At 42.7% G+C, this 72089-nt stretch overlaps 1 protein-coding gene across 1 annotated transcript; it reads left to right on the plus strand.

Moving 5' to 3' along the window:
• Positions 1-1414: 1414 nt before the first annotated feature.
• Chst10 (carbohydrate sulfotransferase 10) lies at positions 1415-38740 on the plus strand. The gene is made up of 8 exons (XM_045147885.1): positions 1415-1486; positions 3245-3318; positions 19998-20124; positions 20635-20766; positions 29117-29205; positions 33205-33439; positions 35285-35390; positions 36540-38740. Exons 3-8 carry the CDS (start codon positions 20088-20090, stop codon positions 37075-37077), a joined length of 1137 nt encoding a protein of 378 aa, XP_045003820.1. The 5' UTR covers positions 1415-1486; positions 3245-3318; positions 19998-20087; the 3' UTR covers positions 37078-38740.
• The last annotated feature ends 33349 nt before the right edge of the window (positions 38741-72089 follow it).

The following is a 72089-nucleotide window of genomic DNA, read 5'->3' on the forward strand; positions in this document are numbered from 1 at the left end:
GTCTGTCGCTCTCAAATAAATAAATAAATAAATTTTTTAAAAAATTAAAATATATAACTTTTCAGTGATTCCCTTTGTTTGTGAAAGCTTCTTGGTTATATTTGAGGATAGGCCATGTTTTGAAACTTAGGATATAAGTTTAAACTCAGCCACATGTTCTTTGGAGTTTTAACCTAATTGAAAATACATCATAAGCCAGGTGTGGTGGTGCACACCTTTAGTTCCAGCATTCAGGAGGGTGAGGTTGGAGGATCTCTCTGAGTTCAAGGCCAGCCTGGGCTAAAGTGAGACCCTACCTCTAAAAGAGAAGAAAGGAAGGAAGGGAGGGAGGGAGGGAGGGAGGGAGGGAGGGAGGAGGGAGGGAGGGAGGGAAAATACATCGTACTATTTCATCCTAAAATTTTTAGAATTTTTTTCATTAAATCATATTTGATGTGTGACTGATCAGTCAGGAAGTTAAATCTCTGAGACATGTATATTTTTATTACAATGTTGAAGAATCTCATTTTTGTAGAGGAACAAAAATGTCAAGCCATCGTCAGATTAAATTTCTTTTTTTTTTTTTTAGTATTTATTTATTTATTTGAGAGCAACAGACACAGAGAGAAAGACAGATAGAGGGAGAGAGAGAGAGAATGGGTGCGCCAGGGCTTCCAGCTCTGCAAACGAACTCCAGACGCGTGCGCCCCCTTGTGCATCTGGCTAACGTGGGACCTGGGGAACCGAGTCTCGAACCGGGGTCCTTAGGCTTCACAGGCGAGCGCTTAACCGCTAAACCATCTCTCCAGCCCAGATTAAATTTCTTTAAAGGAAAAGATTTATGAATCATATATAGATTGCCTTAAATTTTGGAAATTTGAACATTTTAAAGTATCCAGGACATGTGTACAAAGACACACTATATTGTGGAGATTGTACCGTTTGCTTTTTGAGTATGTACACATTTGGAAAGAATTTAATGTTTTCTGTTTAAAAATTTTAAATCTTGTTCAACAAAATTTTCACCTATGAAGATATTTTCCCTTTCACCGTAGAATTGTTTCTAAAACTTCATTCCTTAAAAAAATTAGGTCCTTTTTTCAGAATCACAGCATTTTTACTGGATTCCTTTTTAATACAGTACGCTATAAAGAAAAAAACGCCCTCAGATTTCTCGGGATGGGAAGGTGGACGGTCCCTGGGCACCAAAAGCCTCCCGGGGCGCGGGCGCGGGCGCGGGCGGCGGCGCGCACGTCTCCGCGGCCGCGCGGCGGGCGGCGGGGGCGGCTGCCGGGCCGAGTCGGCGGCGCGCGGGGCTCCCTCCTTCCGGCGCCGCAGCCGCCAGCTCCCTGCGCCCCGCGGCCCGCCGCTGGCGGCGCGGAGCCCTGGGGCGGGGCGGGGCGGGGCGGGGCCGGCCTCCCGCGCTCCCGGGACGCCCGGCCCGGCGAGGCCCGCGCACCGTGTCCGAGGCCGCGGAGGGGCCCGGCGAAGGCCGGCTCCACGGAGGGTGAGCTCGGGGCCCGGGGTCGCGGGCTGGCCGGAGCGGAGAAGGCAACCAGTCTGCCAGGGCGAGCAGCGCCCGGTGTGCTTCGGCGACTCACGGACCTGCCTGGTCGCGACATCCCTTAATTATGCAGCGAGGCAGCGTGCTCGCGCGGGGCGCGGGGGTGCGCGGACCGCGGGGGACGGGCTCCCCTGAGCCGGGCGGGGCGGGGCGCGGGGCTGGGGCGCTGCGGGCGAGCCGCGGAGAAACCTGGGCATCCTTCCCCAGCGAGGGCGGGGGCGCCGCGCAGACCCAGGCCCGCGCTCCGGCTCCGGCTCCGGCTCCGGCTCCGGCGCGCCCTCGGCCCCCGACTGTCTCTGCGGAGAGGCCTGTCAGAAGTTGGAGGTTCACACTTTCATGTCTGCACTTCTGGTTGTGACGACGAAGCAGGTTTTCCAAAAGCTGTCGGGATTTGTTCTGCAAGTCGGTCCAAGGCAGGAAAGGGCTGGGCAGTGGCTACAGAGCCGCGCAGCCAGGACTGTCATAAAGATTTATTTGTCTCAAACACCCAGACTGAGGCTCTGGGCCGTGATGAGTTGGGTTGTTGCATGGGTCAGTTTGAATTGCCGGAGTGTGAAATGTCTCAGTTTCGCTTTGGTTTGCTGATCACCAGACCTACTTCATCATTCTAGGTGACTGGGTTAAAAAGGAAAAGCACAAATAGCTTTCTACCTTTTTCCCAGGATAACTAGGACACAGTCCAGCCTGATTCAGAATCGGTATTTCAAGATGGAAAGAAAAATCTTCTGATTTTTGCCCTTGACCCTGACGAATAGAATCTTAAATACCTGAGATTCTCTTCTTCCCTGAAATGAAAATTAAGGTTCTTACAAAGCTGAACAAAGAACAGAAAAAATTTGTAAATATTCTGGGCCATTTGCAGTTATATTTAGATCAGTTTCCCAAAGCTTAGGGAGATTATACAATAAAAAGGTGGGAGAGAGCCAGGCATACATTGGGAGAGAGACATATGCAAGACCTTAGAGATTGCAGAACCAGGGGAGAATGTTTTCTTCCCATACACATCTGGGAAAAAAAAAAAAAAAAGGCAGATGAGGTTTGATAAGATTAATCGTTCTAACTGTGTAACATGAAATTGCCTTCAATTTTAACATTACGTTAGCATTGAGTTCTTAGAATAGAGGCAATTGTAGATTTATTTTGCTGGTCACTCTGTCAAATCTGTAATCTCTATCAATTCCATGAATTTAGCTTCTTTCCAGCTATCATTCATCAGATGTCATTTGTCTAGAACCTACCATGTGCTGAAGGTTAAGGAATACTAAACCAAGAGAACAGCTTCCACTGGAATTATTAATTATCAATCCTACATAGAAATCATTTATCCAGTATAAGAGTAGGATTGGATTCTTTTCTCTATAAAACAATATCAATAGTAATTTTATTTTTTGTACTCTGTTACATGGAATGCTTGTAAATAAGTAGCTTTTGGGGGTACATTTGCAATATTTACTCATTTACCGAGAAATCTAAATATTGTCTGCTTCGGGGGACCTTTTTTACAAAATATGCTTGAATAATCAAAATGGCAATTTCCTACATACAGACTAAGCTGTGTTAAGAAAGTTGACCTGATAACTTTCAGTGAGGTTTCTTTCTTTGTTTTGTTGGGATGGGGTCTCATGTGGCCCCATCTTACCACAAACCTGCTATTGAGTTGAGGATGACCTTTAACTTTTATTATTTTTAATTGTCCTACAGTGACAAGTGGAACCAGTAATCTCAATATAATATGGCGATGTGACACTGCCCTCCAGCTCTCCAGGCCACGGAAGGTAAGTGATGAAGAAATGAGTTCACCAGGTATTTGGAATCATGCTACTTAGTATTCTTACTACTTTCCTGCTTGTAGAGAGAATTTAGGGACCTCAGTTTTCTGAATACAAGCACATACACCTACACTGAAGTGTTTCCTTAACAAGCAGTGGCTGCAGGAGAGTTGGTTCCCAGTAAGACCTGTACTTGGCTGTGCTCTGTGTGTTCTTCCAGTTACTCATGATCACCTGTCTTGACCACAGTTGTATTCCTCACTTGAGTTAGCGTGTGTTTTCATTCTGCTGACCAAGGATGACCCAACCTTCTAAGGCAGTAAATTGGAGTGACTGCAGCAGAGAAGGCAAAGGAAATTTCTGAACTTAGCCTGAGAGAAATATATGAATTTAAAAATCTCAGTGATGTGATATCAAACTGTATGTTATAAATTCAAATACCATACTGTGCTTTATTAAGTTGTAATGTAAGAACATTGTGATACATTGTAATTCAAAATCAAAAGTGTGACAGGGTTGATGGTAGCTCTTTCTCCCCTGATGTCTTTGCAAGGATTGCCAGTGCCCAATTGTTGTGCCAAGTTGTTTCTTGTGAAGTTTCCTTTAGTGTGCCTCAATGTGCTTTCACAGTTGAACATTGTACCTGTGGTGCCCTGAATACATATGTCATGAGGTGAGGACCAGGATTTCCACCTCAGCAGAGCTCCTGTGACCCCTGCCTTCCCCTTGTGCACCAAGGACACTGGCTTCCTTGCAGCTTTCAGAATTCTAGGACCTGGACCATGACCTGGGACGCCAGGGTTCTGTGAGGTTTCCTTCCTTCCTCTTTCTACTTTTTGCATTGTTGCACTAGTAGGTATATTATTGTCAGCTGAGTAAAATAAGCATCTCTTTTTTAAAATGCAGGGGAGAAAGGAATTGCATCAAAAGATGATAGTAATATTGTAGCTGTAATCAGTAATTACAAACATTAAGACATGTACTGGTTTTCTGTTGTTTGAGAAAGATAGAGATTTAGGCTTCTTGTAAATTCTATTATGTTTTTTTCCTGACCCTCCTTTCCCCATGGTTAACCTCCAGTTTGCCTGTGGGTTTTCACAGATCCCAACCCTTTGATTTGTTATCAGAGGCTTACATCTTGACATGTAAGAGCCCCATTTAATGACTGAATGCAGGAAATCTCTGAAGGTGGATATGCCAGCTCCTGGAGGCCGGGACTCAGTGTGCAACACAGCACACAATGACTGGGTGGTACGGACACACAGCTCTACCACCACTTTACCTGCTAGTGGCATTTTGGGAGTTTCAGTGGCTCTTTGAACAAAGGCAAATCAATTACAGAAAATGTTGGTTTTTTTTAAAGGTCCTTTATCACCCGGTTGTGGTGAAATCAATATCTTTTTGCTGAACCCTGAAGTCAGGACTGTGGCTCAGCCCCCAGTCCCAGTGCAGAGGGACATAGTGAGCCTAGACTCTGACATCCTGCAATGGTGGCAGTCCTCAAGGAGAAGATGCATACTTGTAGACACAGTATAGAAAATGGAGCAGGCTTAGAGGAGTGGGATAAGAGAATTTGGAATGCCTTTTCTTTCTTGTTTTGAAAGTGGGGCACATGGTCATGGTTTTTTTCCCTCAAGGTCAGACAAATCGGATTTCTACATAGTCCAGCCAGCCATAGATGGGAGAGCTGGAAAAGAGTGAAACAGGGCCAGTGGTGGAAGGCCTTCTATTCTAATCAAACCTCTTTCATCCTTTCATTCAACACACATGCACTTCAGAGCATCAATAGACTCCACTGGCTATATGTGCTTTGCTGCTGATCCTCCTTCTGGAAACGGAAGGAGGTGGAGGGAGCTTAGCTATTATGCTGGAATGTACCTAGAATCCCATTTTGCCATCCCTACGGAATTCATGTGAGCATTAAAGTTTGAGAAGGGCAGGGTTTGAACCAAAGTTCCCTGTCTTGGCTACTTATGAGAATCTTATGGGGAGCCTTTGAAACCTGCAAAGGTGCCACTTGTGTTGTTGGGACCCAGGGCACTACTGTTTCTCAAATACCCTGTGGTGATTCTGGCACACAGCCAAGGCTGGCAACCATTAACCTCAATAAAAAAAATCAGTCATTAGGTAAGTGTTGAGATTCAGAGAGCACGGAATCTCAAAGGAAGCCACACGATGGTTAGCTGCACATACCCCTCTTCATAATTCATCAGAGCCTGATATTTCTGATACTGTGAGTCTTCCTAGCTGGCTGGTTTGTGGGGATGTGAAGTGCTTTGCTTGTGCCTGACTCAAATTCTCCTATCTCCGCAAATGGAAACGGATAATTGCCAAGTGGACATTTACTCTTTGGAACTTTAATCCTTCTGCCAGAAAACTTTAAATCAAAATTTAAAATCAGACCATCCCCTCTGCCCCTTTTCTCTAAGACACTTATCAGTGGCAAGGAGAAGACTGGATTCCGTAATAGCTCACTTAGGGACTCTGTTGTCTAACCCCCATTTATGCCTTAAAACATAGGCCTTTCTTTTCCTCCAGTCACCACAGACCTGTTCTCTCACTGGAACCTAACCCCTCACCTCTTTAGGCAACTGCTCTCTCTGACTTCTCAGCCCAAGTCATGGCCCCTTGTGTTTTCTTCTCACAGTCCCATACCACTATGCAGCACTGCCCTGATTCCCGAGTTTGTTAGATTTCAGGTTCTGTAAGAACAAGAGCTGGTGTGTGTGTGTGTGTTTGCTATGAGACTATTGTATCTGACACCTATTATATTGAATAAATGAATATCCCATTCCTCGGTAAATTTGAGAGGTAATTGTATTTTGATTATTTCAAATTAGTCTGTAAACTTACTTGCATATAAATACCTGCTCACATTTGAGAGTCATTTGTTATAAAGTGCAAAAATACATTTCTGAGGAAAATGGGTATTTTGAAAAAGTATCAGGCTGTAGTTTCATTGATTTTGTCTGGTTTCTAAACTGCTTACCAAGTTACCTTGACTTACAGCTTTTTCACTTGTGTGTGTATAATGAATTTGCTCACTGTAGGCCATGGGGTTGGCAAATGCTTAAATTTTGTGTGGGTTGGTGTTTCCATCCTCATCCTTACCATTGTAGTGTGACTCTCTGCAGAGCAGCTACGGGTGGTGAAATCTTTCCTTTCTTGTACACCTGAGTTAAATCACCTCTCTAGTCTGCCGTGCCATTATCTGGCAGGAATAACATGCTGCTGTTGCTTCTGTCTGACGTTTTCTGTCTGATGCAGTGAAGGTGCAGTGACCAGATGAGGGGAGGCAGGGACTGCAAACATCCCTATGACCGTTTGTTTCCTTTGAAGGAAACTCGGGTACTTACAGCACAACTCTCAAAGCAGAGGAGAGGTAAAGGGGTGTTTTAATATTCTCTGTGATTTATGCTTTGATGATTTGATCATTTTTTTACAAACTAAACTAAGGAAGACAGACATGTATTTGCTGAATATTCCAACACATGACTCTACCAGTTCACCAGTTTTTCCTAGGTGGAAAAGTACTTGCCACCCCATCCCTTACTATATAAAGTGGTAGAGAAACTAATTAGTAATAGTGAGGTACAAAAACATTAAAAACAGTAGCTAGAAGCCAGGCATGGTGGCACACGCCTTTAATCCCAGCACTCGGGAGGCAGAGGTAGGAGGATTGCTGTGAGTTTGAGGCCACCCTGAGACTCCATAGTGAATTCCAGGTCAGCCTGAGCTAGAGTGAGACCCTACCTTAAAAACCAAAAGAAAAAACAAAAACAAAACAGTAGCTAGAACAACAAGGGCATGTATATGGATGACACTCTAGCATTTTATTGGTTTTTATTCTGAGAAGGCTATATGCTACAGCAACAGTTTTTTTTTCCTAATACAAACATGACTAAAGTAAAAATGATCACTCCTCATCTTCCCAAGATGATTTTCTTATGTGGTATAGATGAGTGTGTGTGTGTTGCATATGTGTATAGTCACATTCACGTCATGTAATCTGGGAGTGGAGCTTGGGGCGGTGGAGAGGAGAAGAGTTGAGTGGCTGGATGGGCCTGGCAAGGCCATTGGAGTGGAGATGTCAGCCAGGTGGCAGCAAATGACATTGCAGCCTCCTCATAAAGTCAAGAAACCTGAAGTGGAAGACAGCAGGGACCAGCTGAGCAGCTGCTGGAGGAGAACACAAATGGGACCAGCTCCAGCTCTGGTTCAACTCCAGACACCCTGCATAGCCTCCCTTTCCCCAACCACCATTGCCAGGAACCACTGCAGAACTCATCCACCCACCCCCCAGCCACACAGCATCGATCAAAACACCAGATCCAGTGACTCAAACCGCCTAACTGAATCCATAGTGTGACAAAGAGGGACTGAGGTGAGCACTCAGCATAGGTGAGATTGGAAGCCATCCCAAAAGGTAACAGGGCCTCTGACACAAAGCCAAGTATGTAGGCCTGTGCTGGAAGTGTTAATCTCACCTTCCATATCAGGGCAGGTTATGTGTCAGATTTGATTGATGTATTCTTGGTCTGCTTTACCAGTCTCAGATAAGCTGTATTTTGGTGTTGAATATTGTTGCTGTTGACATTTCATGATTTTTAGGGCCTTTTTCTTTTTCTTCTGTCATTATTGGGGGCAGAGTCTGACTCAGCCCCAGGCTGCTCTGGAACCCATTTCAGACCAGAAATCTCAGCTTCCCTATTGACAGGATTAAGGATGTGGGACAACACACACCTTTAGAGACTTTGTCTTTATTAGATTATCTGTTTAGTTTAATCCCCACTCTTACATAAATCCTCTGTGCTGGTTTTGATTGTGTGTATTACTCAGTAGAATTTTAGAATTTTCCAGTCGTTTGCTTTACCTAGCCTACTAGAATACTTGCATAGCAGGCAAACTCAACACCTAGGACCACTTCTGCTGTTACTCCAGGAGTAATATACAATCCTCACCTGGCACCTTAAACTACTCTGAAGATACATAAAGTCAGAGTTACATGTCTGAGAATACTACTGATAATTAGAAAACTTGATTATCAAATTAACTCAAGATGCAAAACTCTACATTATAATATAAGAAACACAAAAAATCAAAACAATACAATTCCACCAAAAGTAAGTCCATCAGAAATGACCTCCAGTAAAACTGACTTAGATGAAATGCCAAACAAATAATCCAAAAAGGATTATATTTATGTGCAAAGACATCAAGGAATCAAAGAAGGAAACAGGGCTGGAGAGATGGCTTAGCGGTTAAGCACTTGCCTTGAAGCCTAAGGACCCCGGTTCGAGGCTCGGTTCCCCAGGTCCCACGTTAACCAGATGCACAAGGGGGCGCACGCGTCTGGAGTTCGTTTGCAGAGGCTGGAAGCCCTGGCACGCCCATTCTCTCTCTCCCTCTGTCTGTCTTTCTCTCTGTGTCTGTCACTCTCAAATAAATAATTTTTTTTTTTAAAAAAAGAAGGAAACAAATTCTTGAGGGAATCCCAAGAGAACACAGGAAACACACTTAATGAAATAATGAGGTAAATACAAGGAAATAGAAATAATGAAAAACTATCAATCAGAAATACTAGAAATGCAAAAAACTCTTGCAGAAAGTCTTACCAGTAGAATGGATCAAGGAGAGGACAGAATATCTAAACTAGAAGACCAGGTGGAAGATACAATACAATCCAGCAAAGAGAAAGACAAACTAATAGGAAAGCATGAATGGGAATTTCAAAACATTTAGGACACTGAAGAGATACAACATAAGAATTCAGGGTATAGTAGAAGGAGAAGAATTTCACTCCATAGGCATAGTAGGGTTTTCAACCAAGCCATAGAATAAAATTTCCTTCAAATAGGTAAAGAGATGCCAGTACAGTTACAGGAAGCCTTTAGAATCCCAAACAGACAAAATCAGGAAAGAACCTCCCACCACCATATTATAATTAAACTACAAAACCAAATAAAATATGTTGAAAGCAGTTAGAAAGAAAAATCAAGTCACATATAAAGGCAAGCCCATCAGGATAACAGCATATTACTCAACACAAACTTTAAAAGTCAGAAGAGCTTAGAATGATGTATTCCAAGTTCTGGAAGATAACTGTCAACCAAGATTATCTAGCAAAGCTATCTATCCAAATTGAGGAATAAGGATATCCCACAACAAAAACGGGTTAAAGGAATATATGATCACTAAAGGAACTCTACAGAAAATATTTGAAAGGATCTTTCATGCTGAAGAGAACAAAAACACACGCATAAGGAAACAGTAAAAAATAAATCAAGCTCAAATAATACTTAATACAAGAGAGTAAAGGAAAAACAGGAAGAACTACAACACCAGAAGAATGGCAAGAAAAATGCATACCTTTCAATAACTTTTTTTTTTTTTGAGGCAAGTCCAAAAGGTTGGCCTTTTTTTGGAGAGTAAGAGAGACTTGGTGTGCTAGGCCCTCAACATATTGCTGTCAAACTCCAGACATATATGCCATCTTGTGTATATATGTACACTTGTGCACTTGCATCAGCTTGTGTGTGTGGCTTATGCAGGACATGGGGAATAAAACATGGTCCATAGGCTTCACAGGCAAGCACCTTAACTGCTAAGCCATATCTCCAGCCCCCTCAATAATATCTCTTAATATCATTGGCTACATCATGGAATCTTATTAACAAATAAGAACAGATACAAATTCTCCAACTCCATCGTTTCTTTTTCTTAATTGAAAACTTCCATAACTATAGGTAATAAACCATGGTAATTACCTCACCATATTCCACTTTCCCCTTTAAAGCACCATTCTTCATCATGCCCCTCCCCCCCCTCAGTCAGTCTCTCTGTTATTTTGATGTCATCATCTTTTCCTCCTATTATGATGGTCTTGTGTAGGTAGTGTCAAACTTTGTGGGATCATGGATACCCAAGCCATTTCATGTCTGGAAGAGCACACTGTAAGGAGTCCTACCCTTCCTTCAGCTCTTAAATTATTTTTGCCACCTCTTCTGCAATAGACCCTGAGCCTTGGAAGATGTGATAAAGATATTTCCTGAGCAATTGCCTATGCCAGTATGTTGAAGGGTTTCCCCTACTTTTTCCTCTAGCAGTTTCAAAGTTTCGGGTCTGATATTAAAGTCTTTGATCTATTTGGATTTAATTCTTGTCCATGGAGAGAGAGAAATGATCTATTTTCATCCTTCCACAGATACATACCCAGTTTTTCCAGCACTATTTGTTGAAGAGGCTGTCTTTTCTCCAATAGGTATTTATGGAATTTTTCTCAAATATCAGGTGGCTAAGCTGAGCGTAGTGGCACACACCTTTAGTCTCAGCACTTGGGAGGCAGAGGTAGGAGGATCACCATGAGTTCAAGAAAACCCTAAGACTCCATAGTGAATTCCAGGTCAGCTTGGGCTAGAGTGAGACCCTACCTCGAAAAACCAAAAAAAAAAAAAAAAAAAAAAAAAAAAAATCAGGTGGCTGTAGCTTCCTGGACTTATATCTGGGTCCTATATTCTATTGATCTACATGTCTGTCTTTGTGCCAATACCATACTGTTTTTGTTATTGTGGCTTTGTAATATAGCTTAAAATCAAGTATAGTGATACCACCAGCCTTATTTTTGTTACTAAAAATTGTTTTAGATAGTCAAAGGGTTTTTGTGGTTCCAAATGAATTTTAGGATTTTTTTTTTTTTTTTTGCGTGAAGAATGCCGTTGGAATTTTAATGGGGCCATTAAATGTTTAGATTGCTTTTGGTAAAATTGACATTTTCACAATATTAATTATTCCAATCCAAGAACATAGGATGTTTTTCCATTTCCTAGTGTCTTCTCCAATTTCTGTCTTGAGTGTTAAATTTTTCATTGTTGATATCCTTCACTTCCTTGGTAAGGTTTATTCCAAGATACTTTATTTTACTTTTTTAGTGCAATTGTGAATAGAAGTGATTTCCTGATTTCATCCTCAGCGTGTTTGTTGTTAACATATTGGAAAGCTATTGACTTTTGTTTGTTTATTTTCTGTCCTGCTACATTGCTATACGAGTTTATCATCTTTAATAGTTTGCTGGTAGAATCTTTAGGGTCCTTGATATACAGAATCATATCATCTGCAAATAGTGATAATTTGATCTCTTCCTTTCCAATCTGTATCCCTTTTATGTATGTCTCTTGCCTTATTGCTATGGCTAAGACTTCCAGTACTATATTAAGTAAAAATAGGGATAGTGGGCACCCTTATCTTATTCCTAATGCTAGTGGAAAAGCTTCAAGCTCTTCTCTATTTAGTATTATGTTGACTGTTGACTGTAGGTTTGTCATAAATAGCCTTTATTATGTTGAGATATATTCCTCCTATTCCGTTTCTGTAGGACTTTTCATGAAGGGATGTTGGATTTTGTCAAATGATTTTTCTGTATCTAATGAGGTAATCATGTGATTTTGCCCTTCAGTACATTTATATAGTGCATTACATTTATCAATTTGTGTATGTTTAACCATTCCTACATTTATGGGGTAAAGCCTACTTGGTCGGAGTGAATGATCTTTCTGATAATATTCTTGTATTCTGTTTGCTCATATTTTGGTAAGAATTTTTGCATCCATGTTCCTGAGGGAGATTGGTCTGTAATTTTTCTATTTTTATTCTGTCTTTATCTGGTTTGGGTATCAGGATGATGCTGGCTTCATAGGAGTTTAGTAGAATTCCTTCCTTTTCTATCTTATGGAAAAGTTTAAGAAGCATTGGTGTTAGTTCTTCCATGATGGTCTGGTAAAATTCACCAGTGAATCCATCTGGGCCTGGACTATTTTAGTTGGGAGATTTTCTTTTTATAGTTGCTTGGCTCTCCCTACTTGGTATAGATCTATTTAAGTGTTTAATCTCATCTTGATTTAATTTTGATAGGTCATATAAATCAAGGAAATTACCCATTTCTTTCATATTTTCAAACTTAGTGGAGTGTGTGTTCTTAAAGTATGTCCCTATGATTTTTTGAATTTCTCTGGTATCTGTTGTGATGGTGCCTTTTTCATCTCTTAATTTTATTAATTTGTGTCTCCTCTCTTTCTTTTGGTTGGATTTGCTAAGGGTTTATCAGTCTTGTATATCCTTTCAAAGAAGCAACTCTTTGTTTCATTGATTCTTTGGATTGTTTTTTTTTTTTTTTGTGGTTTCTATTTCATTAAGTTCTGCCCTAGTCTTTATTAGTTCTTCCCATCTACTGATTTTTGGTTTGCCTTGTTGTTCTTTTTTAAAGGCCTTAAGGTAAAGCATTAAGTTGTTTACTTGCAACCTTTCTCATTTCTTTTTTTTTTTTTCAAATTTTTGGTTTTTCGAGGAAGGGTCTCACTCTAGTCCAGGTTGACATGGAATTCACTCTGTAGTCTCAGGGTGGCCTCAAACTCACGGCAATCCTCCTACCTCTGCCTCCCGAGTGCTGGGATTAAAGGTGTGCACCACCACTCCCAGCTTCTAATTTCTTAATAGGAGCACTTAAAGCTATAAATATTCCTCTTAAGGCTACCTTCATTTTGTCCCAAAGGTTTTAGTATGTTTTGTTCTAATTATCATTTGAATCTGAATTTTTTGATTTCCTTCTTGATTTCTTCATTGACCTGTTCATCATGTATTAGTATATTGTTTAGTTTCCATGATTTTATGTATGCCCTATAGTTTTTCTTGCTATTTACTTATAGTTTAATCCCCTTGTGATTAGATAGAGTGAAAGGAATTATTTCAGTTTTCATGTATTTGTTAAGATTATTTTTATGTCCAAATAGATGGTGTATTTTAGAGAATGTTCCATGTGCTGTTGAAAAGAATGTATTTTCTGTAGCATTTAGATAAAATTATCTGTAGATATGTTTGGTCCATTTGTTCTATGACCTCATTTAAGGCAGATGTATCTCTGTTGATTTTTTTGTGGGGATGACTGGTCAATTGATGAGAGTGGGTGTTGAAGTCAACCACTATAATTGTGTTTGGTGTTATCTGTGACCTTAATTCTAGTAGTGTTTGTTTGATGAACTTGGGAGCCCCCATGTTAGGTGCATATGTTTAGGATTGTAATGCCCTCATGTTGGAGTGTTCCTTTAATGAATATAAAGTTACTTTTCTTATCTTTCCTAACATTGGTTTGAAGTCTACCCTGTTAGATAGTAGTATAGAGTGACACCTGCTTGTTTTCTAGGCCTGTTTACTTGAAATATCATTTTCCAACCTTTCACTCTAAGATTATGTGCATCTTTTGTGCGACAGTAAGTTTCTTGGAGGCAATAAATAGAATGTCCCTGCTTTTTAATCTAGTCTGTAAACCTGTCTTTTGGTTGGGGCATTGAGGCCATTTATATTGAGTTATTATTGAAAGATGTGTATTTATTCTTGCCATTCTTCTTGTTTTGTAGTTCTTCCAGTTTTACCTTTGCTCACTTGTGTTAAGTAGTATTTAAGTATGGTTTGCTTTTTCCAGGTTCCTTATGTGTGTGCTTTTCTTTCTCTTTAGCATGGAAGATCCTGTAAAGTATATTCTGTGGAGCTGGTTTAGTGTTCATATATTCCTTTAGCCTGCTCTTGTGATGGAATGTCCTAAATTCTTATGTTTCATCTCTTCATAGTGTCCCAAATATCTTGAAATTCCCATTCATGTTAGAATGTATTACATCTGCCACCTGGTTTTCCAGTTTAGATATTCTGTCGTCTCCATGATCCATTCCACTGGTAAGACTTTGTCTACAGAGTTTTCTACTTGACTTACTCTGTTTTTCATTTCCAGTTTTCTGATTGATATTTTTTCCATTATTTCTCTTTCTTTACTCATGTCTTGTATTGACTTCCTTATCTTATTAAGTTGATTTCCTATATTCTCTTGGGATTTCTCCAAGAGGTTGTTTTTGTGTTTGATTCCTTTGATTTCTTCTTTGATTTCCTTGACTATAGATATAATCAAATTGTCAGGCATTTCATATAAAGCAATATTACTGGAGGTCATTTCTGATGGATTTATAATTTTTGGTGGAATTGTATTATTTGAGTTTTTTGTGTTTCTTATAATGTAGAGATTTTTGTGTCTTGAGTTAATTTGATGCTTGGGTTTTCTAATTATCTACGGTGTTCCTAGCTGGGTAAATCTGACTTTATGTATCTTCAGTGTAGGAGCTTAAGGAGCCAAGTGTAGCTCTTATACTCCAAGAGAAACAGCATAAGTGACCCTAGGTGTTGGGTTTGCGTGCTCTTCAAGTACTGCAGTAGGCTGGGTGGAGCAAATTACTGGCAAATTCTAAATTCAACTGAGCAATATATACATTCAATCAAAACCAGCACAGGGCATTTATATAAGAGTGGGGATTAGCTGGGCGTGGTGGTGCACGCCTTTAATCCCAGCACTCGGGAGGCAGAGGTAGGAGGATCGCCATGAGTTCGAGGCCACCCTGAGACTACATAGTGAATTCCAGGTCAGCCTGGGCCAGAGTGAGACCCTACCTCGAAAAATCAAAAAACAAAGAGTGGGGATTAAACTGAACAGGTAATGTAATAAAGCCAAAGTTCCTTAGGGTGTGTGTTGCCCCACACCCTTAATCCTGTCAACTAGGAGGTTGAGATTTCTGGTCTGAAGTGGGTTCCAAGTCAGCATTGGGCCAGCCAGACTTTGCCCCCAGTAGTGACAGAAGAAAATGACAAAGGCCATAGTATCAGGAAACACCAAAGGCAAAAATAGTCAACACCAAATACAACTTATTTGAGAATGGTAAAGCCAAACAAGAATATATCATTCCAGCTGGGCATGGTGGCATATGCCTTTAATGCCAGCACTCGGGAGGCAGAGATAGAAGGATCACCATGAGTTCAAGGCCACTCTGAGAATACAGAGTAAATTCCAGGTCAGCCTAGACTAGAGTGAAACCCTACCTCAAAAAACAAAAAACATGGGGCTGGAGAGCTGGCCTACTAGTTAAGCGCTTGCCTGTGAAGCCTAAGGATCCCGGTTCGAGGCTCAATTCTTCAGGACCCACATTAGCCAGATGCACAAGGGGGCACACACATCTGGAGTTCGTTTGCAGTGGCTGGAGGCCTGGCTCTCCCATTCTCTCTCTCCCTCTATCTGTCTTTCTCTCTGTGTCGCTCTCAAATAAATAAAAATGAACAAATTTTTTTAATAAGCATATATATATATATATATATATATATATATATATATATATATATATATATAATATATATGTCATTCAAATGTAATACATAACCTTTCCTGACATGGAAAGAAAAATTATCACTTCTAGTGCAGGCCTACGCATCTGGCTTTGTGTACATAGGCCCTTTTACCTCTTGGGATGGCTTCTAATCTCACCAATGCTGAGTTGCATTTTGATTGCTCTGTGCCAGGTGGCAGGAGGTGAATGAGTTTGGAGGTTCACAGCCCTGATGGTTGGGGTAGGAGGCTATGCAGGGTGATTGGAGTTGTAGTGGAGCCACTCAGATGATCCTTGCTGTCTGCTCCTTCAGGTTTCTTGACTTTGCCTCCAACTTTTTTTTTTAGGTACTAAATTATATATATATGGAGAGAGAGAGAGAGAGAGAGAGAGAGAGAGTGAGTTTGGTTTTCGGCAATTGGTTTGCCTTTTAGTAATGTTTTATTTCAAATTTTACAGGTTTTGGACTCTAGCATGACTTCCTAAGTCCTTATTCAGCATATTTAAAGTTGAGTGTTTATTCAAGTGCGTATGCATGCTGTGAGTTATAAAATATAGTCTGACTTTCATATGGTACTGAAGTCCTCGGGGTGTTTGGGTATTTTCTTGGCATCAGTCTCATGTGGTGGCTAGAAGGTGACCTCCCACTTTTAAAAGTTTGGAAACTTTGGGCAGGGATGGCAAGGTGCCTCCTAAAGTAGTGTTTAGCTGTCCTGACTTTTCCTAGCTAATCACTTGGTTCATGTAGTCCTGAAGTAAGCACTGACTGTTAGCTCCCTATATTCCTGGGTTTGTGTCTCAGTTACTTTACTCATTGTTGTGATCAAATGCCCAACAAGAAACAACTTCAGCAGGAAAGAGTTGTTTTGGCTCCCTCTGAGGCTATTATCCATCCTAATGGGAAAGGTACAGTGACAGGCGTGTGAGGCAGCTGGTCATATTCAGTCCGCAGTGAGAAAGCAGATAGAATTGCATGCCAGTGCGCAGCCAGCGCACTCCTTTTTATATAATCCAGGAGCCCAGTCCTTGAGGTGCTGCGACACACACTTAGGTGGGCCTTTCCACCTCAACCTAATCAGGGTAATCCTTCACAAGTGATTCTAGGTCCAGTCACATTGACAATCATCATAAACCATTGCTGTGTGTGTGTGTGTGTGTGTGTGTGTGTGTGTGCGTGCGTGCGTGCGTGCGTGCGCACATACGTACATACATATGTATGTATGTATGTATATAGCAAATTCCTCCGAACTGAAATATTTCCTCCTAGAGGGAGGAGGGAGTCCAGAGGTCCGCATGTCTGGGAGAACTGAAATTTAAAAGGTCATGGGGTTACTCCCCAAGGTTGTAAGAGTAGTAAACAACTGCTGAGAGGCAGGCTCTATCTAATGATGTGTAGCATTTTTTCTTTGAATAGAAACATATCCTTCTGAAGGGAGGAGGGAATGAAGAGGTCAACAAGTCTGGAAAAAGGTGGTAAGACCCCTCCGTAAGGATATGTAAAGGGTAAACAACTGTTTGGGAGGAGACTTTCCCACTGAGGTTGTACAGTGTGCTCCAGAGTCGCCACTCATGCTGGGGTGGGCTTTTCAGTGGTGTAGCTGCCATTGAACCACCCGTTGCTCCTGCTAGCGACCCCTCATCCTGCTCTGTAAGGAACTCCAGTAAACTCACTGGCTTACTCATTGATGCAATCAAGCTTTGGTCTGTTGATTGAGCCCCATCCAGAGTGAATAGACATATGTTCGTGTCTCCACAGGAAAAAGGTTTCCCACAACATTTGGCATGAGCTCACATGCCTGGGACTGCAGCAGGCACTGCTCAACAAAAGCTTTAGGCTGGGCTACAGCAGTGAAAGTAACTCACTGAGGCCACGTGATAAAGCAGTGTGGGCACCAGTGGGTGGAAGTGAGGGGGCTGGGCTTCCTCTGCTCTTGGTATGAGGAGCAGACCCTGCTCGTGGAATTTCCAGAAGTCCACAGCAGGGCATCAGGTCATAGACCTGCAGCAGTCTGTCCTGGGCAGTTGTGTTTGAGACACTGGTAAGAACCTGGGACTAATTCTTCTCTCAAGACTCTTTTGAGCAAGATTGGTGCACATGAAACTTGGAGCCAAGTCAGCCATCATGACAAGCCTGCAGCCACCCTGCTAGGGAAGAAAGAAAGACACTCCCTGACCACAACTCAGGTGGAAGGCACTAGGAGTCCCAGATTCCTCCCCTATAGCACCTGGCTTCCTACAGCACAGCAAGAATGAGGTGACCTACATTTCAGAATGCTCTTTACCCATTATCCTGCTTCATCTAGACAGAAGCCCAGTGGGCAAATCAAATCATATCTCTTCAGAAGATCAGTTCCTTGAGAAGATTGGATTCTTCAACTATAAAACATTTTCAGAGCCTGCCGGAGGCCCAGCAAGGGTGCTCAGGGGCCAGAACACCTGAGAGGTGCAGGAAATGAGCAGAGCAGGTGACGCCGCAGGCAGTGCCTGGATATCTCTGCCACATGTTATGTACAGCAAGCTCATGTGTGTGAGAAGGGCAGGCCAGGTGGCTACTGCATCTGTGTTCTTGTGCTCACAGCACATAGCTCAGAGGGTATGAGTTGCACAGCCCAGACTGTTCTGCACAAAGACCTGTGTTCAAGAATGCATGCAGCTCATCTGGGGACCTCTGGCCTCTTTCCCCAAGACCTCCCTGCTGCAGATGGCCTACAGCCAGGATTGCTTGGGAGGACTCCCACTCATCCCATGGGAATGGATCCCTCCAAGTGTCATTGTCTCAAGGACAGGTTTAGTGGACTTGAGACTAAGGGTCCGTCACTCTGGGCACAACTCTAGAAGGGATGCACAATTCATCAGCTGGGATGAGTGTCGTCTTTTTCTCTCTCCTTGGGGCATAGCACACTGTTACTTATTTCTGGTAACCATGTTAGGACCTAGCCTTCCCTTGGGTCTGCAACAAGCACTGAGTGCTGGTCTTGAGTCTGTATTGTTCTATTTCATGGACACCCTGGGAGAGCAAGTGCCTTGGTTCAGGGTGGTACATGGAGGCCAAGTCACAAAGCTAGAGGCTTGCTAGCCAGCCTGGAGCCAGGCAACAGCTGTTACTGCAGAGAGGCTAGAGCTCCCTCTACTGGGCTGCTCTGATCAAGAGTGGGGTAAAGGAAGGAGACTGAGGCAGGACAGCAGGCCTCAGGCCCTTGGTGGATTTGGCAGGCTCCTTGACAGAAACTTTAAGGCACTCAGTTAACTCTAAATTAAAAAAAAAAAAAAAAAAAACCTGCAAAGTTTTGCATTGTATGTATGTCCCATGCAGTGTTTGGGGCATATCTTTAAAGAATGATGTGTTGGGCTGGAGAGATGGCTTAGCGGTTAAGCACTTGCCTGTGAAGCCTAAGGACCCCGGTTCGAGGATCGGTTCCCCAGGACCCACGTTAGCCAGATGCACAAGGGGGTGCACGTGTCTGGAGTTCGTTTGCAGAGGCTGGAAGCCCTGGTGCGCCCATTCTCTCTCTCTCCCTCTATCTGTCTTTCTCTCTGTGTCTGTCGCTCTCAAATAAATAAATTTTAAAAAAAATTTAAAAAAAAAAGAATGATGTGTTGTTTACCTGAAATTTAACTGGGTGTGTCATATCTTTATTTGTTTAATTTGACAACCCTGCCTAGGGATACCCAGAAAACACACTAAAAAAAAAAAAACACAGAAAAATAGTATGTTTTTCGTATGAGTATAACCTATGGGATATTTGGATGCATTTATACTAACGTGTGTTATTTATCTGATATTTAAACTTATTATACTCCTACATTTTTGTTTAATCTGGCCACCATACTTGAGGACCACAAGAAATGCACTAAGCCTTATGTTTGGGCCCCTGAAGGTGGCTCACTTTGGAAAGGTGGAGGCAGCTTGGGAGTGGCCAGCTCCCTGTCACAGGCCATATTCGGGAGTGGGTCAGAGAATTCCTTGCTAGGTGCTGTGAAGAACCTGAGGCTTCACCTTCCTGGTTCCAGTGAGTGTAGGACAGAAGCATCATGGTGAAAGTATAGATTTGGCAAAAGAGAGTGAATGCATACGCTCTACAGGGCTGGGTCTGGCTCATCCAGTCATGTGCCTGAAGAGCCCCTCTTACCTTTCCTTCCTGGAGGAATTTTCTTTTTAACCAAAAGGGAGAAACTCTCTGAAGGGTAGACCCTTCTTTGCTGATGGACTTTCTGTGCATGCTGGAGGGGGCTTATATACTCCTTGTGTGTGAGGGGAGGCTGAGCAATCAAAGTGACAACCTTTCTTGGTTGCTGAGTCTGGAATTAACCCTCTTAAAGTAACCCACAGTTATGTGTGACCTTATCTTCCTGCCTCAACATAAGGAAGCTAGTTATAGTCCCAAGTCCCCCTAAGCTGGTCTGGCTTGAAGAAGTACCATGTGAGATAAAACATGCTTCTTTGTCTCTCTGCTGAGTGTTGATGGTGATTTCCTGATTCCTTATGTGTCCCTGCAGCACACAGTGACTTCTGTGACAGGTTGAGGACCAGCCATCATGTTCCACATCACTCCTGGACTGTGATGCCATGGACAGTGTCCATATCCAATGTTCTGTGCAGGCCCTCCCAGGCAAGTGACCGGAGGTGAGAAGCATGGATACTTTTTCTTTTTTTAAGATTTTTCTTGTGTGGTTACACTTTGTCGGCCAGTCAGCATTTTAAACAGCCTGCTCATAATTGCATCAGCATAGTTTCTGCTCTCTGGGCATTACTCAGCAAAGACCTTGGCAGGCCTTCTACTAGCTTCCTGCTTCCAGCCCTTAAAGGAGCTTTATGATATTGGCCTGGGACAGACATAAGTCAGGAGGCAAATCTTACTGGAAGCCAGAAGATTTTACTGGAAGGATGGCATTCTTTCATCATCACTCCCCTTTACTAGGGTGTTTAAAGTGATTTAGTTATTAAATGGATTCTTCTGTAGTATTAATTAAATATGAAATGTTCATTGAAATGACAAGTCAAAGTACCCATTGTAGCCAACAGGAAAATGTTTATATTTATGTTGGTTGTTAATTAAAATCACCTGTTCTCTTATTCCTTTCACTGAATTGATTGGCCTGAAAGTGGCAGAGGCCTCTCACTTGTGTTTTCCAGGAAGGATCATTGAATGGCTTGTGCCTGACAACATGCACCACCAGTGGCTTCTGTTAGCTGCATGCTTTTGGGTGATTTTCATGTTCATGGTGGCCAGCAAGTTCATCACGTTGACCTTTAAAGACCTGGATGGTAGGTATGCTTTGTGGTGGCACGGACTCTAGCCAATGGAGTCCTTGGCTAAACACCATTCCCAAGTACATGGAAGCTGTTCTAGGACCAAAGCTGTTCACATTACGGAGTGGGCAAGGAAGGTGGAAAGAGATGAAGGCTTTCTCCTGGTTCCTGCCTGGAGAGGATGTGTTCGTTTTGTGTTGAAGTCACCATGTCAGCCTTGCAGCAGAGAGTGGGGCCTCCTTCCCACAGCTCCGCTGAGCACCTTGCAGCAAGGAGTGTTGCCCTCTACTCGGGGAATTCTGTTTTGTGTCCACATGAGAGGCACACCCATGGTTGCCGTTTGCCTGTGTGCCAGCTGATGTTCCACACTAGTGGCACATGTTTGAAGGCCATCTGTCATGTAGGAGAAAAAGGATCATTTAAGTATATATTGTCACGTTGCTGTGAAAGACTGTAAACTCCCTTTACTGAAGAGACATCAGGCAAGCATGTATAAGAACTCCAGATTTAGTCTTGGGTGTGCTGATTCTACTTCAGGGTCTTGTCATTACTTTCGTAAACCTTGGCATTTTCTTGAAAAAGTGAACATGCTCCTTACTCTGACAGAGTCACAGATGGCACTCGGATTAGTGAAGGGTGTGATGTGCCATGCAACTCTGTCGCCATTCCCTTCGGGACTAAAAGGAGGAATAAGGCCCACGGGTGATAAAGAGACGGGTCACTTGAAGCTGTAGATTGGCCAGAGAGGCAGAACCTGGGGAACTGGCCATGTGCGTAGCCCAGCATCTTGACTCTGTGCAGTGCTGTGTGCCTCTTCCTGCCACGGACAAGCATTAGAAATACATCCACACCAGCAGTCTCTTCAGCTGCTCCTGGTTGCTGCACCAACATGTGACCATAGGCTGAAGACTTCTGTGTATGCCCCAAGAGCTCTAGGTGTTCCCTGTCTGTGCTGAGGACCACCCAATGCCCCATACCTCTTTCCCATCCTCTCTGGCCCTCCCTGCCCATAGGGTAGAAGGCATATCTGCAGGGAGAAGAGGAACCCTCGTATTAGCCCAGGTGATGGTTCTTAGCACCAGGAATAGTTACCAGGCACTTAACCGGAGGTCCCACCTGGCTGCCATCCCATGTCCCATCTTCATCTTCCTGAAGTCCTAGGTGTGTGAGGGGCTGGGGCTGTGAAATTTCCATAACCTGGGGGAGTGGTGCTATACTTTCTGTATTGCATGTCAAAGGGCATCATAGTGTGCTTGAGACTAGGGTGCCATCAGAAGAGAGAGTGATGAGTCTTGGCGGGAGCTTGGAGTTTGAACAGACTTCAGTGTAACATTTTGGGGGGTGGACTGCAGCTTTAACACAGCCACATGCCAAAGTAGTGGTGACCTTCGTGAAAACAGATTCTCCTCCTGGGGAACCTTCAGAGTCACCTGCCAGGCTTTGTAACCTGCTGCTGTTTGAGGAAGGGAATTCACTTCTCCAGGAATGAGACCCACTTGAGATCCACATATGTTGAACAGTTGAGATATTGAAAGGGAAGAGGTGCTGCTGAGATAAAGAAACATGGTTGGTACTCATGAACCCCTAGATACCACCGCCCAGGGAGGGAAGGCACTGGAGGGCAAGGGATAAGATTAAATTGTCTGTAGTTCATTGTGCTTACAAAGCAGGACTGTGTGTACTACACCTTAATGAGATTTTCATCATCCAGCATTAAATAAGCTGGGCGTGGTGGTACATACCTGTCATCCTACTAGTAGTCTTAGGGATGCTCAGACTGTGGGATCACTTGAACCAGTGAGTTCACTACCAGTGGGAAACATAACAAGGCTCCATCTTGGCGGGGGATGGGTGAGGGGAAACAGGGTCGGGATGTAGTTCAGTTTGTAGAGTGCTTGCCCAGAATGCACAAAACTCTAGATTTGATCCCAAGCACCACAGAAACTGAGCATGGTGATACACACTTGTAATCCCAGCTCTGAGGTAGAGGCAGCAGGATCCCAGAAGTTGGTCATCCTTAGCTACATAGTGAGTTCAAGGCCAGCCTTGGCCACATGAGACTTTATATCAAAACAACAAAAAAGGGCTGCAGATATTGCTCAGTGTTTAAGGTGCTTGTCTGCAAAGCCAAAGGACCCAGGTTCAATTCTCCAGGACTCATGTAAGCCAGATGCACAAGGTGGCACGTGCTTCTGAAGTTCATGTCCAGTGGGTGGAGGCCCTAGTGCACTCCTTCCTTCCTTCCTTCCTTCCTTCGTTCCTTCCTTCCTTCCTTCCTTCCATGCTTCCTTTTTTCCTCCCTTTTTTCTCTCTTTCCCTGCCTCTGTGTGTGTGTGTGTCTGTCTGTCTCGCTCTGTCTCACACACATAAAAAAGGCCAGTCTGTTGGGCTTGCCTCAAGAAAAAGAAATTTAAAAACAACAAAAAAAGTTTAAAAAGCCAAACTAAAACAAAAATATGACTGAAGAGCTTTTGAGGAGATGATTCCTGGGGTCTGATAAACTAGATATCCTTGTGCTGGATATAGCAGGGTTCATGTTCAATGCTCTTCAAAGGCAGAGTTACTTGAGAAAGTATTGTGAGAGAAGCAAACTCCTAAGAGAGATTGAAGATAAAAGTTGTGAAGAAAAATGATGACCTTCAAGATTACAACCTGGACAAGAGTGCTTTAGCACAACTCGCCAAACATCACCTCTCTGCTTAAGGCATGTGGTAAGAGGCACTTCCTCCACCTCTAACATTCCCAGTGGCATGTAGCCCACTTTAGCCAGTAACTCAGCAACCTTCTCCTCCCCCAAAGGAAGGGTTCAGGTGAGGATGTTGTTGCCCCACAGTGTACAGTGAGCTCAGCACAGGATTCTTTGCCATCAGGTCACTCAAACTCTTGTCCCCTACATACCAGGTCAAACCACTGAAGTGGCTGTCCATTGACTTAATTCTGCATGAAGGGTGTGAGCCTGTATCTTACTGGTCTGCGTGATAAAACCAGGATGAAGTGCTTAGGAGAGGTTAGACACTCGGTGCCATCCTGAAGGCATCAGAGAAGGCCCTAGGTTGGGAGGGCCGTGGACCTCTCACTTCCCACCCCGCTGCTTGCTGTACTGTAGTGAATAGAGCCCTGGAGCTCACCAGGGCCCTGTAGAGTCCAGACCATTGAACTGCTGATGAGCCAGGAAACCCACGAGGTGTGTGAACACATGGTGGTGATAAGTGCACATGTGTAGGCATTTATTGATTCACATTTGCGCTGCTTTTGTTGAACCAAAAGCCCCATGTGAAGTATCCTTACAAGGAAGTGACTTGCAGCCCACTGATCTCTAGGTTAAAGGTTCCACATCTTGTAAAGGGGGTTGGAATAACCTTGGTCTTGGTGTTAGGGGGCATAGGTAATGTGGCTGCCCCTTGGGCTACTCCTTCCTATGGGCCCTCTCCTCTCAAACTTGGTCTAGAATTCAAATCCAGCCACATGAGATATGTGTGTGCTTTTTCACACATACCTGCTCTTCATGATTTCTCTGCTACTAGAGCTGAGGGAACTGTTGTTAAAGTAGTACTTTCTTTTTTATTAATTAGTTTTATACTCAGCAAATATAATCAATTTGGTACCATTACTAGGCTCATCCATTACACACACCCTCCCCTTGGCCCCTCCTTGATTGGGTATATGGGTCATGCATTGTGGAGTTAGCCCACAGTTATGGGTAGGATAAATGTCTGCATATCATGACCCAACATGTGGCTCTGATATTCTTTCCACCCCCTCTTCCGCAAAATTTCCCTGAGCTATGTTGGGTTCATTTTTGGTCTGCTTCAGTTATGAGGTGGTGGTGGCCTCTGGGTCTCTGGATCTCTGATTTGGTAGGAGTTGATTTTTCTCTATTGATCTCCTTTACCATTGTGCTGGTACCCAGTTCACCAAGAAAACAGCACTCGTGCTTGTTTCACCAATTGTTCTTAGTTTCAGCTGGGGCCCTTTTGAGGTATGATGGGGTGGCTCTCTCCTTAGGATCTACATCTATCTGAAAAAGAGAAGCACATTCTCCAATGGAGAAGGACTTAGCACCAGACAAATGAGATAACCCTTAATATTTTTTAGAGAATTTAATACGTATAGTCCCTCTTGTAGCCCACGATTGGTGGTAGCTTGATAATGGAGAGCAGGCTCATGTTTGGATATGGTTCTGACTTGTTTCCCAGCTCCAGCTATGGTTCCCGTACCACTAAGGGGATCAGTTAGCTGAATCAAGAGCAGCTGGTTTCCCACCATGGCTGTGTGCCACTATTGCACTTGTGTGAGCATCATGACAGGTTATTTGCTGCTAAGTGGGTGAGACCATGAGTTGCTTGGACAGATATTGGTCATTTTCCCCCAGTCACCCATGTAGCACCTTCTGGCACTAGACACGCCGACTGTCTGGGGACTGACTCTATTCCAGCTTCCAGCCATGCCATTCCATTTTATGTGTCAACCGCATAAGGTGTCTTCAGCACTAGGGTCTTATCACTAACCTTTGGTGGGTCATCAAGTACTTGGACAGAAATCTGTCATTCTTTTAGAAAACCTTGTATGTCTCTCTGATCAAAAATTCATTGTGGATGCTAGCCACATGCTGGTACTGGGAGTTACAGGTCAGTGCCCACTAAGAAAAGGAAGAAAAAGATAACTAATATAAAAGAGATAGAGAGAAGAGAGGGAGGGAGGGAGGGAGGAAGAGAGGCTGTAGAAGATTAAGGTCCGTCTTCATCATACCCTCTCCAGTGTCTTGTGGTTCAGGTGTTTCCTGTAAGCGCCTGGTGAAGGTTCAGCCATTTGGTCTGCCTTTTAGGAAGTAGAATTTTATGGTACCATTGCAGTTTGGGTCTAGATTTGTGCTCCCACCCCCACTCTCTTCCCTTCCCCTCCCTCCCCACTCATCCTATTGTCTAGTCCACTAGATGCTTGCTGGTTATGTAAGGCATCTTGAGTAGATTCAGGTTAGGTGCTGTAGATGAGTGAGACTGTGTGGCAGTCGTTTTTTTTTTTCTTTCTGTGCCTGGGTAAGTTCACTGACAATGATCTGTTCCATGTTCAACCATATTTCCTCAAATTTCATTGTATCATTTTTCCTTACTGCTGTATAGAATTCCATTGTGTAGATATACCACATGTTAGTTATCCATTCTTCTAGTGATGGACATCTGTGTTGATTCCAGCTCTTAGCTATTATGAATTGGGCCGCTACAAACATGGTTGAGCAAATCTCTCTGGCCTGTGGTTTGAAGGTTTTAGAGTAGATGTCCAGTAAGGGAATAACTAACTGGGTCTGTTGGTATTTCTATAGTCAGCTTTTTCAGGAGTCTCCAGATTGCTTTCCAAAGTGTTTGTACCATCTTACATTCCCACCAACAGTGGATGAGTGTTCCTACTTCTCCACATCCCTGCCAGCATTTATTTTCATTTGATTTTTTTTTAATTTTATTTATTTATTTGAGAGTGACAGACACAGAGAGAAAGACAGATAGAGGGAGAGAGAGAGAGAATGGGCGCGCCAGGGCCTCCGGCCTCTGCAAACCAACTCCAGACGCGTGCGCCCCCTTGTGCATCTGGCTAACGTGGGACCTGGGGAACCGAGCCTCGAACCGGGGTCCTTAGGCTTCACAGGCAAGCGCTTAACCGCTAAGCCATCTCTCCAGCCCTTCATTTGATTTTTTGATGTTTGCTATCCTTACTGGGGTAAGGTGGAATCTCATTGTTGTTTTAAGTTGCATTTCCCTGATGATTAGGGATGATGAACATTTTAAGTGTGTGTTTGCCATTTGTATTTCTTCCTCTGTGAACTGCCTGTTTAGCTCTTTGCCCCATTTTGTAAGTGGGATGTTTGACAGGTATGTTGGTGCTGGAAAGTGAGAAGTTCCTTAGCTGGCACATCCTGCTGTGTGCACTGAGAAGTAGATGGCTTGCCACAGTTCACCAACAGGTAAAAGAGACATGCTTCCCTATCCAAAATGTGATTAAGGAAGTGTAGCTTTGGGTAAGACCTAAAGCATGTCAGCATTCAAAGGTGACAGGTTGAGACAGGGAAGATAGGCTGGTGCTGGTGTCAGAGCCCTTAGAGAACATCCAGGAACACGGGGTGCAGCAGCTGTTGTGTCTTCCTCCATCGTCTACTAGGCCGCAGATTCTTGGTCATGCATGTGGCCCCACCTAGCTTTACACTTTCACTCAAACACAGAAAAAAGATGGTCATGGGGTCATAAAGGTGCACAGCAGGGACTGCAGTGGAGTCCGGTAATGAGATGAGGGAGACAGGAAGGCTGGAATGCCGTCAGTCCTCACTGTGCAGGGAAGGAAGAAGGCAGCAGAGGAGGGAAGCGCTAGAGGACTGAGGCCAGCCGGGGATCAGGGAAACAGGCAACATGGCATTAATGACCCAAGAGGAAGGCGTTTTGATTTCTTAAATGAAATATGCTTTTTATCTGCCCAGTTTTATGCTTTTATTAGATACTTACTTTTTATAATTGTGAAACTTTAAACTTTTTTTTTATTTGCAAGCAGAGTGTGTGTGAGAGAGAGAGGACACAGAGAATGGGCATGCCAGGGCCTGTAGCCACTGCAGATGAACTCCAGATGCCTGGACCCCCTTGTGCATCTGGCTTATGTGGGTACTGGGGAATTGAACTTGGGTCCTTTGGCTTCACAGGCAAGTGTCTTAACTCTTAAGCCATCTCTCTAGCCTGAAACTTTAAACATTTTTTAATGTACATATTTCTGTGTTTACAAAAATAAATTGTAGTTTATCTTCAGATTCTATCCAGACAGTTTTCACAAAATCAGTTTGTTGTAGATTTTATTCTGTCCAAGTACTTTGTAAATAGATTCCTCTTGTCTGACTTACAGTCACATAAACTTCTTATTTTAATGTGACAGCACTAACTTGACTGTCACAGTGATGATTTTCGTTTGAAGATCTTTGTGGAATGACATGAAATTTTAATAAACAGCACATGGAGATACTATTTTCTTTTATTAACTCCCCAAAGTGGTAACATCTTATGAAATTATGGTGTAGTGCCAAAAGCAAGATATTGGCATGGATACAGTCCAGGTGCAGAACATCTTTTATCACCACAAGGACCTATCAAGTAACCCTTAGCTGACTTCTGTTTCTTGTTTGTTTTGAGACAGGGTCTTGATATATAGTCTAGGTTAGCCTTGAACAAACAGTTCTCCTGCCTCAGTCCTAAAAGTTCTGTATTGTGCACACATATACCACTATACTTGGCTGTGTTGCCCTTGTTAACCACATCCACACCCCTCTTCCTCAACCCTTAGCTCTGACTCCTGGCAACACTCATGTGTTCTCATTGTATCATTTCATGAATGTCTGCAGAATGTGGTCTTTTTTCACTAACATAACTCCATGGAAAATTATACATGCTTTTTCAATTTTATTGCTCAATTGTTTTTGCTGTATGGATAGACCACCATATATTCATCACCCACCTCTTGAAAGGCACATAGCCTATTTCCTGTTTGGGGCTATTAGAAACGAAGCAGCTATGAACACTTGCATATGCAGATTTTTGTGTGAATATGAAATTTCATTTCTCTGGATTAAATGTCAAGATGTCCAATTACTGGATCACATTACCATATTGAATTTTTAAAAAGAAAACTGCCAGACTCTTCCAGAATAGATGTGTTATGTCTTTTTTGGACTGGCAGTGTACATATGATCAATTTCCTCCATGTACTGACCAGCACGTGGTGGTGTTACTATTTTTTTCTTAAAGTCATTCTGTTAGATCTGTAGTAGTATCTCTTTGTGATTTAAATTTGCATCTGCCTCATACATGACAAGTGATGTTGACCTCTTCAGGGAAATGTCTCTATATATCTCTTTTCTGATTGACTTATTTGGTTTCTTAATTGTTGAATTTTGAGACTTCTTTACATGTTCTAGATTAATAAGTCCTTTGTCATATATGAGGCTTGGAAATAGTTTCTTCTACTTTGTGCTTTTCTTTTCCTATCTTTGGCCTTTCATGAAGTACAGTTTTTAATTTTGATAGAAGTTCAATTTTTCCAGATATTTTTCTCCTGTGCTGTTTTCAAAAATATTTGTGGCTTAATGCTTAACAATTATATCTCTGATTGATTTTGAGTTCATTTTCTAGTAATATGTGAGGTTTAAGTAATGGCTCATCTTTTTGTTAATAGATATCTACTAGCCCCAGCTTCATCTGTTGAAAAAGATTGTCTTCTCCCAGTTGGATTCTTTTTGCCAAAAGGCATTGTTGGGCAGATCCTTTTCTGGGACCCTATTTTGTCCCACCCATCACTGTGCCTATTGCTCTAGGAGACATCTAAACCTCTTGTCTTCTAGGATACAGCACCAAACAGGAGTTTCTGTTCCTGACAACCATGCCAGAAGCAGGGAAGATGCCAGAAGAGAAGCTTCCAGAAGATGTGAAGGTAGGCACAAGCTTTGTCTCCTCAAGGTTCTAAGCCCTACAGTGTGTCTCCATCACATGGGAGCAGTTTCCCCCTCTGCTCTCACAGGTTCCCACTTGTCACTGCAGCCTGAGTTACAGTGTAGGTTGAGAATACCTAATCTAAAAATGAGAAGTCCAAAAGTTATAATCTGAAACTTTGATCATCAGCCCTATGCCAATAAGTACAAATTTCTATACCCTAAGCCTTTGTTTTGTGCACAAAATTACTGAGTAGGACGAGGGGCACAGCTGAGTGGTAGAGTGCCTGCCTAGCATGTACAAGGTCCTGATCTTGATCCTCAGTACCAAAACAAAGCTGTATAAAAATACCTCCATGGCTGGGTATGGTAGCATGTGCCTTTAATCCCAGCCCTGAGGAGGCAGAGGTAGAGGATTGTCATGAGTTTGAGGCTACCCTGAGACTACATAGTAAATTCCACAAGGTCAGTGTGAGCTACAGCAAGACCCTACCTCAAAAAAAAAAAAAACCTCCATGGATATAAGGTATTGAAATACAAATGAATCTCATGTTTGGACTTGAGTCTCATTTCTAAGATATCTCATATATAGATACAAATATTTCAAAATTCAAGAAAGTTTTAAATGTTGAACACTTCTGCTTCCAACCATTTGGGATAAGGGATGCTCAGCCTGTGGCTGTTTTGACTATTTCTATGTATTTCCATCCACCCTTTAGTACTGCTTGTGGGAGGCCCAAGGCTGTTTATTTTATATTCCTCACTCAAGGGAGCTTTGTAAATGTTGGTTGTTGTGCTTAATTCCTGATGAGTCGAGCATGAGCCTTATTAAGATAATGGGGTGGCTGGGCATGGTGACACACACCTTTAATCCCAGCACTCAGGAGGCAGAGGTGGGAGGATCACTGTGAGTTCAAGGCCACCCTGAGACTACATAGTGGATTCCAGGTCAGCCTGAGCTAGAGTGAGACTCTACCTTGTAAAAAACCAAAAACAGAGAGAGAGAGAGAGAATGGGGTATATTAAGCAGGGTCAGAAGGATTCTGAAAATGTGAACAGGTCTCTGACCCAGAATGGAGTTTTGAAGTGAGAAGGGGCATAGGACACCCTTCCCACCCTGGAACAGGAGTCTGCCTGCTAGGGACTGAAGCTGCAAACTCAGTTTTAATAAAACACCTGAGTCAAACTATCACATTCTGCCCTGGAACCAATAGACTCATGACCTCACATTGCAAATTGTATTCAGTCCAGCTTCCAAGTCTTTACCAACTTTAAGACTGTCTCTTAACTGAGTCCTGTAAAATGAAAGCAAGTTTCAAACTTTCATTATATAACAGCACAGAGTAAACATTTCCATTGCTATAAGGCATAACAAGGAGAGACTAGACCAATAAAAAATCAGTAAACGTCAGGTAAACAAAACATCATCAAATATTTGTAGTTCAAGTCTGACATCCATAACCAGTGATGACAGTCTCTGGAATTTCTGATTACATTCCTTCAGCTGGATTAAGTAGTCAAGGAAAACTTTCATCCAAAACCGACAGCGCTCCATGGTAGCCTTTGTACAGTCCTAGTATAGGCAAAACATCTTCAGGTCTCCACTGCAAACCACTGTCCACTTTACAGCAGCTCACTGTCTTGTGCCCTGCTTCCCATGCTGCTGCATCTCAGCAGCAGTTCCTGGAACTGTGTGCACTTCACCACCTGCTTCCGTGCATTTTCCATGCTCTCAAAACCAACACCCAGTGTTCAGGACATAGCCATCCAGGGAGGAAATAAATCTTGACCTTGAGCTTTCAGAATTTTTCCTTCAAGTCATCTCTTTTCGAAAGAGTTTGCATTCCTACTCATTCACTCTCTCCTGGGTGAGCATCTTTTCCATTGTTTCAATGTAAAGTAGCTGGGCCATCCTTAATGATGGAATCTGGTTGGCAATAGCAGCTTCAGTAACTTCAAACCTGTCTCTGTGCCAGTCATTGTAAACTTGCTTAAATTTTTCCTGTGATAAACCATACACTTCTCAGTTCTGTATCTCCTGCAAAGCACACTAGTGCATACTTTAAAATTCAACCTTACTTATTCCAGTAGCCCAGCTCCAACAAAGTTCTCTGCTTGCTGTCTTTCCTTCTCCTTTGAAAGTTCATAAGCCAACACAATTACATTAAGCATTTTCAAACTCTCACCAGAATAGTTCATAAAATTTGGATTACTGTTCTGTAAGACTTCTGTAGTCACAAGTACCAAGTCTAACCACATTCCTCCAAAACAAAAGTTTCAAAAGACCAAAATCCACATGGTCAGATTCATCACAGCAAGACCCCATTTCTCTGGTACGGAATTCTGTAGTAGACAGCTCCACTTGCTAGGATGATCATCCAAACCAGACACGGTTTTATGGAAGGAATGGATTTATTTCAAGCTTATAGGACCAAGGAAAGTCACATCAATGGTAAAAGAAGCTAGCTCTTTTTCACAGATCCAAGCAGACAGAAACAAAGAAAAAAAAAACAGCAAACACCAAAAAGCAGCAAGCATGAACTGGCAGCAAGCAGGACCCCCAGAGCTCAGACTGTTCTCTTCATACCTTTGGGCTGGAATTAAGATCTGCCCCCAGTAACACACTGCCATCCCCCACCCCCAGTGACACCCCCTGTAGCAGGAGTCTCTGCCTGGTAGGGGCTGAAGCTGCAAACTTGGTTTTGAATAAAACACATGAATCTATGGGGTCAAATATTCAAACTACCACAGTGAGCAAGAGGTGTGATTAATGAAAGAATCCTACAGAGTGGGTAATGTGAGACTTCCTTCTGGTAAGAACAGGGCCTGGTGTGTTCCTTGGTGTCCTGTGTATGGCAAAGATGGCACGGTGCTAGTGCCCACATGGCAAGAAGTTGAGGCTTTTCTGCAGAGTACCTGCACCTCTTCCCAGATGTCTTCACTTCAGGGAGAGACCTTAAGGTATTCCCAGGACTTTTGTCTCCACTAGGGAGTGTAGGAAACACCAACCTTATGAGGGAGAAAGTGGCTTGGACAAACATTCTGAGTGTAGGGAATCTGGTCATGGCAGACCTCTAAAGGAAAGTAGGAGTCTGGGGGTGGAGATGAAGCCTCTGTCACCCCAGTGTCCTGTTCCAGTAGGTGCTAGAAGGCCTGTGACTAGAAAGGACAGGTTATTAGAACTGCTGTATAAATGGATTAAGTGTCAAGCTGGTACATTTTAAAAGCTAAACCAAGGACGTTTGGGTCACTCAGTAGGGTCAATTTGGAGCAGCTATCTGTTTTGAAATCATGGGGAAGTTTTGTGTGGCTTTAAGGGAAGCAGTAGGGTAGTAGCACATGAATTTCACAGTGCTGAGGAACAGCCATAGCTGAAGGTGGACAAAGGTGACAGGTAGAGAATCAGCCTCCCTACTTCAGGATGCCTCCTGGAGCACAAGGCAGCTTCCGTGACACGCTCCCCACCATGCACCAAGCAGTAGGTATTTTAACTGGTCTATCTCCTGCCGCATCTGCCCTCTGCCATTCTGCCCCTCCAGTCCCCTCCCACATAAATGATCGTGCATGTGCATACACACGTGTGAATTCTTGCAGTGCCACACACTGATGCGCCTGGGGTCTTCCCAGATGTCCCTCATGAGACCCTACCAGCTACCACATGCCAAGTGAAGACATAGCAAGTAGCTGTGGAGTAAATGGTCCTGCCACACCCATGGAGACTGGGAGTGGCTTCAGCACCCCTGTTAGTGCTCTTCCTCCAGGTTCTCAGGCAGCCCCACAGGTCGCTGATTGGTTTCTCTTGAGAAGACAATCACAGGAACCAAATGGGTATCTGATTTCCTGGCCACCGATGCTGACCTATCTCTGAAATTCAACAGGGCTGAGAAAGGCCCAGCAAGGTGGTAGGAAGTGGTTATCACTCTAGGAAGGGGCTTGCGGAGCGTCTGGTCTACTCCTGACCCATGATCCTTTATGCCTCTTTTGCCCCTTCTCATTTGCAGCCAACTGAGAACGTGCTTCCAAAAAACCAGCTAGATCAGCCCCTCATGTACCTGGAGCGCTTGGAGCTCATCAGGAACGTCTGCAGGGATGAGGCTCTGAGGAATCTCTCACACACCACAGTCTCTAAGTTTGTCCTGGACCGAATATTTGTCTGCGACAAGCACAAGATTCTTTTCTGCCAGACTCCTAAAGTGGGCAACACCCAGTGGAAGAAAGTGTTGATTGTTCTGAATGGTGCGTGAGCCCAGAGTACTCTGCCTGGGCACCTGGGTGGAAGGGGAGGACGACGACAAAGAGGCATCACAGGAGGATGTAGTTTCTGAAAAGACTGGCAACCTTCCTGAAGGTTCTTGGTTGTTTTGCCTGCCAGTGTTGCACCATAAATTTGGTGGTACTACTTAGCCTACCTTCCTTCCTCTTTAACTCAGTGAGCCACTGACCATCTTCTGTGTGTGCCATCCATCTGCCCTCTGCCATTCTCCCCTTCCAGCTCCCTCCCACATACATGGAACCCAGGCCCTTGTGCATTCTACCCTGAGCCAGCCCCTGCTGGGATGAATTTCGAAGGCATGTAGACAAGGCTGGGTCTCCTGAGTTCTCCCAGAGGCAGGCACACCTCTGTCAGCTTAGGTATCAGTTAAAATTCATTTGAACTACAAACAACTGGTCTTGTCCTCAACTCCTGCCAAATGTTTGATGAGGACACAGCTCGAGCTGCTTTTGAGAGGCACTTGTGCCAAGCTCGTCATGTCATGTAGTAGCTTCACCTCAGAGGTCTTCAGCCTGGACAGCAGCATGGGCATGTAGACTTTCTGCTGCTTTCTCATCTTCTAAGAAATGTCAACAAACCAATGAAGGTAAAACGTAGCATGGGCTTCCTGACACAGAGGTCCTGGAGGCTATTCTCAGCTAACCTCCACAGAACTGGTTGTTCTGTCCTGTCCCCCACTGCCACCAAGAGCTGATGCTCACTGTGATCACTTTATACACACCTACAGCACAGCAAAGACTTCCAAGCAGGGCTTAAGTATTTGGGGGAAAATGAGGAATCAATGGGTCAAGGCTGTAGCGCCTCCTTTGTGTGGCCCAGGTGAGCTGCTTCCCTGCCTGGACTTAACTAGGATGGGATCGACATGAAGCTACATGTCAAGGTTTGCAGAAGTATGGTTGAACCCTGCTGGCAACCATGACCATTTGTTTCAATTTGTCTACATGATAAAAGCACCTGCCCAGGCCTCCAGGCTTCCAGCAGCCTTGTCCCAGGGCTGGGTCCTAAGGACAGGCCATGCCTATGAACCCTGCTCTCCCTCCTCAGACACACCTGTCTTCCTTGTTCCTGTTTCATATGGGTCATGGCTGCCAGAACTTTAGCCAGGCTTTTCCATCATCAAATACCTTTGCCATTGGCATGTGCACTGCTGTGAAGTTATGTGAGAACCGCCATTCGTCTGGGGTGCCGTGCTGTGTTAGCACAGCCTCTGTCTAGAGAAGGACCCTGGCAGTGCCGTGGACATACATGGTGACTGGGTTTGATGTTGAACCCCTTTGACATTTCCCTGTCTCAGAGCAGAATAAGTACTGCTGCCTTTAGGAATTCTGCTTACATGCCACTAAACTTACTTTATTCACTTTAATATATATATATATATATATATATATATATATATATATATATATATATGTTAAAAATTTTAAAAATTTTTAAATCTACCAAAAAATTAATCATTAAAAAAATAAGAAACCCCTCCTGCCCTCCACCCCTCTCCTCTGACCCCACCCTGATATTCAGCCCCTCTACTTACAGACCATAACGCTGTATTTGCATGGAGGGTTAGCCTAGGAGGTATAATGCCAGGACTGTGCTCCTGCTCCATTAGTTCAGTTTCCTTCTCCTAACCCCCAGGGAACCCTTTCTGCATCCTCATGCCAACAGGAGCAGCTAGAATTCAAATACAAACTTGTATGATGGGGTATGCTCATCCCATGTGCTGCAGAGAACAGCAGGCCTGGGTGATACAAATGGACCACTTTAAGGGTCGCAGGAAAGCGGCCAGCACACACCCTCTCATTTCCTTCTAGGAGCTTTTCCTTCCATTGAAGAGATTCCGGAAAGTGTGGTCCATGACCATGAGAAGAACGGCCTCCCACGTCTCTCTTCCTTCAGCAGAGCGGGAGTTCAGAAGCGGTAGGAGCAGATTCCTCAGAGGGGAAGGGGTGGTTTTGAAGGTTGAGAAGGAAGAAAACTGTTTCCTGGGCTTGCTTTGTTCTTGGTGCTGCTGTGAAATCCAGGTAGCTCAGAGGAACACTGGGCCAGCTGCTTTGTGCCCAGGGTTGTGTGCAGTACAGCTCTCAAGCCTCCTGAGAATTGCAGAGGTTCTTTCCACCTTGTCTCACAGTGCATGAGAGTTTACACAGTCTTAATAGAAATGAGATGCACTTCGCTTGTGCTTGAATTTGTTATGTCTAATGGATTCCTTGTGAAATAGGCTCTTTTCTCATAAGAAAGGAACTTGGGCTGCAGAAAACCCTGCTAGTGTTGCTCTTTTTCCCCAAGATGCCTGCTTGCTTCTCCAGGAGCTTCCCCCTGAGTCCCAGTCAGGCAGGGATGGAGTCAGCAGACAGAGTGTGGGAGGGTTCTCCAGTGTATCTCTGAAGTGACCCCATGGAGCCTGGGAACCAGAATGAAAGAGCCCCTCTCAGCTGCAGTGCATCCTTACTCCATTTCTCCTCCCCGCTCTTTATTTTTGTTTATGCCCCTTGGCACTTTTGGATTGAATTTTTAAAGCTCTACTCCTAAATTAAACCTGATTCAGAGTCCTTTCAATTTTCTTTTTTAAAAAATTATTTCTTTAGAGAGAGAAAGAATAAACATGGCACGGCCTCTGTCCACTGCAAACAAACTCCAGATGCATGCACCACTTTGTGCAACTGGCTTCATTTACATGGGTACTGGAAAATCAAACCTGGGCCATTAGACTTTGGAAGCAAGCACCTTTAACCACTGAGCAGTCTCTTCAGCCTTTCCACCAATTGATTTTCTAGCCAAGAACAAAATGTATAAAAGATTATTGAGATTTCATATTATTCAAATAAATTAAAATGTTGATTAGTTTCCACATTTACCCCCTAGGAAGTGGCTTGGACAGTTGAGTTTCCAAGTCTTTGTTCCCCATCTGTACAGTGGTTTAATAGTAGTGTCGCATGGAACCCTGGGGTAGATGAAGAAGGAGTGCATGAGACGCACTCATGGCAGTCTGTTCATTCCCTCTTCCTCCATCTCAGCCTTTATCTCCCAAAGCATCCAACTCAGTTCCTGTCTTTTTTTTTTCTTTAGATTGAAAACATACTTCAAGTTTTTTATTGTAAGAGATCCCTTCGAAAGACTGATTTCTGCCTTTAAGGACAAGTTTGTTCACAATCCTCGCTTCGAACCTTGGTATAGGCATGAGATTGCCCCTGGCATCATCAGAAAATACAGGAGGAACCGGACAGAGACCCGGGGCATTCAATTTGAAGATTTTGTCCGCTACCTGGGCGATCCAAACCACAGATGGCTAGACCTTCAGTTTGGGGACCACATCATCCACTGGGTGACCTATGTGGAACTCTGTGCGCCCTGTGAAATAAAGTACAGTGTAATTGGACACCACGAGACCCTGGAGGAGGATGCCCCATATATTCTGAGGGAAGCTGGTATAGATCATCTAGTGTCGTACCCAACCATCCCTCCAGGTATTACCGTGTACAACAGAACTAAGGTGGAACACTACTTCCTGGGCATCAGCAAACGAGACATCCGGCGTCTTTATGCACGTTTTGAAGGGGACTTTAAGCTCTTTGGGTATCAGAAGCCAGATTTTTTGCTGAACTAATTGTATAGACCTGTGAATCTGGTTATCTTGGCTATATCAGGGGCTAGCTAGGTTGAAGTCTAGCACAGAAATGATACTTCCCCATTGCATACCTGCTTAAGACTCCGAGCTTTCTCATGGCCTTGTGGACAGATGATGCTGGATGCTCACTGTCCAGTTAGCCTGGATGTGAAATGCTCTGAGAGTCTACCTACCACTGCCTGTGTCATCAGGATGTTACTGGCCGCCGTGTCCATCACAGGGGAGGAAAGAGCATACATTTGCAGGCCGGCGGACAGAGCTGTGGGACGTGGGACACGTTTGCCTCAGTTGGTATGTTGGCAGCAGCACGCGCAGCTCCCCTGCCTGGCTGGGGTGGTGTCGTCTAAGACTCGTGGATTATGCAATGGCTCTTGGCACTGTAAAGAGGTATTGAGAAGCTGCAGGACTGAAAAGATTGCCAAGGCTCAGGCAGGGTCAAATCCCAGTCAGAACGACCCTCTGTCTTGTGTCTTGGCACCACTGTAACCACAGAGGTAAACCTTTCCTTGACCATTGAGTCCATCTGAGACTTGGTAGTGACTACAGGCTCCAGCAGTCCATCCTTTCTTCACACAGGCCTGTGTAAGGCTAGTCCATGCTTCAGAACCTCTGAGCTGTCACAGCCTGTCTCAGTCTACAGAAGAGAGAAAGTTTTTCTAAAAAAGAGGAGTGTAGATAATTTCTACACATGAACAAGAATGGGAACACCCTAGGGAGCATTTAAAGAAATATGGCTTGAGGAAGAAAAGCTAGCTGGTACTAGGAGCTCAAGCTACCATGGATTTAAGAACCCTCACCCTGACTCATCTGCTTCTTGTCTTGAACTGCTACCCCATTTCTACTCCATAGGCCTTTACTCAGAGAGGAGAAAAGTTCAGCTAACATATTCATTGTAATGAACCAGCCAGGAAGAAACTAAACAAGCTAAATTCAAGTGGAACCTCATGCCAGCAGTGCAAAATCCAGTGCCATTTACACATGACAGTGTCTTTTCGTCTCAGCAGAATGGCTGTTCTAAACTCACTTTTGCTAATGCTACCATTTGGACTGAATGGCAAGGAGTTGGACAATCGGGTTCACCAGCAATAAAATCATGGGTTCAGGCAGCCACCAGTAACATGCCTTCCAGGCTCTGAGGCCGATCCAGTGAGGAACAAGCCACAACGACCATCTCCTCTGCCACCCGGCAGCGAGCCACTGAGGATGACTGGAAGTTCCCTTGAGTGAGCATATAACATACACATCTGCCCAGGGTGGGGAGGAGTGGGCACCTTTTTCTTTTCTCAGGATGGCTTCCTGAATTTGTAAATATGTGCCAAACCTTCCAGGAGCTACAGCCTCAGGAAGGGGCTTCCAGGGCCACATGGAGTTCCTGAGGCCTGGTGGCAGGAATGGACTCACTCAATAGATGGGCAATGGACAGACAGCCCTTCAACCTCAACTGACACTCTGAGGACCTAACATCGGCTATTTTTCTATAAAGTTTTAGCAAAGCCTTGTTAAAATCATGTCAGATCTAATGAACTGATTACCTCTTTGCTGTTTGAAACGTAACTGTGAGTAATGTATGTGAAGTTAAGGCCTTAAGATAGTCCTAATTAAAAAAGCATTTTCTCTCAGAATAAAAAGTTGGCCAACTGGGTTGGTATTGGTTTTATTTTTGTTTTTACCTTTCCTTCCTTTCTTTTATTTGGGTCACTTTCCTAACATAGGTTTTTCCAAGTAAATAATACATTTCTATCACAATATCTTTTAGATATCTTCCAGTAAGGATGGGACAGGCCACCTTCACCTACTGTGGCTCCCGACCCTGGACAATTGACAGACACCCTTGTCGTTGTACAGTCTGACACTCCTCCACAAAGGCCTTAGAAGGCCCTTCTCCAAAACTCCTTCCCCTTCCTCAACCTTAGAAGAGGTAGTCTTGGGCTTGAGAGATGGCTTAGTGATTGAGGCACTTGCCTGCGAAGCCTAAGGACTCATGTTTAACTCTCCAGGTCCCATGTAAGCCAGACACACAAAATGATGCAAGCATGCAAGGTTGCACATGCACACAAGGGAGTGCATACATCTGGAGTAAGATTGCAGTGGCTAGCAGCCCTGGTGCACCAATTCTATCTCTGTGTCACACACACACACACACACACACACACACACACTCACATTTAAAAAAAAAGGCCAGTGTATATTGGGATTGCCTCAAGAAATTAAAATAAAACAGGAGGTATTCTTTTCCCCTTGTTCCCTGAGCCACCATCATACCCACTAGAAATTCACGTTGTGGCTGCTCTTGTTTTCCCCACACTGCTGCACCAAGGTGGTGTCCGGTAATAAGCCTGGCCTCATCGTTCCTGGCAGCTCCCTCATGTCTGTATTGTTATTAGGTCTCATGGCTAAAAAATATCCCCTAGGGAGGCAGAGGTAGGAGGATTGCTGTGAGTTTAAGGACAGCCTGAGACTACATAGTGAATTCCAAGTCAGCCTGAGCTAGAGTGAGACCCTACCTCAGAAAAAAATATTATTTATACACACACACACACACACACACTTCCCCTAAGACTGATGGATGCTGTCACAGCTCCTAACTCACAACCCCAGGAGGACCAGCAATCCCACTGAGGAGGGCCCTCAGTGAATGAGGACAGGGAGGAGGGAAATGATGTTACTAACATATGATGTTTCCATACAAGTTTCTACTTAAGAAAAATAATAAATGAATAAATAGAAACATCTTAACATAATAAAAAAAAATCCTCTTGGATTGAAGCAGTAGACCCACCATCTGAACACATGGAGATGGAGAAGTCACCTCCATAGCTCAGCAAGATGGCCCTATGGCCTAGTCTTTCTTCCTCTTCAGCTCCACAGAATAATGCCCACATGGCTCTGCCAGGCATTGGTCGTGCCCGTGAAGCTGGTGGAGGCAGCCTTGTCCAGAGCTAGAGCATCGAGGGCTGCAGGAAGAGAACTTTCTATGGGGTTCTTTTTCTCAGAGTATAACTAGTGCTTCAGTTCTAGCTGGCAGTATTTGTGATGAAATACTTACATCTCTGCTCCTGGCTTCTGTTGAAACCACAGATTGTAGGATTGTGGTTCATACTTCCACTAGGTTGATGTCATATGGTTGGTTAGCCACACCTCAGTACTCTGTTTGAGTTTGTTTAATGTTTTATATTATTTATTTACAATATTGATGGACTTAGGTTTTTCAAAGCATTTACTTTCAGGTTCCATTTGCTTAGTTCAGTCTTGAATTCTGTCTCTCTTCTGAAAAAAAATGTATTATAAAATAAACTCCTGAACTTATAATGGTTATATACTGATAAAACCATCAAAGATTGAAAATAACCTAACTCAAGAATGTATTTACTCCAGCTACCATGTGGAAGTCAGATGTCAGCAGAATAAAGTCTGTGAGGCCAATGTTCACTCCTGTGGTAGTGCTGTGTGCTGTGAGGTCAGAGTTCACTCCTGTGATGGTGCTGTGTGCTGTGATGTCAGAGTTCACTCCTGTGATGGTGCTGTGTGCTGTGAGGTCAGAGTTCACTCCTGTGATGGTGCTGTGTGCTGTGAGGTCAGAGTTCACTCCTGTGATGGTGCTGTGTGCTGTGAGGTCAGAGTTCACTCCTGTGATGGTGCTGTGTGCTGTGAGGTCAGAGTTCACTCCTGTGATGGTGCTGTGTGCTGTGATGTCAGAATTCACTCCGGGATTGTGCTGTGTGCTGTGAGGTCAGAGTTCACTCCTGTGATTATGTCGTGTGTGGTGAGGTCAGAGTTCACCCTTGTGGTTGTGCTGTGTGCTTTGAGGTCAAAGTTCAGTCTTTCATTGTGCTGTGTGCTGTGAGGTCAGAGTTCACTCCTGTCGGTGCTGTGGATTGTGAGGTCAGAGTTCACTCCTGTTTGGTGCTGTGCATTGAGTGGTTATAGTTCACCCCTGTGATTATGATGTGTGTGGTGAGGTCAGAGTTCACTCCTTTGTTTGTGCTCTGTCTTGTGAGTCTGAGTTCACTCCTATGATTGTTCTGTGTGTTATTAAGTTAGAGTTCACTATTGTGGTGTTGCTCTGTATTGTGAGGTCAGAGTTTACTCCTGTTTGTGCTGTGTGTTGCGAAGTTATTGCTCATTCCTATGATTTTGCTGTGTGTTCTGAGGTCTGAATTTATTCCTATTGTTCTTCTGTGTACTCTTAGGTCCGTGTTCATTCCTGTGGTTGTGCTGTGTGTTGTGAGGTCAGTGGTCACTCCTGTGATTGTGCTGTCTGCCCTGAGGTCATTGTTCAGGCCTGTGGTTTTGCTGTGTATTGTGAGGTCTGAGTTTACTCCTTGTGGTTGTGCTGTCTGTTTGAAGTCAGAGTTCACTCCTGTGGTTTTTCCTGTGTTGTGAGGTCAGAGTTCATCTCTGTGATTGTGGTGCTTGTTGTGAGGTCAGAGTTCACTCCTGTGATCATGATGTGTGCTGTGAGGTCACTGTTCAGTCCTGTGTTGATGCTCTGTGAGGTCAGAGTTCAGTCCTCTGATTTGGCTGTGTGTTGAGAGGTCAGACTTCACTCCTCTGTTGTGTTGTGTGCTGTGAGGTCAGAGTTCACTCCTGTGGTTCTACTGTGTGCTTTGAGGTCAAGTTCATTCCATTGATTGTGCTGTGTGTTGTGAGGTCAGAGTTCAATCCTGTATTTGTGCTGTGTCCTGCGAGGTCAGTGTTCATGCTTGTGATTTTAACGTGTCCTGTGAGGTTATAGTTCACTCCGATGATTGTGCTGTGGGCTGAGTTCACTCCCTTTTTTGTGCTCTTTGCTCTGAGTTCAGAGGTCACTGCTGTGGTTGTGCTGTGTTTTGTGAGGTTAGTGTTCACCTCTGTGATTGTGCTGTGTGTTGGAGTTCTTTCCTATGATTGTGTTGTGTTTTGGATCAGTCTTCACTACTGTAAATATGCTGTGTGTTGCGATGTCATAGTTCAGTACTATGATTTTTCTGTGTGTTATGCAGTCACTGTTCAGTACTTTGTGCCAAGTGTTATGAAATCAGAGTTTACTCCTGTTATTTTGTTGTGTACTGTAAGGTCAATATTCACTTCTGTGATTGTGCTGTGGGTTGTGGGGTCAATGTTCACTCCTGTGAATATAGCTGCTGATCAGCATTGTATTGCTATACTTGTGACCAGATGTAGACTCCAAGGGCAATTTCCCCTGAATGCTTCCTAATTTCACACACACACACACACACACACACACACACACACACACACACAAACTTTAATGTTACCATTGTAAGTTGGACGCTATCTGTAACAAACAGTCAGGAGGCACCAAACTACTCTCTTAAAGCTTTGCCCAAAGCGTTGGCTGAGACCTCTAAACTCTTTCTTTCTGTGTCCTCACCAGAATCCACTATAAAGTCTGTATTTCTAGCAGGTACCTCAGAACTACACTCTCTATACAATAGCTACTCTCCTAAGCTGCCCTTACAGATACTTGTAATACCAGCACCCCACTTCTCTGTCAATTTCTCCTTTGTCTGCTAGAGTCACCAAAATTAATTACATGGTTTAAGAGCTTAACAAAAGCAATTTTATTTTGCATAGGTGTGGAATCAGTAAAGTCCAAGACCAAGGTCCTAACAATATGTTCCGGTAAGGGGGAATGCTCCTGTCTCTAATTAGGATGCTTACCTCACCAGGGGGCTCCACACTGGGGACCTCTTTGAAACCTGTCTCCCAGAGAAGCCCATCTCCTTAACCATCACATTACTATCATATTGGGCACTGGGGCTTGAATTTGTGAGTCTTAGGGGAAATTTAAAATTTTGTCCCTAACACCGATTTTCAGGAGCAGGACTCTACCATTGATCACTATAGCTTTCAAGTCTAAATGTGCAAGGTGTTTCCTAAGTGTTAAGCTGACATAATACGGCTCTAACGTGGCATTTTCTATAAGGCCCCTCACTGATCACCTTGTTATGGCTGTAGAGTGATATATTGTACAGGGGCCCTCATCACTTTGTTATGGCTATAAAGTGACATTTTATACAGGGAACTCTACTGGTCACCTTGGTACAGCTATAACATAGCATTTTCTACAGATAACCCAATGATCACCTTGGTATGGATGTAGAGTGATATTTTCTACAGAGACCCTGTTGCAGTCAGGTTCACATTGCTGGCAGAAAACACCTAACCAGGAGCTGCTTGTCAGGGGAAAAAAAAAAAAAAAAAAAGGTTTATTTTGGTTTACAGACTCAAGGGAAAATTCCATGATGGCAGGGGAAAATGATGGCATGAGCAAAGGTTGGACATCAACCCCTGGCCAACATCAGATGGACAATAGCAGAGAGTGTGCCAAATACTGGCAAGAGAAAGCTGGCTATTGTTGTACAAAGACCCCTGACCAGGAGCCAAGACCCCCAGTCATCCAGGAGTCACCCAGAGAACTGCCACAGAAGCCGAGACACTCGAATGTAAAAGCAACAGGTTTCTTTATTGCAAGCCTAGGCCTGGGCTCCGTCCACACAGTCTGGCACAGCGGTAGTGAGGGAGAGAGCCCCTTTCTTTTGGGGAAGGGGTTCATATAGGACTTCGAACAAAGAAGCAGGGGATAGATACATGATTGGTTGATTTAAACAGTTATGATTGGCTTGGGGTTTCAGTGGCAGGAGCTAGAGTTGGGGGCAGGAGTTAGGGCACTCCAGATGAGGAAACCTCCATTGTGATGGGCTAAGCAAGCAGTGGTACATTACGACTTTTGAAACGATAGGCTTATCTAAGCAGGTGGTCAGAGGCTGGAGGCCTCCCACATTGGAGTGTTTCTGCAATGTCCTTGAAGTGGAGATTCCTCAGAAACTTTAGGGGGAAAGGCAGCAATTGAGCAAGCAAGCAAAGATTACAGAAGCAAAGGTCAGCACATTAGCCAGCTAGTTCTCTTATCTATGTCAGGCCTGGGCCTTTTTCCTTAAAATGGTTATATTTGGTCGCTCAGCTATAACACTCATAAACTCGTCTCCAACAATACACTGCCTCCAGGAGGCTTTCATTCCCAAATTGCCATCATCTGGGAACCTAGCTTTCAGAACATTAAGTTTATGGGGGACACTTGAATCAAACCACCACAGGCCTCACTGGTCACCTTGGAATGGGTGTAAAGTGGCATTTCTCTCCCTCTCTCTCTCTCTGTTTTCTTTCTTTTGTTGTTGTTGTTATTGTTGCTGTTGTGAGGTAAGCCTAACAGACTGGCTTTTTTTTTCATGTGGTGGGGGGAGGAGAGGATTCCAGGGCATCCAGCAACTGCAATCCAACTCCAAATGTGTGTGCCCCCTTGTACACATGTGCAACATTGCACACTTGCATCACTGCATTGAGCTTGTGTGGAACCTGGAGAGTTGAACATGAGTCCTTAGGCTTCGCAGGCAAGCACCTTAACCACTAAGCAATCTTTCTAGTCTGGGTGGCATTTTCTTTTTTTTTTATTTTTATTTTTTTTACTTTCTTTCACATTTTGTTCCTTTATTTTTTATATATATCTTATTGACAACTTCTATACTTACAACAAACCATGGTATTTCCCTTCCCTCCCCCACTTTCTCCTTCACAACTCTGCTCTCCATCATATCCCCTCCCTCTCTCCATTAGTCTGTCTTTTAATTTGATGTCATCATCTTTTTCTCCTATTGTGAGAGTCTTGTATAGGTATTGATAGGCACTGCGAGGTCTTGGATATCGAGGCCAAATTCTGTCCAGACAGTTGGATGTAAGGAGTGGTACCCTTCCTTTGACTCTTATGTTCTTTCTGCCACCTCTTCTGCAATGGACCCTGAGCCTTGGAGGGTTTGAGATGCTCCAGTGCTGGACACTCCTCCATCTCTTCTTCTCAGCACTATGTTGCCTTTTGGGTCATCCCAGTGGTCATTGCCATCTGAAAAGAGAAGCTTCTCTAGCCAGAAGTGAGAGTAGCATTAATATATGAATGTGAACATTAAGTGTACATTAAGTACATTAATATATGAATATGAACATTAAGTGAACATTGCTTTCAGGGTAATTTGGTGAGAGTAATATATGCATTTATCCAGACAAGAGCAGGCTTTATACCACTAAGGCTCATGACCTCCCCTGCCATAGGCTTTTGATTAGTTTTGCAGTACCAGGCATGTGTTCGCTCCCATAGAGTGGGCCTTCAGTGCAATTAGAGAGCACTTGGTTTCCCCCAGAGAAGACATGCCACTATTGCACTTGTTCAGTCACTTGGCCTGTCTGGCCAAACTTGAGGTTTCCAGTGTCCACTGTTTTCACTGCTGAAGACTTCTGTCACCCATAAGACTGCATACAGTGCAGTTTTTTCTAGCTTTCAGTTGGCTGTGATACAGGGAGGCTTTCTGCTCAGCACCAACTTGATTTCTCAGTGACTTTGCCACTCAGGCATGTGAAGTCTTCAGCAATATGGACTTACCATCTCTTTATCATGGGGAACCATGGGCCTTAGCAATAGCCTACAATGTTTTGGAGGCAAGAGGGACCACCCTGGCCAACAACTCACTGGAAGGTATCCCATCCCAGGCACTTAAAATTTTCTAGTAACAATCTATGCCTTCTGGATATGCCATTATTTATGAAAGTAGATTTTCATGTGTTTTATTCAGAATATCTTGAATTTTGATTGACCCTCTCCCCCACCTTTCTTTTATACAATCTCTTTCCCTGATCTCACTTAGGCCTTTCCCCTCCCTGTAATATGTTCTACTTACATATATAATACCATACTCTTAAGAACTTTCCTCTCCTCTTTCCCTTATAGCCTTTTTCTAGCTTATGGGCCTCTGCTACTGATTTTTGCTTCCATATCACACACAAGTCTATATATTTGTAGCTAGGATCCATATATAAGAGAGAACATGTGTCATTTGGCTTTCTGGGCCTGGGTTACCTCTTTTACTATAATCTTTTCCAGATCCATCCATTTCCCTACAAATTTCATAATTTCATTTTTTGTTATTTTTTCATTTTTCTTTACTGCTGAATAGAACTCCATTGTGTAGATTACCATATCTTTATTATCCATTCTTCTGTGGACAGACACCTAGGCTGGTTCCATTTCCTAGCTATTGTGAATAGAGCATCAGTAAACATGGTTGTTCAAGTATCTCTCAGGTAGTGAAAAGAGTCATTAAGATATATGCCTAGGAGTGCTATAGCTGGATCATATGGCAAATCTATTTTTAGCTGTCTCAAGAACCTCCACACTGATTTCCACAATGGCTGTACCAGAGTACATTCCCACAAACAGCACAGAAGGGTTCCCCTTTTACCACATCCTCACCGACATTTCTTTTATTTGTTTTCTTGATGGTAGTCATTCTGATGGGAGAGAGATGAAATCTCAAGATAGCTTTAATTTGCATTTCCCTGATGGCTAAGGATGTAGAACACTTTTTTAGATGTTGATATGTCATCTGTATTTTTTCTGGTGAGAACTCCCTATTTAGTTCCATAGCCCATTTTTTGATTGCGTTGTTTAATTTCTTATTGTTCTGTTTTTTGAGTTCTTTGAATATTGTGGATATTAATTCTCTGTCAGATGTTTAGCTGGGAAAGATTTTCTCCCATTCTGTAAGTTGTCTCTTTGTTCCATTCACAGTGTCCTTTGCTGTACAAAAGCTTTGTAAATTTCATGAGATCGCAGTAGTTGATTAGTGGTTTTATTTTCTGAGCAAGTGGAGTTATATCAGAAAGTCATTACCTATGCCAATATGTTGAAGGGTTTCCCCTGCCTTTTCCTCTAGTAATTTCAGAGTTTCAGGTCTGATACTAAGGTCGCTGATCCACTTGGATTTGATTCTTGTGCTTGGAGAAAGACAAGGATCTACTTTTATCTTTCTACATATAGATATTCAGTTTTCCCAGCACCACTTGATGAAAAGACTGTCTTTTCTCTAATGAATATTTTTTGGCATTTTTGTCAAAAATCAGATGGCTGTAGCTTCCTGGATTAACATTTGGGTCCTTTTTCCATTCCATTGATCTATATGTCTGTCTTTGTGCCAATACCATGCTATTTTTGTTACTATGGCTTTGTAATATAGCTTAAAATTGGGCATGGTGATGCCACCAGCCTTATTTTTGTTGCTTAAAAATTATTTGGCTATTCAAGGGTTTTTTGTTATTGTTGTTGTTGTGCTTCCAAATGAATTTTAGGATTTTTTTTTCCTATTCCTGTGAAGAATGCCATTGGAATTTTAATTGGGACTGTATTAAATGTGTAGATTGCTTTTGGTAAGATTGACATTTTCACAATATTGAATCTTCCAATCCAAGAACATGGATGTCTTTCCATTTCTTTCTGTCTTCTGCAATTTCTCACTTGAGTGTTTTAAAGTTCTCATTGTAGAGCTCCTTCACTTCCTTAGCTAAATTTATTCCAAGGTACTTTTTCTTTTTTTGAGGCAATTGTGAATGGGAAAGATTCCCTGATTTCATTCTCTGAACACTTGTTAGTATATAGGAAAGCTACTGATTTCTGCGTATTTATTTTGTATCCTGCTGTGTTGCTAAGAGTGTTTATCAGTTCTAACAGTTTGCTAATAGAGTTTTTAGGGTCTTTTATGTATAGAATTATATCATCTGAAAATAGTGATAATTTGATCTCTTCATTTCCAATGTATATCTCTTTTATGAGTGTTTCTTGCATTATTGCTATAGCTAGGATATCCAGTACTATATTAAATAAAAGTGGGAACAGTGGACACCCTAGTTTTGTTCCTGAATTTAGTGGAAAACCTTTGAGTTTTTCACCATTTAGTATTATGTTGGCTGTAGGTTTGTCATAAATAGCTTTTATTGTGTTGAGATATGTTCCTTCGATTCCCAGTTTCTGTAATACTTTTACCATGAAAGAATGTTGGATTTTGTTGAATGCATTTTCTGCATCTATTAAGATGATCATGTGACTTTTGTCCTTAAGACCATTTATATGATATATTACATTTATTGATTTGTATATGTTGAACCATCCCTGCATCCCTGGGATAAACCCTAGTTGGTTGGGGTGAATAATCTTTCTGATATATTCTTGTATTCTGTTTGCCAATATTTTGTTGAGAATTTTTGTATCTATGTTCATGAGGGAGATTCGTCTGTAATTTTCTCTTTTTTTTGTTCTATCTTTGCCATGTTTTGGTGTCAGTGTGATGCTGGCTTCATAGAAGGAGTTCAGTAGAATTTCTTCCTTTTCTACTTTATGGAAAATTTTGAGAAGCATTGGTGTTAGTTCTTCTATGAAGGTCTGGTAAAATTCACCAGTGAGTCCATCTGGGCCTGAGCTTTTTATAGTTGGGAGACTTTTTATAACTGCTTAGATCTCTGTGCTTGTTATAGGTCTATTTAAATGGTTTATCTCATCTTGATTTAATTTTGATAGGTCATATGAATCAAGGAAATCATCCATTTCTTTCAGATTTTCAAACTTAGAGGCATATATATTCTTAAAGTATGCCCTTATAATTGTGTGAATTTCTTTGGTATCTGTTGTAATGGTGCCCTTTTCATCTCTAATTTTAGTCTCTTCTCTCTTCTGGTCAAATTTGCTAAGGGTTTATCAATCTTATCCATGCAAAGAACCAACTCTTTGTTTTGTTGATTCTTTGGATTGTTTTCTTGTTGTTATTATTGTTTCTATTTCATTAATTTCTGCCCTAATCTTTATGATTTCTTCTCATCTACTGATTTTTGGTTTGCCTTGTTTTTCTTTTTATAAGGCCTTAAGGTGGAGCATTAAATTGTTTATTTGTGAACTCTCTAGCTTCTTAATGTAGGCACGTAGAGCTATAAACTTCCCTCTTGTGACTATCTTCATTGTGTCCCAAAGGTTTTGGTATGTTGTATTATAATAATCATTTGATTCCATGAATTTTAAATGATTTCCTTTTTGATTTCTTCAATGACCCATTGGTCATTCAATAGTATAATGTTCAGTATCCATGAATTTCTGTATGCTCTATAGCTCTTCTTGTTGCTGATTTGCAGTTTAATCCCGTTGTGGTCAGATAGAGAACAAGGGATTATTTCAATTTTCCTATATTTGTGGATATCTGCTTTGTGTCCTAATATATGGTCTATTTTAGAGAATGTTCCATGTCCTGCTGAGAAAAATGTATATTCTGGAGCATTTGGATGGAATGATCTGTAGATATCTGTTAGGTCCATTTGTTCCATGACATCATTTAATTCAGATGTCTCTCTCTATTTTTTGCTGGGATGACCTGTCAATTGATGAGAGTAGGGTATTTAAGTCTCCCACTACAATTGTGTTTGATGTTATCTGTGACCTTAAGTCTAATAGTGTTTGTTTGATGAAACTGGGAGCCCCCATGTTAGGTGCATATATGTTTAGGATTGTAATGTCCTCCTGCTACAGTGTTCCTTTAATCAGTATAAAATGTCCTTCTTTGTCTTTCCTCACTAGTGTTGGTTTAAAGTGTATCCTGTCAGAGATTAGGATAGCAACCCCTGCTTGTTTCCTAGGACCGTTTGCTTGAAATGCCATTTTTTATCCTTTCACCATAAGGTGGTAGCTATCTTTTATTGAGAGACAAGTTTCCTTGGAGGCAACAAATGACAGGATCCTGCCTTTTAATACAGTCTGCAAGCCTATGTCTCTTGGATGGTGCAGTAAAGCCATTGATATTAAGAGTAATTATTGAAAGGCATGCATTTATTCCTATAATTCTTGTTATTTTGTAGTGTTTCCTGTTTTCCCTTTACTCATTTGTTTTGACTGTTATTTGAGTGTGATTTATTTTTTCTTCCTGTTTTGCTTTCTCTTCAGCACTAAGAATTCCTTCAAGGGTTGGAGGGATTGCTTAGTGGTTAAGGCATTTGCCTGCAAAGCCAAAGAACCCAGGTTCAATTCCCCAGGACCAATATTAGCCAGATACACAAAGGAGTGCATGTGTCTGGAGTTTGTTTGCAGTGGCCAGAGGCCCTGGTGCGCCCATTCTCTCTCTCACCCCACCCTTTCTCTATCAAAATAAATAAATAAAAATATTTAAATTTAAAAAAAGAATTCCTTCAAGTGTTTTCTGTAGAGCTGCTTTAGTTGTTATAAATTCCTTTAGCCTGTTTTAGTTGTGGAATATCCTTATTTCTCCATCAATTTGGATCGATAGCTTTGCAGGATAAAGTAGTCTTAGTTGACAGTTGTTATCTTTCAGAACTTGGAATACATCATTCTAAGCCCTTCTGGCATGTAAAGTTTGTGTTGAGTAATCTGCTGTTATTCTGATGGACTTGCCTTTGTAGGTGACTCACTTTTTCTCCCTAACTGCTTTCAATATATTTTCTTTGGTTTGTGTGTTTACTAGTTTAATTATAACATAGTGAGGAGAGGTTCTTTCCAGATTTTGTCTGTTTGGTGTTCTAAAAGCTTTTTGTATCTGCATTGGCATTTCTTTCCCAACGTGGGGAAATTTTTCTTCTAGGATTTTATTGAACATACCTACTAAGCCTCTGGATTGAAATTCTTCTCCTTCTGTTATACCCTGAGTTCTTATGTTTGATCTTTTCATAGTGTCCCAGATATCTTGAAATTCCCATTCATACCTTATTATTAGCTTGTCTTTCTCTTTGTTGGACTGTATTAGATATGCCACCTGGTCTTCTAGTTTAGATATTCTGTTCTGTCCTTCATCTATTCTACTGGAGAGACTTTCCACAGAGTTTTTTATTTCATTGACTGTATTCTACAGAGCCAGGATTTCAGCCTGGTTTTTCTTCAGTATTTCTATTTCCTTACTCATTTCTTGTAATGACTTCCTTGTTTCATTAAGCTGGTTCCCTATGTTCTCTTTCAGAAGTTTGTTTTCTTCTTTAATTCCTTTATTTTCTTCTTTGATCCCTTCATTTCTTCTCTGATTTCTTTGAGAATTGTACCATCATTTTCTTGAAATCTTTTTTTTCAATTTTTTTACTGACAACTTCCATGATTATAAACAATATTTCATGGTAATGTCTTTCCTCCCCCCACCTCCCCTCTAAAACTCCATTCTCCATCATATCACCTCTCCCTCTCAATCAGTCTCTTTTATCTTTCCCTCCTATTATGATGGTCTTGTGTAGGTAGTGTCAGGCACTATGAGGTCATGGATATCCAGGCTATTTTGTATCTGGGGGGAGTACATTGTAAGGACTCCTACCCTTCCTTTGGCTCTTACATTCTTTCCTCCACCTCTTCAGCAATGGACCCTGAGCCATGGAAGGTATGAGAGAGATATTGCAGTGCTGAGCACTCTGGTCACTTCTCTCCAGCACCATGATGCCTTCTGAATCATCCCAAGGTCACTGCCATCTGAAAAGAGAAGATTCTCTACCAAAAGTGAGAGTATCACTAATATAAGGCTATGAACATTAAGAGAAGTGCTTACTGGGCAGTTTGATAAACATAGTGTACACATTTAGCCAGACATCAGCAGATGTTACACCCCCAGGGCTCATGACTACCCCTGTTTTAAGTTTTCAGTATCAGGGATGTACTACCTTCCATGGAGCAGGCCTCTAGTCCAATTAGAGGGCAGTTGGTTTCTACCATGACAGACATGGCTGGCCACATATACAGCTTGCAGTGTCCACTGTTGAGTATCTTTACTGGTGATTTCTGTCTCCCATTGAACTGCATGCAGAATGGCTTCTTCTAGATTTCTGTTAGTTGGTCTACATGGAGGAGGTTATCAGCTCAGTTCCAGCAGGATTTCTCAGTGACCTTGCAGCCCAAGTATGTGCAGTCTTCAGCAATTGGGTCTTACCATCTATTCCTGGTGGGAAACCAAGGGCCTTGGCAATGACCTATAATGTTTTGGGGGCATCAGGGACCTCCCTGGCCAACAACTCACTGGAAGGTACCCCATCCCTGGCACTGAAAATTTTCTAGCAACAATCTATGGCTCCTGAGTGTTCCATTGTCCAAAAAAGTAGGTTTCATTATGACTTATTTATATCCTCTTAGATTTTGATTAGCCCTCCTTCCACCTTTGCTTTACTAAATCTCTTCCCCTGACCTCACTTGGGCCTTTTCACAAAGATTTCTTGAAATCTTTGTCAGGCATTTCATCTAAAACAGTCTCATTGTTGATCATTTCTGATGGATTTATAGTTTTTGGTGGGACTGTATTGTCTTGATTCTTTGAGTTTCTTGTATCATATTGTAGCAACTTTTGCATCCTGAACTGATTTGATGTTTGGGTTTTCTGCTTAACTGCAGTATTCCTAGACATGGCCGACAACTTCTATATAACCTCAGGATATGAGTTCAAGGTGCCAAGTGTAGCTCTTGTCCCCAATCAAGCCACAGAAGTAATCCCAGGTGTTGAGTTTGCTTGCTAAGCAAGTATTCCCGTGGACTGGGTGGAATAATTTAGTGGCAAATTCTAAACTTCAACCAAGTAACATACACAATCAATAAAAACCAGCACATGGTATGCAATTGTGGGGATTAAAACAAACTGATACTCATATAAAGCCTAAGTCCCTAAGGGTGTATGCTATTTACACCCTTAATCTTGTCAGCTGGGTGTAGAGATTTCTGTTCTGAATTGGGTTCCAGGTCAGCCTGGATCTGGATCAGACCCTGCCCCCAATAATAACCAAAGCAAAAAAACAAAGGCCCTATATATATGAAAGCACTAAAGGCAACAATATTCAACCCGCAAATACAGGTTATTTGAAAATGGTAAGGCCAACCAAGAATATATACCACATAAACTGCCCTGACAAGGAAAGCGAGATTAAGAGATTAGTTCTTGCAGACCTGTGTACCTGTTTTTGTTTGCTTGTTTTTTGTCAGTCAGCCTGGTTATCTTTTGGAGTGGCTTCCAATCTCACCAATGCTGAGTACCTGCCTAGATCCCTCCGTGTTGTGCTGTGCAGCTGTACCTCTGATGAGCTCTGCTGGCTGCGCTGCCACTGGGGGCTGAATGCTGGAGGTTCACGGTTCTGATGGGGGATGGGAGAGTGCAGACTTCTGGAGTTGCTCGCACTTTCAGTAGCTCTTTAGTTGATCTCAGCTGTCTTTCCTTCAGATTTCTTAGCTTGTGAGAAGGCTGATGGAGTTGAAAAACCTGTTGCTTGGTCTCTGCTGCTGCTGCTGCCTGGCGTGATTGTGGGCCGCGTGCGCCTCAGTGGGACTCTGGCCATTTTCCTCCTTTCTGCAGGATCTTGGTCTCTCCGGCTTCTGTGCTGTATTTAAGAATAGCCTCTACTCCTTCACTTTTCAGAAGAAGAGTGTATTTTGCTGGGGTTTTGCTTAAATCCCTCCCTAGGCCGGTTTAGCATGGCTCCTATGCCACCATCTTACCCTGGGTGGCATTTTCTGTAGGGACCCTCATCACTTTGTTATGGCTATAGAGTGGCACTTTGTACATCCTCATCACCTTGGTATGGCTGTAAAAAGGCATTTTCTTCTCTTTTGTTGCTTTTCACTTTTTTATTTATTTTTTAGAGACAGGGAGAGAGAGAGAGAATGGACATGCCAGGGCCTCTAGCCAGTGCAAACAAATCAGATTCATGCACAACCTTGTGCATATGGGACCTGGAGAATTGAAACTGGGTCACAGGCAAGTGCCTTAATTGCTAAGCTATCTATACAGCCCTAAAGTGGCACTTTCTACAGGGACCTTCATTGACCACCTTGGTATAGCTATAGAGTGGCATTTTCTATAAAAACCCTCAATGATCACTTCGGTATGACTGTAGAGTGGCATTTTGTATCAGGACCCTTATTGATTGCCTTGGCATTGCTGTAGAATGCTATTTTCTATAGGGACCCTCTGGGCTTCTACATTGTTGACCCTGGCATGGCTATAGCAACCATTGAACTTTCTCACCTGCTTCCAGCTTTCAGCTGGGGCATAAACTCCAAAGGGAAGCCACTTCTCCTTCCACATACCCCCAAACACACACACAGCTCTATTTTCTGCCATATTTCGTGATTTCAGGATGGGGTGCTGCATAAAAGAGCATTTCTTCCTAAATCCAGACAAGTTTCCAGTGTCTTAAATTATCCTTTTGTTGCTTTTTGTTTTTGTTTTTGTTTTTGTTTTGTTTTTCAAGGTAGGGCCTCACTCTGGTCCAGGCTGACCTGGAATTCACTATTTAGTCTCAGGATGGCCTCAAACTCACAGCGATCCTCCTTCCTCTGCCTCCCAAGTGCCAGGATTAAAGGTGTGAGTCACCACACCCAGCTTGCTTTGTTGCTTTTTTTGTTTGTTTGTTTGTTTGTTTTTATTTTTTCGAGGTGGGGTCTCACTCTAGTTCAAGCTGACCTGGCCTTGAACTCACGGTGATCCTCCTACCTCTGCCTCCCCAGTGCTGGGATTAAAAGCGTGCACCACCACACCTGGCTCTGTTGCTTTTTAAGTTAGAAAAATGCCAAAGGCAAAAGAAAGGCAATGTACACTTTGTGCCATCTCAATCTATCTTGAGGTTAGCATATACTTTTGGACCTTCTGTACATGCTAGCAAAGCTGATGAGAACATGGCAACCTCATTAACGTCAGGTCACAGGAATTGGGAGTTAGGCTATGGAAAACGCAGCTCCAGCCTGCTCTGCTCAGGTTAGTTCCGCTGTCTTAACACTAAGGTTCAGATGAACTTCTCCAGCACCAGTGCTTCCAAGGGCAAAAGGCCTTCTTGCAGGGCAGAAGGGAAGTATGGCTGTCTGTCCCAAAGCTATTCCTCACCATGAGATCATCTACATAGCTGCATAGAGATAGTAGTAGCGTTCTTTGGCTGGAAGAGAAGACCCTGTAAGCATTGATTCGGGGTTTTCACAGAAAACGTGCTGAAAATCCAGGAGCTAAGTAAGTAGTGCTCCTTTCACCTTCCTCCAAGATGCATATGTAAAGAGCAGATTCTGAGCACGTGACTCAGTTGGCATCAACACAGAAGCTAATTTGGAATTGGTGGATGAGCCCTCTTGAACAAATATATTCAGCCAGTAACAGGCCATAAATAGTAGGTGTTTGGATATGGGATCACCAGCATCTCTCTTGCAGTTTATTCTGTGGTTGAACCCCTGACTTCTCAGACACTGGTGTGGGCTCTGGACCCTGCCCTTTTCAGAACCCAAGGCAGACCTGCAAACTCATCCCCAGCCTCTGTGCCTAGGTTACAGGCGCTAAGTGGGTTCCAGCACTACCCCTCCTGGACCCTAGGACTTTCTGCTAGCTTAGATCTTCCTGCTGTCTCAGATTTGTTGAACCTTCACCTCTGTAGCACCTCTGCCACTCGACCCAGCCCTCTGGGCAGAACCCTGTCAGTCATACCCTTAGAAGTGTCATTCTTTGCTGCCCAAGTTTTGTCATAACTGACTGGTCTATAGAAGCATGCCAAAAATGAATCCTAAAGTCAAGTCAGTCAAGTTCACTGGTCAAAAGAGCTTGTTACTTTTTGAAGAATAGAATTCTCATAAAGCTGGAGATATCTGTTTTTATAACTTGTTTCTGTTTTTTGTTATTTGACTGGATTGGCATATGTTCCATAAACTATAGATTTTTCTTCTGACAGCATTCAGTTTAAACTGAATCACTGTATAACTGTAATAGTAGTTTAAGTGTAGATCATATCTATCACTCCAAAAAGGTTTTAAATGCCCATTTGAGATCTATCCTCAGTTCTCCAAAACCATGGATTTATTTTGGCTCTGTAGTTTTGTTTACCAGACATTTCACATAATTGGAATTATATAATATATACATTCATAACAATCCCCTTGTATACATAGTCTCTTAGAGTCACTGATATTGTTGCATCAAACAATAGTTCCCTTTTAATATGGATGGGTATTCCACGTTGTGGAAATACCTCATTTGTTTGTTCATTCAGTTTGATGAATTTGGGTTGTTTCCAGTGTTAGACTCTATGAATAAAGCTGCTATGAACTTGTGTTCATTTTTGTTACCTGATGGGTCACACATAGGTTTTCATTGTGTGTGTGTGGTTCTGGGGATTGAACCTAGAACCTCACATATAGGCAAGCAGTCTGCCACTGAGCTACACCTCCACCCTAGATAATTTCTAATGAAAAGAAAATCAGTGTATGGCTTTGAGGAAGTTGCTCAAGGGGAAAACTAGACTTCTATGGCACATGGAGGATAAAGCTAAAGAATTAGCTATAGGCAAATCACACTGATAAATTATCTGGAAACTGGGAGGAGATGAAATTTCATACTATAATGAAACACATTGCTTCATATGCTAATTTTAAAATTAATAAATGTAAAAGAGTGCTTTCATGTCTAAAATATCTGAAAGTGTGAGGATAATAATAACAATTCCAGCAACATATTTTCAAGTGTTCAGTTATTCAGTATATATTATTACAGTTGGATAATTGGCCCCACCAAGAGGCTTGAAGACATGTGCAGTTCTCAGGATGCTTATCTTTCTGCTTCTCAGGAAGTAGAAAGATAGTGGTAGTCCTTATCCTTCACCCCATAAAGGGTGCATAAACCCTTGTTTAATTTTCTTGTGTTTCACAATTGCAGCATTACCATTGATCCTTGCTGATCTCAAAAAGCCAGCTCAAGGCTGGAGAGATGGCTCAGCACTTAAGGTGCTTGCCTGCAAAACCTGAGGACCTGGGTTCAATTCCTCAGTTCCCACAGATATCCATATGCACAAGGTAGCACATGTATCTGGAGTTTGTTCATTGCAGTGACTAGAGGCCCTGGCATGCCTACTCATTCTCTCCCCCACATTTCTCTCTCTTCTCTCTTTTTTTAGGGTCTCACTCTAGCCCAGGCTGACCTGGAATTCACTATGTAGTCTCACGGTGTCCTCGAACTCATGGCTATCCTCCTACCTCTGCCTCCCCAGTGCTGGGATTAAAGGCATGCACCACCATGCCTGGCTCTCTCTTCTCTTTTTTCTCCCTCTCTTGCTCTTCTCTTCCTCTCCCTCTCCCTCTAAAATAAAAATAAATAAATAAAATATTTAAAAGGCCAGCTCAAATATGGAAATGTATATGGCTTTAGAAAAAAGTGATTGAAGAAGAGAAAGTGTTGAGGAATTCAAATGTGCACAGCATGTTACATTTTATCTCCACATACTTCCAAGGGGTCCTTGGTCCACTAGCTCCTTACAAGCTGTGGGTAGTGATTTCTTACCTTTCTCCAGGGGCGCTGCTTTTCCTAGTCTAGCTATTAAGTCCAGACTTTCTTGTAAATTCACTTTGGGGAAACTCACTAAGGTCTGTTGAGAGGATATAATGAGGACAGCTACAAATCACCATTGACTTATTAGGCCTAATGTCTAGTGGTCAGATTTTTCTGAAAACAGAAAAGCAAACCAAATTTACAGAGAGATTGCTGAAAATCTCTGAGCTATAGAAACGGAAATTTTGTCGGTTTTATTAAAATGTAGTTCTAAAAGCAGAACCTCCATCCTTCTCAATGGTAATTCCTACCAAAGGCTACTAATCCCTGCAGGACTTTGTTGATAGTGTGATGGGGCTTGATTGAGTCTTGAAAGTGATGCTTTAGTCTCTTATGATTTCAGCTCTTCTGGAGTGTGCCCCAGAATTGCTGAGGTGAGTCACTCTAACTCACTATCTTATTCTGAAAGGAACAGGGCCTCCTGTGGGTTCAGGGCAACTGAAGTTTTCTATTCAATGATTGCGCAAAGTTGTGTATAATTATTCTATGGGATGGTTTTATTCCTTAATAACATAGAATAAAAATTTCAAGATTTGCAGAAAAGGCTTTTGTGTGTACATTTATGTATATACATAAGCAATTTCAGGCTGATTTCAGTAAGCTGCCAACTATAGTTTCCTTCCATTCTTGGCAAAGAGACATATGTATTATGTTGTCATGTGATGCAAATGACTTTTATTAACTACTGTGAGAGACATAAATTGACAGTTTTCTTGTTTCTATTATTAGATTGACATTTCTCTGACAACCTTCAGCCTGTGTCACCTGAGATAGTTGTTCCCAATGTAATAGAGCTGCAGCCTCCTGCTGATTCTGGCTTTGAAATATTAATGGCACATGGCATTAAAAATACCTGTGGGAACCTGAATGTAGCTTTGGTCAGCTAGGAACATATTGGAGAATACAGGAGTAGAGGCAGGAAAGGGAGGGCTGAAGAAGCTTGAGAGACAAATGCTAGGTGCAAAAAGGATGGTGCAGACAAAGTGGACATGGGTAGAGGATCGTGCAGACAGAGTGGATGTGGATAGAGGATGGCACAGACAGAGCAGCTGTGGGTAGAGGATCATGCAGAGTGAATGTGGATAGAGGATTCAAACAGTGGATGTGGGTAGAGGATCATGCAGGCAGAGTAGATGTGTGTATAGGATGGTGCAGACAGTGGACGTGGGTACAGGATTGTGCAGACAGTGGATGTGTGTAGAGGACGGTGCAAAGAGCATGGGCATGGGTAGAGAATGGAGCAAACAGTGCATGTGGGTAGAGGGCCCTGCAGAATGAACGTGGGTAAAGGATTGTGCAGACAGAGTGGACCTGGGTAGAGGGCCATGCATACATAGTGGATTTTTTCTATTTACTTATTTGAGAGAAGGAGCAAGTGAATGCGTGAGCTAGAGCCTACAACCACTGCAAATGAGCTCCAAACACTTGCTCTACTTTGTATATCTGGCTTACGTGTGTCCTGGGGAATTGAACCTGGGTCTTTTGGCTTTGCACGTGACCACCTTAACTGCTAAGCCCCTATTCTTTTTTATTTTGGACTTTATTGTATGAACACCTTGCATATTCTTGCATATTGGTCATATTCTCATTAGGTTGTAATCTTATGTCCCCTCCCCCCATCCCATTCCACTGAAGGCCCTCCTAAGTAGGTCATTAATATTCACTATGGAGTCATTAATGAACAGTTATTCTCTGGGGGAGAACAAAGTCTCAAAATATACCTTCCTACCCTGTGGCTCTCACATTCTTTTTTTCCTCTCTTTCTGCAATGTTTCCTGAGCTTTGGTGAGCATGTTACAAGTCTCTGTTAGTGTTATGTTCTCTGCATCTTCTGAGTATCTGTAGTGATGAGTTTTGGGTCTCCTCAGTGTCTTACCACCATTCCCTGGAGAAGGCTGTAGGAAAAGCAGTGAGAGCAGCACTCATTTAAAATGCTACTTCCTCTGTTTCCCGGGCCCTGGCAGATGTGATAGAGATGATTCATCCCATGTTAGGCAATCAGCCTTCTTTTCTTGTCATATTGATGGGTCTTGGGTCTTCCCCATATTTGTAGATTGCCTAGCCAAGAGCAAGAGCATCATGAATCATAATCCAGTAATAGGCACCTTCTGTATTCTGAGAATGCACGTGGCACTTGTCTCCATGAGGGCCAAAACCAAAACACCTACCTATTAGACTGGTGACACTGAGTATGTCTGCTTCTCATCACCACAACTGTATTTACACCACAGTTTTGTCAGAAAAGAAAGTTGATGGCCAAATGAAGATAACTATAAGCATTAAAGCCAAACATTTGCACACTGACAAACACAAACAGAACTGCACTCTAAAATCAACTACCTAGCATGTCTTTTGCCCTGGGTATGGGGGCACACATCTGAAATCCTGACACTTGGAAAGTGGAGGCTGGAGGATCAGGATATAGCTCATTGTCGTCCTCAGCGCCATAGATAGTTCCAAAACAGCCTGAGCTACTTGAGACTCTGTATCTAAACAAAACAAAACCTCTCTCTCCCCCAATTTATTTTTTTTTATTTATTTATTTTGTTTTGTTTTGTTTTGTTTTGTTTTGTTTTGTTTTGTTTTGTTTTTCGAGGTAGGGTCTCACTCTAGCTCAGGTTAACCTGGAATTCACTATGTAGTCTCAGGTTCACCTCAAACTCATGATGATCCTCCTACCTCTGCCTCCAGAGTGCTGGGATTAAAGTGTGTGCCACCACACCTGGCTTTCCCAAATTTTAGATAGATATGGGAAGTGGTTTCAGAATGGCCTCATTCAGTTGAGGATCTTGATGGAGTAGATGTGCAAGAAGATGAATTTCACTGAAGCCAAGAGCACTAAATACTCCACAGTGAAGTGGGTAAGAAGTTTTGAAAGGGGTGTGATGTCCCAGCTGACCCCTGTGTTAGCCAACAAGGAGTACTGTTACTTGTATCATTGCTGCTTAAGCAGTGCACTACTTACTAGCATAAAGGTAACTCACAATTTAAGAGTTACAACATAGGTGGCTGGAGAGATGGCTTAGTGGTTAAGGTGGTCACCTGCAAAGCCAAAAGACCTGGGTTTGATTCCGCAGGACCCACGTAAGCCAGATGCACAAGGTGGTGAGTTCATCTGGAGTTCGTTTGCAGTGGCTAGAGGCCCTGGTGCGTCCTTTCCCTCTGTATATCTGCCACTTTCTTTCTCTCATAAATAATTTTTTAAAGAGTTAAAACATAGAATTCATAACTGAATAACTGAAAGGGCCACCATGGTGTGTGGCATGAGAAAGTCAAAGTAGTTGGAATTAGATGATAAAAGATCAGATGAAGAAAGTTGGCTGAGCACACACACCCTCCTCCTTCCTCTGCTTTCACTATTCCCCTTAAACTATTCTCGCCTTCCGAGGCAGCAAGTCCTCCTCTTTCCCTTAAAATGCTGGAGTCGGTGCACACAGCAAATAAGAACAGCAGCTACTGATGTGTAAAGTGTGTAGCACACCTTGTGGTGAGTGACACAGAATTTAAAAGCATCAGGCACTGGGGAGAGCAGCACAATGGAGTGGAAAGATAATTTCTTAGAAATAACAAAAAATCGTATAAGAGCAGTACCAAAAGGAAAAAAAAAAAAGACTTCCATCAGCTGAGCATAAATTTGAACAATCCCTGAAAAACAGAAAGCAGGATAAGATCAATGAAGAAAACAGTAACCCCTAAGTACATGTATTAGTCAGCGTTCTCTGGAGGAATAGAACTGATAGAAAGAATTGTATTGAAAAGGGAGTTTATTAGATTCATATAAGATAGTCCAATAATAGCAGTCTGCAGGCCCAAGAGTTAAGGAACCCAGTAGCTTCTCAGTCCACGTGGCTGGATGCCTCAGCAGTCCCACCCGGGCATTGGAGGCCTGGAGGCTTCCTGCAGAACCACTGGGCTTCAGTCTGGCAGCCAAGCAGCACTGGCAGTCAAGCGGGAGGAAAGGATCCTTTTCTCCCACAGCCTCCCCCTGCAAAAGGGGCCTCCACTCTCCAGGAAGAGCTCACTATGGAAGAAAGACTTCCTCCTTCAACTAATCCTTCCTGGAAGCAACCTCAGAGAATCACTCAAGAGAAATGTCTGTACATTCCTAAGCAGATCACGTTGACAAGACTGGACCATCACCGCGCCCTAAGAGGGGGCTGCGTTAAAAGAGCGGCCACTCTCCTGATGACGCTCCTGGTTCAGGAGCATCAGACAGAGGATGCAGGCAACGTGCAAAGCGACTGGTTGGGGAACTACATTCAGAGTATCTTGGTAGGGTTGGCCCTTTGCCCAGCTTGTGCCATGTAAACACAAGAGAGTGCCAGCTCTCAGGCTGGAATGACTGTGCTCCATCCGAAGATGTTGAGCCTCACTGTGATTGTGGCTCTTCAAGGTGAAGCTGGAGAGAGAGGATGGGAGGAAAGTAACACAAAATACCAGAGTTCAGTGTCCTTATAGAAATTCAATCAAATCTGTAGCCTTTGGTTAACTTTCAGTTGTAAAAAGTTGGGTTTTTTTTTTTTCTTCCTGTAGACTGACCTGGAATTCACTATGTAGCCTCAGGGTGGCCTTGAACTCATGGCAATCCCTCTACCTCTGCCTCTGGAGTACTGGGATTAAAAGCATGTGCCACCATACCCAGCTTAATTTTTTTTTTAAATATTTTATTTATTTATTTGAGAGTGACAGAGACAGAGAGAAAGACAGATAGAGGGAGAGAGAGAGAATGGGCGCGCCAGGGCTTCCAGCCTCTGCAAACGAACTCCAGACGCGTGCGCCCCCTTGTGCATCTGGCTAACGTGGGACCTGGGGAACCGAGCCTCGAACCGGGGTCCTTAGGCTTCACAGGCGAGCGCTTAACCGCTAAGCCATCTCTCCAGCCCTACCCAGCTTAACTTTTTACAAATATTCTTTTACATAGGTGATAGTCGTGTATCCCCTTTTCCTCTACCCCTGTTTCTCTGAGGCCCTCCTTAGGAGAGGTGAGTCGGGCTCTGTCAGTCGGCCGGTGGGTGTGGGGGTGACACTGTGCCTCAGTTTATTCCTATCAACCCTGTGGCTCTTACACTCTTCCCACCCCCTCTTCTGCAACAGTCCCCGAGCCTTCTGTTGTGTTCTCTGTATTTCTGTGACAGCGTGTTTCAAGTCACCACAGTATTTGTTGCTATTCCCCGGGAGGCAGATGTTGGGCTAGCATTGAAGGTAATAGTCATGTCCTTGCTTCCTCTGCAGGAAGCCTGGACCCTGGTAAATGTGATAGAGGTGGCACGTCCCGTGGGGAGCAGTCAGCTGTCTTTTCTTATAGTGATGGATCTTGGATCTCCCCACTATTCTCTGCCATCTGTACAATAAAACAGATTCACCAACCAAGGAGGGGAGCAGCTTTGATTAAGGGTGATCTGTAGAGAAGCTTGAGAAACTGGTAAGCATAAGCCAAGTGTTCCTTGGAGCACCATGAGACTACAAAATTCAACCCAAGAAAGGGCTTGTGGAAATTAGGACTTAGAGATGCTCAGAAGCACAGGACTTGCAATCGACACCTGATGTAGGGCAGTCTGTGGGATGAGCCCTCGGCTTATGGGATCTGACACTCTCCCCTGGTAGATTGCTTTGCATTAGATGACACCAGCTGGTGACCACTGGAGAATGTGCTAAGAATTGCTTGACTGGCGTGTGGAAGCTGAGGGCGACACCTGGTGTCAGAAGCGTTGAGTGATTACCAGTAGACGGTCGGAAAAACACTGCTTTTTTTCCACCTCACAACAGGAAGCTTTTAAGACTTTCTTTGCCTTTAACTTTTATAAGTCTCATTACTGTTTACCCTCAAATACCCACACCGATTCCCAGTACTGTGATACATTAACTTCAAGGGCAAAAAGGACCCTTGAAGATGGGATTAGGTAAAAGAGCATGAGTTTACCTGGTGGACACAGCCTTGTTTTCTCCAGTTGTGGTCAAAGAGATGTGACCACAGATATACAAAGTGGTACAACATTGCTACCTTAAAATGGAGGAAAGATCTATAAACTGAGAAAAACACCCTCCTACAACACCTCTAGAGGTAGATACCCCTTCCAGCACTGAATTTTACCCCAGCAAGGCCTCCAGAATTGTAAGAGAATAAGCTTGTGTTAAGTTTGTGGTAACTTGTTACAACAGCTATAGAAAACTAATAAAATGATATCATTTTGGTTGTGTTTATTCTTTTAGGATTCATCCTATTTCTTAAATCTGTATAAGTATAGAAGTGTATGTATGTGTATCAAATATGTAAGCTTACAGTTATTTTCACTTTGAATATTATTTCAGTCCCATTTCCTTTCTTGTGTCTTTTGGGGACTTCAATTGTATAAATGTTGAATCTTCTGTTATTTATTATACTCCTCCAAGGCTCTGTTTATTATTATCTGTCTTTTTTCTCTGTCATTCAGATGGGAAGAATTATAGTAATCCATTTTTTTTAATTTATTTATTTATTTGAGAGCGACAGACACAGAGAGAAAGACAGATAGAGGAAGAGAGAGAGAATGGGCGCGCCAGGGCTTCCAACCTCTGCAAACGAACTCCAGACGCGTGCGCCCCCTTGTGCATCTGGCTAACGTGGGACCTGGGGAACCAAGCCTCGAACCGGGGTCCTTAGGCTTCACAGGCAAGCACTTAACCGCTAAGCCATCTCTCCAGCCCAGTAATCCATTTTTTATCCATTCACTAATAGTATTTTCTGCCATCTGTATTACTGCATCCACTCAAGAAGCTCCTAAATTTTCTATTTTGGGGAAGGGTGGTTGAGGTAGGGTCTTGCTCTAGCCCAAGATGACCTCAAATTCACTATGTAGTCTCAGGATGGCCTCAAACTTACTAGGCAGTTCTCCTACTTCTGCCTCCCGAGTACTGCGATTAAAAATGTGCACCATCACGACCAGCTCTATTGTGTTTTTTTAGATCTATAATTTTCACTGGTTTCTTTTCTACAGATTTTTTTTTTTGCTGAGATTTTCTACTTCTTTAGTTTGCTTCCAGAGAATCAGCCTTCAATTATTGAAGATGTTTTATGAAAGCTCCTTGTCATATAAAATTTGAGGTTCTTTTAAGAATCATCTCTGTGTTGGTATCAGTGGACTGAGATTCAAGTTCACATCTTCTTTGTTCTTTCTATGGCAGGTGATTTTTTAAAACATGCTGCCTATTAGGAGAGTTTGGGTTCAATTGCACATCTTATTTTAGTAGAAAGTCAGTTTAACTAGCATGGAGATGCTGGCTTACCTTTATTGGAAATTTAATTTTCAGAAATTTGTGGTACCATCTTCATCCACCTGGAGCTAACAGGGCAGAGGGACCCCAGACCCACTTTCCTGGCATCTCTGGCAAAGGAGAGAAGTCTCATGCCCCATAGGAAAATGCCACAGAATACTCCTTTCCACTCTGTGGCTCTTACACTCTTTCTACCCCCTCTTCCACAGTGTTCTCTGAGTCTTGACAGACATAAAAGATTTAAAGATGAAAAAAGAATTTAAAATTATAAATGAGTACAAACTTGTGTACCAACATGTGTGGGTAGATCAACATACTTTCCAAGGCATTTCATGATGAAACTTATCAGCATCCCTCTGAGTGCTTTTGTCCACCCCCACTAGTTTAGCCATCGTATTTATCAAATTGCACATCTTCATTCTTCCGCATGTCTTGTACTGATGATCTAGCATGGGAAAGCTCTTAATGTTTTATTAATGCCTCATTCACTGAGTCCTGGGCCTCTGGAGCTCTTACCACTATGTTATGTGCTGCATGGCTGAATATCAATTTGGCTTAATTTGTAGGTTTATAAATTACTATCTGAAATACAGTTGTTACAACTAAAACACCTCTCAATTGTTTTCTTCCAGATTACACTTCTCCTTTTCACTTCACTTAGGACTGAAATAATAAATATAAATTTCTATGCATCTCATATCCTGATTTTGTTTTCTTTGCTTCTCTGGGTTTTTGCAATGACTTGCCATACATATATTAGGATACCCTGACTTTCTCCCTCCCACCTAACAAGGCTAGGCCAGCATTCCATGGCTCAACTACAGCAGGTCAGCTATAATATATAACTTCAGGAAGGTACCTATTCCTATTGGACTAGGAGAAATAAAGGTCTCTATGTCAAGAAATTGTACCTAACGTATAAGTACACAGACATTGGAAGTTCTGTGATTCTCACTTTTGTATCTTTTTTGGCCAGTAAAAGGGCTGGGATGGGCTCCTAGTCTTGGGCTCATCATCAGAGGGTATAAGGCACTGTGTTAACGTAGCAGAGATAATGGGGGTATTGGACTTCAGAGGGCACCTTCAGAGGTGTTCCAGGTTTTTGTATCCCCAGAGAAAGAATTGAGCAGGGACACAGTTTCCACAGAAGAGACAGTCTATGAAGAGTAATGCACTTCCAAAGGAGGAGAGGCAGGAGCTGATGGGATAGAAGGAGCCGCTGGGACAGAAGTACAGACCAGCCTGCACGCCAGGAGTCGTGGGACAGAAGCTACCACCTCACATGACCTCTCTGGTCATGAGGGAGACAGGCAAGGAAAGCACCATGCGCAAATGGGCAGACTGTGAGGAACTGCATAATGCCACATAAGCCATCCTGCAGTTGTTCCTTAAAGCCACAGCTGGGCACAATGATGGACAGTTCATCCTGCCTGGCACTGCCAGGCACCAGGCACTGAAAACAGCTAAATGAAATGAGGTGGATACACGGTATGAGAAAGGAAGTAGAAATACTTGAAGAAAAGCAAACAGAAATTTCTGGAAATGGAAAATGTAGTAAGCCAAATAAAAAACTCCATAGAGGCCTCACTCATAGAATGGATAGAGGAGAGGACAGAAAATATGAGCATGAACAGAAGGTGAAAGGTTTGGAACGTTACAGCAAAGAAAAAGATAAAGTTATCAGAAGCTATGAGCAGGAGTTTCAAGGCATTTGGTGCACTATGAGGAGAGCAAATCTAAGAATTCGACATATTAAAGAGAGGAATTTGAATCTATAGGTACAGGAAGTCTTTTCAACAAAGTTACAGTAATTTAAAAGAAACCAGGCTTCTATCCTTGTGCACTTGAAGTTCTCTGTTGAATCTGATAGTACCAGCTGTGCGAAGACTAAGAGAACTGTGAAGAAAGAGGACTGAACTTTAATTATTGTAGCCGGGTAGCCGGCTCAGTGAGCAAAGCCGCTTGGTTACAAACTCACCGACCCATGTTCAGTTCCCAGTACCCACGTAAAGCCTGATGAACAAAGTGGTACATACATCTGAGGCTTATTTGCAGCATCAAGAGGACACTTCTGCTTGCAAATAAATGAATAAATAAATAAACTGCATATTAAAAAATAACTAAGCCTGGGCTAGAGTGATAGCCTACCTTGAAAAAAACAAAAAAGAAAAATATAACAAATGTGTGCACTGACAACTTACATTTCTTTAAAAAAGATTTAGAATATTTTCATTTATTTGCAAGTAGAGAGAAACAGAGAGAGAGAGAGAGAGAGAGAGAGAGAGAAAGTATATGGGCACTTCCGTACCTCTTGCCACTACAAATGAACTCCAGATACTTGAGCCACTTTATGCACCTGGCTTTACCAGGGTACTGGGGAATAAAACCCAAGCCATCAGACTTTTCAAGCAAGCACCTTTAACTGCTGAGCAATCTCCCAACCCTAATTAATAATTCTTGTTAGTGTACAAAAATGGGTAATTTTAAATAAACTTTTCATTTTGTTCATTTATGTGAATGTTTGTATATGAGTCTGTAGGGGACATGCCAGGGCCTCTTGCGGCTGCAAACGAAACCAAAAACTGCCACCACTTTTCGCATACAACTTATGAGGGTAGCTTTGGAATTTGAACTTGGGCCTGAAGGCTTTGCAAGCAATAACCTTAACCACTGAACTCTCTCCCTAGTCCCCCACAATGTCAGTTCTATACATATATAACATTCTATTTTGCACATAGTCACCTGCACGACCCTCTCCCTTCTTGTTTCCATCTCCTCCTGGTGAGCTTCTTTCTCCCAAATAGCCCTCTTGTTCTCATGCCACATGGGGGTAGGTAAGTACGTAGGTAGATGATGATGATGATGAAGAAGATAGATAGATAGACAGGCAGACAGACAGACAGACAGACAGACAGACAGACAGACAGACAGATAGATAGATAGATAGATAGATAGATGATAGATAGATAGATGACAGATAGATAGCAAATACATGATATTTGTTTGTCTTTCTCAGCTATTACCATCACTTCTACTTCCCTTGCCTTCATTTAGACCCTTCCTTCCTTTCCCATAGTTCTCTTCTGCTTCCATATCTTATATGACACCTCAAGACTTAAAACTAGCTTAGATTTTGTCAAAAATACAAAAGTTCTGCCATGAACTGAGACCTGTGTGGAAGCCCCTTCTTCTGTCCCCACTTCCTCAGGGGCTTGCTCCCTGGAGAGAGACTTCCCCCAGGTGAGGGAAATTCTCCTGATCTCCTCTCCCTGTCCGCACTGGGGAGAAGAACTTCGTTTGGCTTGGGCACTTTCCTGCTTTGCTTTCCCTCTCATCTGTAAAATAAATCCACGATAATTTAGTCTAAAGACAAAACCAAAAATAGTTCTGGCCATGCCTAGTTTAAAAGCATTATTGTAGAGCCCTTTCTGTGGTTTTGTTGCCTTGGATCTGTTACTAGGAGGAGGTAAATGAGTTGAGTGTCAAAAGGCAAAGCAGAGGGAAGGGACATGCTGCATTATTTATGGCCCCCAACACCAAAGCAAGAATGACTTCATGCCCCTTGAAGACTTAGCAGGCAGAGAAACACATTGAGTAATTGAAAGTGTACAGGGACACACCTTCCATATCAGCACCTCTCAAATCCCATTCTTACCACCTTTCTCAGGACTAGACTTTCATAGAACTTGTTTATGTGATGCCCAATTAGACAAATCACTGTGGAACAAAGAAAGCTAACTGTTATTAACACAAAAAATTTAAACATATATTTAAATAGCATCGTAACAATAGCATTCTAACAAATGAGCAAGGTGGCAGGTTATAACAGGGAGAAAAGGATAAGGATTGAATTTAGGGAAAAGGGTCGAGAGGTATTGTGACTTCCAATTGAATTGTTTAGTTGCCCTTTTCAATTTCTGGTATATGCATATATCGTTATTTGTTTTCAAGTCGAAAATTATAAAAAATGTTTTTCCCCTGGTGTTTCCCCCTCCTTGGACTCCTTTAAAATAAGACTTAAGAGCACTGATAGTATTTTGGTTTGTAGCAATAAGGAGGGGTGAATAAGACCCTTAACAAAGATCTGTTATTGTGATGGCTGTCTGTCAGACTCACGTGATTACAGTCCTGCAATGGGGAAACAAGAAGAGGGGTAAAGTCGTAGCAAACTCTGAAGTCATATTTTAAAACAGCTACTTAAAATGCTCATTTAGGGTTAGAGAGATGGCTTAGCAGTTAAGGTGCTTGCCTGCAAAGCCAAAGGACCCAGGTTCAATTCCCCAGGACTCATGTAAGCCAGATGCATAAGGTGGTGCATACGTCTGGAGTTCATTTGCTAAAGGTCCTGGTATATTCATTCTCTCTCTCTCTCTCTCTCTCTCTCTCTCTCTCTCTCTCTCTCTCTCTTTCTCTCACAAATGAATAAAATAAAATAAATGTTTTTAAAATGCTCATTTAAAGTAAATGGCTCTCATGTAGAAGTCAGACCATGATATAAATGGTGATTATAGTGCCTGGTCTAGGAATCACCACCCTCACCAAAATGTATTCATCTTCCAATATATCTTTAATTTTTAAATTTTATTTTAATTTATATACAGAGTTTATATCTTTGTGAATTTTTGGAAAACATGTAGATTCTAGAGTCATGTGTAAAATAGCATTTAAAAAACAAAAAAGACTCAGTAGGTTAGTTGCAGTTTTGGAGGTCATTATATCAACTGGATAGTGAGAGTCACTTAACATCCCCCTGGATTAATTTTACTTTTGGAAAATATATGCTTATTTGTTTATTGACCTGAGACAGGATCTTGCTATGTGCTCAGGCTGGCCTCAAACTGGCATCACCCTGCCTCAGTACCCTGAGTGCTGTGATGTACAGGTGTGTACCACCATGTCAGCTTCAAAAAGGAAATTTTATGATGGAAAACTTGGCCATTGGTGTACCCAGATGTATTACTAAACACTAATCAATTCCAAGGCAGACCCATGAATGTATAATAGACTGGTCAGAAAGTTCTTCCTTATATTCAGTTGAAAGTTTTTCTCTAGGCTTGAGTAGAAAAATAGCAAAAATAAGATTAAACAAACAGACATAAAAAGTATGTATTATAAATATGTCTATGCATTAAAGTTGCCATTTTATTAGGTCTTAGTGCTGGGAGCAGTGTGAAATAAATGTATAAATCACTGTTGTTCCACTAGATGTCAGCTCAGATCCTTTGTTGGGGCTCTCATCTACACATCCCCAGCTCTTCTATATGACAGGTGTAGCAGTCAGCTCCACATTGCTGGGACAAACATCCAACCAGACACAGTTTATGGGAAGAAGGGATTGATTTCAGGCTCATAGAGTCCAGGGGAACACCATCAATGGTGGAAGAAGCTGGCTTGCTTTTATAGATACAAGCAGAGAGTCACCACCAACAGCCAGCACCACCAGCAACTCAAACTGCTCTCTCCACATCTTTGGGCTGGAATATGATCCGACTCTCCCCCACCCCCGCCCCAGTGACATGTGTCCTTTAGCAGGAATTTTAATAAAAAAATTACTGAGTCAGAGCGAGGCATGGTGGCACATGCCTTTAATGCCAGCAATCAAGAGGTAGAGGTACGAGGATTGCTGGAGAGATGGCTCAGCAGTTAAGGCTCTTGCCTGAAAAGTCTAAGAACCCAAGTTCATTTCCCCAGTACTCATATAAAGCCAGATGCACAAGGTGGCATATGCATCTGGAGTTTGTTTGCAGTAGCTAGAGGCCCTAGAGTGCCCATTCATTCATTCTATCTATCTATCTATCTATCTATCTATCTATCTATCTATCTATCTATCTATCTATCTATCTGAAGAAAGAGAGAAAGAAAGAAAGAAAGAAAGAAAGAAAGAAAGAAAGAAAGAGAGAGAGAAAGAAATTTAAAAAATTACAGAGCTGGGTATGCAGTTACATCCCAGTATTCAGAAGGCAGAGATAGGAGAATCACCATGAGTTTGAGTCCACCCTAAGACTACATAGTGAATTCAAGGTCAACCTGGGCTAGAGTGAGATTCTACCTCAAAAAAAAAAAAAGCCAAAAAACAAAAAAATACTGAGTCTATGGGACCAAATGTTCAAAATAGTACATTCAAAACACAACATTGCACCCCTGCCCCCCATAGACTCTTGACCATCCTGCTCTGTAAATTGCATTTAGTTCAACTTCAAAGGTGCCCATGTGCTTTACTAACTTTAAGACTGTTCCAAAGTCCCAAGTCTCATCTGAGATTAAAGACTGCCTCTTACCTGTGAGTCCTGTAATATCAAAACAAGTTACATACTGAGAGGGAGTACAGTTACGGTAACTGGACCTTGAAAAGTAAAAAAAAAAAAAAAGGCAGGAAAATCTACATTTGCTAGAAATCAAAAATGACCTGACTTCTTATATCTTGCCTAGTTCCCTAGACAAACAACCAGGACCCCTCCTGTAGGAGGGAGGTCTTTCAAAAGATTTAAACATTGTTAGTTGGTCAAGTTCAGTCCCTGGAAATTGGTGCCAGGGCTAGCCTCTTCTTTGGGCAGCCCCTACCCCTAACCAACCAGCTGTCCCTCTGGCTCACCTGAGCCAGAAGACAGCCCACCACTGTAAGGTCATAAATACCTTTGCACAGGGAGGGCTGGCTCTCTGACCCTTTGGGAACTTCCAGCTCTGGGTGAGTTATTCCCTGAACTGGGTCTGGGATGGCTTGGCCCAGGGCCAGCTGGGTTGAACCAAGGGAGTGCCCCATGGCCCTTACTCTCCTCATGGTTTCTTTATCCCCTCAAGCTGCCCACATGGCAAGAGCTTCTTGACCTCTCTTTTCTCTCTTTTCTGTCTATGGTTTCTCCAGGCTTTTCACATGGGATCTCTAGCCATGTGGGTGCTTTTCCTTGGTGCTGTACTTCCCTCAATAAATATATATATAGTAATTTAGCAATTATCCTTCCCAGAATTTTTTATTCAATTCTTTGATTAAGATTCAAAACAAACCTAGGGTTTGGGGTTCAAGGACTTTCCCAGACCCCAAGAACCCAATTAAAATACTTCCAGCACATAATGCAGAGAGCAAATATTTCCATTACAATAAGCCATAACAAGGAGAGCCTGGATTAATGCAAAATCAATAATCATGAAGTCAACATCAACATCTGCCATTCAGTGCTGATGCCTTTGGAATTTCTATTTCCACGTCTCCACTTGGGCTGAATCAGGAAAACGCTCATCTCAGGCCAGGAGCTCTCCATGGTAGCCACTGCACTGTTCTTGCACATCCAGAACACCTTCTGGTCTCCACTGAAAAACTGAAAGACATGAGCAGGGCTGGACAGGTGGCTTAGCAGTTAAGTGCTTGTCTGTGAAGCCTAAGGACCCCGGTTCACCCCACATAAACCACATGCACAAGGGGGCACATGCATCTGGAGTTCATTTGCAGTGGCTGGAGGCCATGGCATGCCCATTCTCTCTCTCTCTCTCTCTCTCTCTCTCTCTCTCTCTCTCTCTCTTTCTCCCTCTTTCTCTGTCTGTCACTCTCAAATAAATAAATAA

This window comes from Jaculus jaculus, chromosome 4, assembly GCF_020740685.1.
Source record: "Jaculus jaculus isolate mJacJac1 chromosome 4, mJacJac1.mat.Y.cur, whole genome shotgun sequence".
Classification (NCBI taxonomy): Eukaryota; Metazoa; Chordata; class Mammalia; order Rodentia; family Dipodidae; genus Jaculus; species Jaculus jaculus.

Coding starts and splice junctions, on each gene's coding strand:
- Chst10 (XM_045147885.1), top strand. CDS start 20,088: ATGTTCTGTGCAGGCCCTCCCAGGCAAGTGACCGGAG. Junction 20,767..29,116: donor GACCTTTAAAGACCTGGATG/GTAGGTATGCTT, acceptor CTTGTCTTCTAG/GATACAGCACCAAACAGGAG. Junction 35,391..36,539: donor AGAGCGGGAGTTCAGAAGCG/GTAGGAGCAGAT, acceptor TTTTTTCTTTAG/ATTGAAAACATACTTCAAGT.